At 40.0% G+C, this 72,089-nt stretch overlaps 1 long non-coding RNA gene across 1 annotated transcript; it reads left to right on the top strand.

Moving 5' to 3' along the window:
* Window positions 1–24,783: 24,783 nt before the first annotated feature.
* Window positions 24,784–65,705, top strand: LOC142143989 (uncharacterized). Its single transcript, XR_012689622.1, has 3 exons — window positions 24,784–24,934; window positions 63,256–63,381; window positions 65,579–65,705. It is a non-coding gene; the product is annotated as an uncharacterized LOC142143989 (long non-coding RNA).
* The last annotated feature ends 6,384 nt before the right edge of the window (window positions 65,706–72,089 follow it).

Genomic DNA, 72,089 nt, shown 5'->3' with positions numbered 1-72,089 from the left:
TTGGATCTTCGGGGTGCCTACAATTTAATCAGAATCCGTTCCGGTGACGAATGGAAGACAGCGTTTAACACCAGAGACGGGCATTACGAATATCTGGTAATGCCTTTCGGGCTGTGTAATGCCCCCGCTGTTTTTCAAGGTTTCATTAATGAGATCTTCCGGGACTTATTATATGTATGTGTCGTCGTCTACCTGGACGACATATTGATCTTTTCACAGGACCTGCCTTCTCACCACCAACATGTGGCAGAAGTCCTTTCCAGGCTACGGAAAAATTCATTGTTCTGTAAATTAGAAAAATGTTCATTCGAATTACCCCAGATTCCATTCTTGGGGTATATAGTTTCCGGAGTTGGCCTGAAGATGGATCCCGACAAGGTGAATGCTGTACTACATTGGCCCCAGCCAACTACTCTTCGTGCTATCCAGCGTTTTTTAGGTTTTGCCAATTACTATAGACGCTTCATTCAAGACTTTTCTTCCATTGCATCTCCTATTGTGGCCCTGACTAGGAAGGGGGCTAATCCTAAGCAATGGTCACCTGAGGCTCTTCAAGCCTTTCAAACACTAAAAGAGTCCTTCTCTTCGGCTCCAATCCTTCGACAGCCTGATGTGACACTCCCCTTCTTCCTGGAAGTAGATGCCTCTAATGTGGGCTTAGGAGCTATTCTTTCCCAACGCTCGGAACAGCAAAAATTTCATCCTTGTGCCTTCTATTCTCGGGGTCTCCTGCCCGCAGAGAAGAATTATACTATCGGGGACAAGGAGTTACTGGCTATCAAAGCTGCATTAGAGGAATGGAGATACTTATTGGAGGGAGCTCGCCATCCGGTGACGATCTTCACAGATCATAAGAACTTGTCATATCTCCAGTCTGCCCAATGCTTGAACCCTCGTCAAGCAAGATGGTCTCTTTTCTTTTCCCGTTTTGAATTAATAATAACCTTCAAACCAGCTGCCAAGAACAAAAAAGCTGACGCTTTATCTAGAGCTTTTATGACGTCCTCTGATATAGAAGAGGTTTCCAACCATACCATTCTAGACCCCAAATGTATCTCACTGGCTGCTTCATCCACCAAAACGCTACCATTTGGGAAGACCCTCGTGCCTCCTACTCTAAGGAGGAAAATCCTTTCGTGGTTCCATGCCTCTCGTTTTTCTGGACACGCCGGTGAACACAAGACCTTTGAGATTCTCTCTCGAAGTTACTGGTGGCCTTCAATGAGGAGAGACGTCAAAGAGTTCATTGCTTCCTGTGAGCTATGTTCCCAGTTTAAATCCTCCCGCAGAACTCCAGCAGGGTTGCTGCGACCACTACCCATTCCGTCCAAACCGTGGACCCATATTAGTATGGATTTCGTTACTGACTTACCACCTAGTAAGAATCATAACACTATTTGGGTGGTGGTGGACAGATTTTCGAAGATGGCTCATTTCATTCCTCTGGCTGGTTTGCCTTCCTCGTCCATTCTGGCTGAACATTTCATTAAAGAGATCTTCCGTATCCATGGATGTCCGTCTGAGATTGTGTCGGATAGAGGAGTACAGTTCGTTTCCAGATTCTGGCGAGCCCTTTGTAAAACCTTGGGCATACGATTAGCACTCTCATCTTCTTACCATCCGCAATCTAACGGACAAACTGAACGTGTCAATCAAGATCTTGAGACTTTTATAAGGATGTTCTCATCAGTCAATCAAGACAACTGGGTAGAGTTGCTCCCTTGGGCTGAATTCGCCCATAACAACATGTATCACGAGTCATCATCCAAAACTCCATTTTTTGTGGTCTACGGTCACCATCCGTCTTTTCCGGAATTTCCTGCCCTCCCGCCCACCCAAGTTCCTGCGGTGGAGATTGCTTGTCAGACCTTTAAAAATATCTGGTCCCAGGTCAAAACCTGTTTAAAGAAGACATCTATCAAATATAAATCTTTCGCAGATAAGAAGAGGCGGGCTATTCCACCACTAAAAATTGGAGATCGTGTCTGGTTATCTACTAAAAACATTCGTTTGAAGGTTCCATCTATGAAATTCGCCCCTCGTTTTATTGGTCCATATAGGATCATTCAAGTAATCAATCCAGTATGTGTGAAACTTCTTCTTCCTAAGAATCTTCGGATTTCTAATGCCTTCCATGTGTCTTTACTCAAACCTCTTATTATCAACCGTTTCTCTAATCCTCCCTCAGCTCCGCAGCCAGTTCAAGTTCATCAGGAGGAGGATTTTGAGATTACTGAGGTACTAGACGCAAAAATTTCGCGAGGAGTCCTCCGTTTCCTCGTTCATTGGAAGGGCTTTGGTCCTGAGGAGCGCTCTTGGATCAAAGCTGAAGATCTTAATGCTCCTGCCCTTTTGAAGAAGTTCTACTCCAAAAATCCGGACAAGCCCGGTTCCAGGCGTTCTGTGCCCACCTTTAAAAGGGGGGGTACTGTCACTCACCGGACCGTGAGTGCCTCTTCCCGGACATTTAGGAACCGTGGCCGTCCTCCATCCTGAGGGTCTGCGCATGCGCAGCCCTTTCCCATACTTCAGTGTATGTCCCTTTAACTCAATTGGCAGATCAGGCAACCTCCCTATATTAAGCACCTGTGGTCAACACCACGTTGCCTGATCTTGGAGTCTCATTCCCTATGAGTCTCTGAAGGTGTTCCTGTATTCCTCGTGTTTTCAGCGCTGCTGATTCCTGTGGTTTCCAAACCACTTCTACCTCTGTGGTTTCCAAACCACTTCTACTACTGTGGTTCCCATACCACTTCTACCATCAACTATATCATCGTGACTGTTAGCTGATTCCTATCCGCTGCCTCCGTGCACTACAGTCTTCCAAACCACTTCAACGCTACTACTTATTATTGTGACTGTTTGCTGATTCCTATCCGCTGCCTCCGTGCACTTCAGTCCGCTAATCCACATCATCGCTATTATATTTCACTGTGACTGTTTGCTGGTTCCTACCCGCTGCCTCTGTGCACTCCAACCGTTACTTTACATCCACTCACCTGTTCCTCATCAAGTCAGTGAGCTGATTCCTATCCGCTGCCTCCGTGCACTACAAGCCTTCAGCCTGCAACTCGCCTGTGTTCATCATCGGGATTGTTAGCTGATGTCTACCCGCTGCTTCCGTGCACTACAGCCTCCAGCCTACAACTCGCCTGTGTTCATCATCGTGACAAGTTAGCTGATTCCTATCCGCTGCTCCTGTGCACTGCAGTCTCTTCTCAGCTCTCCTGTGTTTCCTCGAGACTGCTGCTCTCATTGCCATTTGCTACTCTCCGTGATCAACAGCTCCTGGTCTACTCTGCTATCCCGTGTTCCATCGCTACTGACAACTATTGGTTGCTACTGGTTACCTCCGTGTACCGCAGAGCCCTGCTGCTGCTGACCGCGCTATCATCCATCTACTGCTGATCCGCTCTCCACGCCTTCACGTGTCCCGCAGGTCTACCCTCCTGTCTGCATTGGATTTATATTTCATCTACTACTCCTCTGCTGGATCATCTCCACTCTCCTGGGTCCTGCGTGAGTCCAGTTCCACGTGTTATTGGTTCCTGTGGATTCGTGTCCCTGTTGGTCTACTTATCTGTGCGCTGCACCTACTGACCGCTGCCTCAGGTATCCTGGGCCTTCTCATCCAGCCGGCCTCCTGCCGCTCAGGTATCCCTGCACTCCTATCTGACTACCTGCTTCTGAACCACGGTATGCATACTTCTCATTGACTGTGCTGGTGTATTGCATATCTTGCTGGACTGTGTTGGTCCTCCTGTGGAGTCTGCTATCCGCTAAGTCTATTGCCATCATTGACTGTGTTAACTTGTGCTGGACTACTTCAAGAGACTTCCTATATTTGCAGACCTGTTCAGTCATTTATATATATATTGTGCATGTTACTGTGGATCGTATATAAGGTGCCTGTGTATATTCTGTGTTGCAGTCTCTCCCCGTGCACCTCCTCACATATATATTCAGTGGTACAACTTGCTGGTAGCAGACCACTGATCCCTGTTTCCAGTATCACCTGTTCCAGTATCCTCTCACATAGCAGTGGTACAACTTGCTATCGCAGACCACTGACTTCCCGGATACCTCCACTTGGATTCCATTCCTTCACTCAGACAGCGGTACAACTTGCTATCCGCAGACCGCTGACTCTCATCACCTCCTCGTTTCTGTTGGACATTCCTCCTCACTATAGCAGTGGTACAACTTGCTATCGCAGACCACTGACTACCTTCACGTGTCCTTGTCCTACAGTTCCTCGTGTACTATTACCTCCATATTACCAGTGCTGCTAGTCATAGACTTTCCTGAGCATCTCATCATCTGCTGTTTCCTGTTCCGTGATCACCCAGCTACCAGAGTACCCTATTACCATCTACATTGCTCTGGTAAGCCTACCACCTGGTGATCCCTGGGTAAAGACTCCTAGTGCCCGTGACAATGTATTAGTGTTTCTGTATGTATGAGAAATGTGTGTATGAGAGAGGGGGGTGAGTCAGTGTATATGAAAAATGTATTAGTGTGTCTGTATGTATGAGAAATTAATTTGTGGGTGTGTGTTAAGGTAATGTGTGTGTGAGAGAGAATGTGTGTCAGTGTGTATGATAAAGTTATTAGTGTGTATGAGAGAGAATGTGTGTCAGTGTGTATGATAAATGTATTAGTGTGTCTCTGTGTATGATAAATGTATTAGTGTGTGTGTGTGTGTATGAGAAATGTATTAGTGTGTGTGTCTGTCTTCTGTGTGTATGAGAAATTAATTTGAGTGTGTGTGTTATGGTAATGTGTGTGTTATGTGTGTGTAGGCAATGGGGCTTGTGGCAATGTAATGGGGTGTGAGGTAGGTGGTGGCTAATGTGTACAATTTTATTTGTGGGGTGATGGTGGGCCAATTTAATTTAATAATGGGGCCTATTAATTTAAGATGAGGTGGCGGGACCTTTAATGATGGGGTGGTTTGGGGCTCTTTATTGAATATGGGGTTAAGTTTGGACAGGAGGGCTATTTATTAAATGTGAATGTGATTTTTTTAATGCCAGGGATGGTTGTGGGAAATGGTTATATTTATTAAACTTAAATGCTATTTATTGCTAGGACTATTTGGAGATAGGGAAATAGGTTTAATTATTATATGCGGATACTATTTATTTTATGTCGGTGCTGGTTGGAGGGAAATAGATCTATTTATCAAAGTGAATACTATTATTTTAATGTTGGGGCTGGAGGGAGGCCTAATTATTAAACGTCTGTACTACTGATTTAACGCCGGGGCTGGTTGGAGTTTTTTAAATGTCATGTACCCATTTTTTTTCCAGATAGGACTCACAACATTGCATAATCCAGACAAGCAGCAACTAAGCTAAAGACACCAGCAGCCACAGGACAGGAAAGCGACAAAAAAATGACACACATACTCGGGTACATATAGTAGGAGCACACACACACATACTGGGCCCCACATAACATTTATATGGCCCATCTACATAATGCCATTTTCAGGCATTTTTTCCAGGGCCACTTTAAGACCCAAACTGCCCCTGCCCTTTTCTATTTCGGTGGGGCCCACCCAAGTCCAAAATTTGCAAAGTGCAAGTCACCTGCACCTGTAAGATTGCACATGTCATGATGCTGTAGTACTGGCAGCGTACAGGAGCTGCGAGGACCCTGTCCAGCCGAACACAAAGAGGAAATGAAGCAGAAGTAAGTCACATTTACTTTATTTTATTGTAATTTTTTTTTTGCTTTTTTTTTTAAACTTGACAATGTTCCCTTTTTACCTAGGGAAGGGGGAGACTATTCTTGGCATAACATGAATTGGGGGCAGTACTCTGTGGCATAATATTGTTTGGGGCACTCCTCTGTGGCATAATATTGTTTGGGGGCACTACTCTATGATTTGGAGACTTTATCGTGTGGCATAATATGATTTGTGGCATAAATTGAACTGGGGCACTAATGTATGGCATAATATGATTTGGGGGCATTACTGTTTGGCATTATATGATTTGTGGCATAAATTTAACAATGTGGCATAAATTGAACTGGGGTACTACTGTGTGGCATAATATGAACGTTTATTTGTTGTTTCCATTATTACTAATAATATATATATAAAATATAAAATCTCTCTATCTAAATGCACAATTGGCACACCTGGGCTTGACTAAATTTTAGCCGACCCCTGATCTGCAGCAAAGGTAATTCCCATGGAGCCAAGGTTGGGGGTGGCACTGTATATTCTCACCAAGGGTAGTAATAGTATGCAGATACACGTGGGTTAATTGTAACTCTTCTGAAACAAGGTGCCCCTCTGCTTGTATATGTGTTTTGTGTGTATTCAATTTTTGTCTTTCTTTGAAACATTATTTTTTCATATTTGTCTGTTTCATTATAACATCTACATACCTTACACTAAGTATGTAGTGCTTTTAGGGCACTGAAAACTATGCTTTTAGGGCACTGAGTCCAGAAACTCAGGACTTCTGTTCTACCTGCCGGGAGATATGTCACACATCTTTGAGCAGGCAGTGTACACTTCTGTCGATGGTGTACGCAACAATGTTTTTTGCTGTACGGGAGTGGCCTAGTGCTTTTCACAGTCTACGGAACCTTTAAAGGTGAGAGCTATTGATTTAACATTGTGACTAGTTGGGGAAGGGGGCTACAGTGTGTCCTCATTGCTAGGCTTTCCATATTTAATGTACATATCCCTTTTTCAAAACAGGACCCCAACATTCCAGGGTCCAGACAGCAACTGAGCTTAAGACATCAGAAGCAGCAGGTAGGGAACGCTGCAAGAACAGATAGGAGATAACAGGACAGTCTGCCAACTGTTCTGATCCTAGTGGGGCAAGACTTTGTCCCGATCTAAGGGGTGGGACCTGGACTATGCACTCTTTATATACACTGAATTCTTTAGATACTACAGTATGCCGCTAGCTACTCCCCCTCTAGTGTCTAGTCTTGCCTCTATGGCGGCTGGCCACACCCGCTCTGGTGGGCCCCTACCGTTGCAGTCCCCCTGTGGACCCTTCATGCCCTTGTCCGACACTGTCTGGGTGGGATGGTTCCTTTAACATCTCTAAATAGGTAATAGAGAGACCTGACACATCGAATAATGGGAATGTTTTGATTGGAAGTACTGTCCCAAATTTTGTTCTCCGTTTTAAGATGTAGGGTAAATGAAGAACTTGATTAAATTGAATACTCAGGAATGACTGGCTAGGTTTTAATATTTTTGTAGAAGACAGATTAACTTCTTAGCTATACTAGAAAATAATATTTGCTTTATTGTTTATCATGAGCTTTTGTTTCCATCACTTGAAAATGTGCCGTGACAGTTCTGATGAAGAAAATCATCCTGTAAATCATCCTCTAAACTCTTCTGTAGTATCCGATTAGGGTTCTGCTTCTGTTGTGTCATGGTGTGGTGTTCTTTGGTCGCTCACCAGCCAGGCCCAGCGCTCCCATTAGGCAAGGTTAGGCACTTGCCTAGGGCGCCGGGCTCTGGAGGGCGCCACAGATTAAAAATTTCTTTAAAACTGTGCAGCGACCGCTGACCATACCTTTCATGGCCGCCGCACATACATCCACAGGGAGGGGGGGATGGACTATTGCTCACCACCACCACCGCCGCCTCTCTGCTCCGTATCCTCCCCTCCACTCACTGACTGACTGTCGGGCGTGACATCATCATCACGGCCCGACAGTGTCAGTGAGTGGAGGGGAGCAGACGGAGCAGAGAGGAGGCAAGTTAGAAGCAGGTAAGAAAAGACGCACATTTTCAAAATCGGCGCCCCCACCCTGCACATTTACACACTATTTTGTAAGTGTGCAGGGTGGGGGTGCCGATTTTGAAAATGTGCCGGGCAAGGGGCGGGGGGCGCCGATTTTGTAAATGTGCCTAGGGCGCCACGGACCCTAGCACCGGCCCTGTCACCAGCGCAAATACAGCTTTTGACCCACTGTACACGTCGATTTTCACTGAAAAATGGCTGCATTTCTGGAGGAGAAGAGGTTTATACAGAGGGCAGGAGTTCTGTGAAGTTGGGCACAGTGAACTACAGAAGAGCACCAGTTTTGGCAGAGCAGTACAGAAATGAGATTTCAATTTGTGAGGTGCAGGGGGCACATTTTCAGGCACAGGTCAGGGCAGGGGGGGATCAAATCTCATTCTATACTTTAAATGAGACAAAACACTTCATATACATAGTGCACTGTGATATTAAATATATGGGTTTACATGCTCATTTATTTTACACAGGACTGTTGTATTACAGGAGGCAAGTGTGCTGCAAATGTGTTTCTCCAATGACGGGTACCCTTAAAAGTATACACATTATGTCTGAGAGGTACATTACAAGGTGCAGTACACCCCAGGCAATGTAATAAAAGCTACATACACGCTGTACTAAAGGAAAATAATGTTAATGTGATTTTTACAGTGCACCTTCTAAACTTTTTCAACTTTTTGCAAATGGAAGTGTATCGGCACGGTGGCTAAGTGGTTAGCACGTCTGCCCCACAGCGCTGGGGTCATGAGTTCAATTCCCGACCATCTGTGTGGAGTTTGTATGTTCTCTCAGTGTTTGCATGAGTGTCCTCTCGGTGCTCCGGTTTTCTCCCACACTCCAAAAACATACTGGTAGGTTAATTGGCTGCTATAAAATAAAGTTAAAAAATTTAAAATTGACCTTAGTCTCTCTCTCTCTCTCGCTGTCTGTGTGTATGTTAGGGAATTTATACTGTAAGCTCTAATGGGGCAGGAACTGATGTGAATGAGTTCTCTGTGCAGCGCTGCGGAATCAGTGGCGCTATATAAATTGATGATGATGAAGGTATTTTGCTGTGTGTATCAGGTGTGCTTTGTAAATGAGCTCCGCTGTTATCTGTGGAGTTTATGGGAAGCTAATTTTGATCTAGATTTTCAGGACCCTGTCTTAAGAAGTTATGTAATGCTCTGGCCCCTTTAATAGCTATTTGAGTTTTCTGCAGGTTACCTTAAACACTACTGAAATGATTTTTATTTCTGAAGCTGAACTAAAGTTTAAAGGAACCTAAAATCAGAGATAGCTTGATGATTCATTTTTCATGCAACAAAGGATGAAGTTTGGAGTGCCTTTACATATTTTTCTTAGATTTTGAGAAGCTAGTATTCACAGCATGGCTATAGTGAGGTGCTAATATTAAAAAAATATATATTTTATTTATATAATCATAAGGTGATATAGAGAGAGATCTTAAATTACAAAAGCACAGACAACACCTAAACTGTTATTTAACAGTTTAAAAAATTGTGGGTCAGCAGTTTAGCTTCCATTTTGTTATACCATGTCCCTATTTTTCAGCAAATTGGTGACATTAGGGTGTTACTTGCTGAATGCAGGATAGGTGCACTTATACTTTCTGTATGGAGCCAGCCATCATGCAAACACAAGATGTGATGAGATACTTAAATGAGATTCAAGGGGGGGGGGGGGCATAATTAACGACAGTCCCTGTCTAGCAAGGAGTAGCAAAGCCTGTATTCTCCTCATAAAAGGAGATTATAGAGAATAAGTCTATGCTTCAGTGGGATGCCTTCCGCATTTTCCTGACTATCAGCGGCACTAACTAGACGCTTCTGATTGGCTGATTGTATATTACCCACTCCAACTGATACTTAATTTGCATTACTTAATTGACATTTCTATTTGGACTACTGCAGGAAAGAAAGGACTGATGTTTGTATTTAATAACATTTAATATGGAACATGCAGCTTTCACATTTATTAATAACTCAATACTATTCTTTAACATATTACCCTATTAGCACTCAGAGGGCTAGATTTACTAACAGGCGTGATGCATGGCGGCTTGAAGCCGCCATGCATCGCGGTGGTTTTCCGGCGGGTTTGCATTGCAAACAGCCGGATTTACTAATGGGCGCATTTCAGCTTCAATTTGAAGCCGCCAGCGATGTAACGGCGGGATGTAATGCTGAAAGCCGCCGGCGGCTTTGAATAGAACATGGCGCTTTTGCTTGAAATGACGGCGCTTTTGTGTAAAGGCGGTTTTTTTGAAAATTACACCTGTCTCCTGGCCTGTTACTATTGGCTATTTTCAAAGTCAGGAGATTTGACATCACAAGCCCTATATAAACCACTGGCCTGACACTTTTTTCTCTAAAAGGGTTTTGAGGAGTTTTGAGAGAGGAGTTAGTTGGTTTGAGCTTTGGTGACAGTTGGTGAGAGTTGGAGTTTGTAAGTCTTTCTGTGTTTTCTGTGTTTGGCATTTATTTGTCATTATGTCCAGAGATAGGAGGGGAGAACAGGCTGAGGAGAGGGAGATGGAGGTTGAGGGGGCAGAGGAGGGAGAGGGAGAGGTTGAGGAGTCAGGAGAGGGCAGGAAGACGAAGACAGGGAGAAATGTCCGATTCTCCCACGATGAAAATTGTGTTCTGGTGCACCACATAGTTCCCTGCTATGAGGTCATCCTAGGGAACCTGGCAGCCCGGACTCCTCTAAGGCGGCGTCACCAACTGTGGGGGAGAGTGTGCGATGCTGTGAACGCGGTGGGCCCACTAAAGAGGACAGTGGCGCACTGCCGCAAGCGCTTCTCAGACATCAAGAGGAGGCTTAAAGAGAAGATGGCCCAGGAAAGGAGGTCCACAAGACGCACGGGTGGTGCCCCCCCTCTTCGCATTGAATACACCAGTAATGAGGAGGAGCTGCGGCAGATAATGCCCCGTGAAATTGTGGAGGGAATTAATGTGCAAGACACAGATTCACCCTCGTTTGCCCAAGGAGTTGGTGAGTTATTTGTCGTTTTTACGATAACAATATTAAAAGTGTTTTTTTTTCTTAAAAGTGCCTTTTTTATTTTAAACATGTTTTTTTTTTTTAAAAATGTGTTTTTTTTCTTAAAAGTGCCTTTTTTTATTTTAAACATGTTTTTTTTTTAAAAAATGTGTTTTTTTTCTTAAAAGTGCCTTTTTTATTTTAAACATGTTTTTTTTTAAAAAAAAAATGTGTTTTTTTTCTTAAAAATGCCTTTTTTAGACAATCAGTATGTAAAGGGCAAAAAATTGTTTTTGAACTGTTTTTAAATTTGCAAACACATTTTTTTTTTTTAAAAAAAAATTTCTTTGTAAATTGCTTTTTGCTGCAAATACATTGTATGCTTTGTCTAATACATCCAGATTTGCCAGGACACCAGTTTACTCCCAGTCCAAGGTCTACACCTCCACCTTCAGCAAGAGATTCTGGCTCTGAAGAGCAAGCAGGTGCGTGTTCTCTGTTTGGGGGAGAAATAATGGACTTGGATGTTTTTATGTACAAATGTTGGTGTCCATGTTATATTTAGTGATTTTTATATGGTTTGCAATGAGAACATAGGGCAACATTTACTAAACTGAGGGTTTGGAAATCTAGAGATGTTGCCTATAGCAACCTATCAGATTTTAAAAATAATTTATTTATTGCGTTCTTCAAAATGTCAGCTAAAATCTGATTGTTATATGATATGATTGCTATAGGCAACATCTCCACATTTTCAAACTCGCAGTTTAGTCTATATCCCCCATCATGTACTACACAGAGGAAGACCTAAAAAGGTATTCGCTTACCCCAAAGCACAGTCTTGCAGCATTTTGATACAAACACCCTCAATGTTAGCATTACATTTTTTTGACATTTTGAACCCATCACTGTAACGCATAGGCAAAATGAGATTTTACTCCTAAAACATATGAGTAGCATCCTTCATCAGGTCGCAGAGGACAACTAATCTTGAAGGTAGACATTGGTAACCATTCTTTAGTTGTTAAATGGTTTTTTTTTGGGTACATTGACCAGAATGCAATTTACAAACATGTTATTTCCTATATACTTACCTTGGTTATTTCACCACAGGAACCTCAGCATCTCTGCAAGGCCAGCGCCAGTCTGCGCAGATGTCACCTACTGATGACCCACAAGGAGACACAGTCATCACTTTAGAGATGGTAGATGTCCCCGTGTCTACGCGCCAGGAACAAACACCTGGCCCTGCGGAACAGTCATCCGAGCAACAAGCTGCAGCTCCTCAGATGGATACAGGGCGAGAAATGGCCCAATCCATAGCTAATTTTCAGGTACAGCAGTGTCAGTTTATGGACAGCCAAACTCGGCACATGTCCCAAATCGCGGCCCAGTTGAGGCGGATACACCGCTCCAATAGCCAAATCCCTGCTGGAATAAACCGGCTGGCAAACGCTTTGGAGCAAACCAACGTGCAGCTGGCCCAAATGACTGGGGCTTTGGACGCCTTGCATTCCTCCGTTCGCGAGGGGAATGCAAATGTTATCCGGCTGGCAGGCCAACTGCAGCAGGAACTCATTGCCTGCTTGCCGGAACCTTTTTCATCGGCCTCCACCAGTACTGCTAGTACGCCAAGCAGATCGGCACATAGTACTCCTCCAAGGAGAGGTGCTCGCACCAGCGGTGGGCGAGGGAGGGTAGAGAGTGGGGCAAAACATAGTGATATGCCAGCGAAAAGGCGGCACTAGGGCAAAAATTGTATTATTGGGTAATGTTTTGTTATGTATGTGTAAGCGTTATACTTTTTCTTTTATTGTGTTGTAATGCAATAAATGCAGTTATATTTCATTGGTATCAGTCTTTCTTTTCTGCACATTAAACAAGAGTATACTGTTTTCTTTAAAACGATGCACTAATTTCACGTACACATTGACCTCTGACTGTCACTTTCCAGGGATTTTCACAATTACAACATCTGGAGTACACACTATCCTCTGTTTAAAGGGTCCAATTTTATTAAAAAATTCCATTAAAATAACCATTGCACTGACATAAAAAAAAAAACCAATATATGTTTTTTATAGTATGCACTTACATTTAAAGTAGTTTGTAATGAGACGGTCTCAAATCTGCCTCCCCCTCTGTGCTCTGCACATCACCAAATGGGACACGGGCCCCTACTTGTTCACTGTCTACTGCAATAATCGGTGGGGTAAGTTGATGTAAAGCTAGATTATGTATCAGACAGCAAGCCAGGATAATATCAGACACCTTTACAGGTGCATACATAAGCACCCCACCAAATTTATCTAGGAACCTGGTTTACATGAGTACAAACATTGGTACTACGTCCACATCAGCCAAAGATTCCAGATTCAAACGCACTTTAAATGCACGTGGAGCGGCCGGTCTGCGCAGGGTCCGCGGAACAGATGACAACTGTTGTACATCCTCCTCCAGGCGCCTTTCTGCCTCCATCAGGTAAAAAGCTGCAAACATACACTGTCCAGAATGCACCACATTCGCCACAAAAGCCATTCTCCAAAAAACCCACACCTGATTAACTGCTGGCCGCTAGACTGTCATTGACTGTGATTTATTCAGGCAGGAACACCTTTTTGATTTTGTAACTTTTGGATTGCATTACCATTAAAGTAAGGGTTAACTATGTAATGACATATTGTGCATCCTGATTTTGAAAAAACAACAGTATTTTTGAGGATTTGTTGCAACTGGAAAACCAAAAAAAAAAACCTTTACATCAGTAAATAGGATGCAATAATACTGGGTGAAAAGAAAAAAAAAAAAAGTACCCTCAAATTACATGACAGTTTGCCCATTTCCCATATACAATCCTAAAGGAGGAAACTTTGCACAAAATGGCTCTTTCTCTTATGTTAAAAATGTCTAAATAGTTCAAACAGCACACTGTTTGAGCAATCTCGCCGCTCACAAGCAGCGCTTTCATTTTGGTCTATTGAATGGCGGTTTTCCAGCGGCTTTATAAACCCCCTAATAGTAAATCTGGCTGTTTGTATGTTGAACATTGTTGAAACCGTCATGGCGCTTTATACAGAGGCGGGTTTGGAAACATAATTTCTGGCCGTTTGGACGGCGGGTTTAGCCTTAGTAAATCCGGCGATGGCTAAACCGCCGCTAAACCCGCCGAAAGTCGGCGGGTTTACAAACACGCCTGATAGTAAATCTAGCCCAGAATGTTCATAGGTTGAGAGCATAATTACTACATATGTTTAGGTGGACACATCTCAAGAACCTTGTGCAACAGGCGAACATTAGGCAAAATAAGTGTATATATTTTATGGCTCACGATAGCGTAGAGATGTGACTTGACATGTTATTAATAAATGCTCAATTTAATATAATGCTAGTATTTAACCATCACATACTTAACCCGGTAACAAATATGTGAAAGACATGGACCAAAGGACTTGGTCAACTTTGATGTTGGAAAGCCTGAGAAGATAATGAGGAGCAAATCTTGTAATTTACCTCAAGATTACTGAACAAGTTCCAATATCCATTTTAACTTACCGGTTTCAGGACTGGATGTTCCCATTCAGGACTGCATTATCTGCTTCTAGAACTTCTTGATTTCTCTGAGCCTGCAGTCATGTGACCTCTGGCTTCACTTCCTGGTATATTTAAACTTAATATCCCTGTGATCCCTCACATCACTTCCTGGTTTCAGTCATGTGATTGCTGACACATGACATGACCCTCAGCTATTTAAACCCCATTCTGTGCAGTAATCACTGCCAGAGTGTCAGTTCTTATATGCTCTAGCTTTCTTTGCTGTTTACTGCAGATGGTGTTTTCAACCAAGAGTGAGAGGAGTGGAGGGGTGGGAATTCTGGAGGGAGAGAAGACAATGAGTTCTATGTTGGACATGTTGAGTTTAAGAAGGTGCTGGGACATCCAGAGGAGATTGCAGATAGAAAGCTGGATACATGAGAAGGAAGGGAAAAGAAAGATGGAAGGGAGATCAGTTTGGGTACCATTAAAGTGGAGGTAGTAATCGAGGTGAAAGGAGCTGATAAGTTCACCAAATAAGGAGATATACAGATTGACGGGAAGGAGGGTGAGAATGGTCCTTTTTTGGACCCTGACAGGTAAAGAGGGGTGAGTCTGGGTAGAGAAAGAGAAGGAGTGGCTATAAAGGTAGGAGGCAAACCAAGAGAGGACAGTGGCATGGATGCCAATGGAGTAGAGGGTATGCTGGAGGAGACAGTGGTCCATGGTTTTAAAAGCTGCTGAGAGGTACAGAAGAATGAGCAAAGAGAACTGGCAGAGAGGAAATCTTGGTAAGGGAAGTTTCATTGGTGTGGAGGAAGAGTCAGAGAAGGAGCTGTTAGAAAGGTAAAATGTAAATCAATAGAGGGCAGTGTCAAAGAGGGAGGACAATGGAGTAGAGGGTATGCTCAAGGAGACAGTGGTCCATGATGTTGAAAGATGCTGAGAGGTACAGATGGATGAACAAGGAGAATTAGCAGAGAGAATATCTTGGTAAGAGAAGTTTCAGTGGAGTGCAGGGGAAGTCATATTGTAGCGGGTCAAAAAGGGAGCAAGAGCTGACGAGGTGGTTATAGACCAGCTGCTCAAAAAGTTTAGATGCAAAGGGGAGAAGAAAGATCAGGGGGTAAATGTATCAAGGTCCGATTTTGCAAATCCAGCGATTTTCTCGGGAGAGTTGAAACTCGCAGATGTATGAAGCTGAAATTTCATGTAAAATCACCAGAGTTGTGCTTCTGTCAAAATTGCTATTTCCAAAATCGATAGAGATCAAACTCCTGACCGTTTGCCACTGCAGCTATACAAGTCTCAACTGTATGAAGCTGTGATTAAGCAAACTCAGGAAAGTTTGCTTTCAAACATGCCAGATACAACACACTTGCTTGCAGGGTGTTTTTTAAACACATTACTGTTACATTGTTCTGCAATAGAGCCAGAGCTCCGGCAGCTGTAAAACCTGTAAAAAATAGATAAAAGTTTAAAAAAAAAACACCATGGGGTCACCCGTCTTTTCACTATTAACCCTAGTGCTGTCAGACTACTGCTGGTTTCTGTGAAAATTGGGGAAAAAATTTGCGTGGGGTCCCCCCGATTTTCACTGAACCCGCAGTAAGCAAACCAGCCTGGGGTTGGTGGCACTATAGCATGGGGACACGTGGCAGGGTTCCCCCTGTCATAATGACAAATCAACCCCAGGCTGTTCAGCACTGGGCTGGATTCCCTAGAGAATGGGGTCCACCGAATAAAATGAGCCCCCCCCCCCTCTAGGGACTCCCAGCCCAGTGCTGAAAGCACTAGGGCTCTTCCTACAACCCTGGGCGGTGGGTGTAGGGTAATAACGGCAATTATAGTTGAAAAAAATAAACACGCCATTTTGTTGTGTGGAACTACAAGTCCCAGCCTGCCAGGGTGCCATAAATAGTGTGGGCATGCTGCTACTTGTATAACTACAAGCACCAGCATACCCATGGCAGCCAGGGCATGTTGGCACTTGGAGAACCACAAGTGCCAACATGCCCTGGCACCCACGGCTGGCTGGGACCTGTAGTTTAAATGTTTACAAAATCACGACACCCTCATTAAAACCACATCCATTTAATAAAAATAATAAACCCACAATAAAGACAGTAAACACCCTCATTGATACCACATATTTTTATTAAAAATAGTAAATACCCTATACTTACCACAGATGTTTTCATCTGTTGTCAGCAGCTTTTAATCATAAAATGTCTGTCACCCAAGTCCCAAATAATTTTGTATCCAAAGTCCGTCTTGTAAAAGTCCAAAATAAATTTGTAGATCCAAAGTCCCTGCTTGCAATGTCACCAAAGTATTTGTATCCAAAAGTCGCTGCTTGTAATCTCTTCTGTTCTTCTTGGGCACAAAGCCCCCCTTGTTGCTTGCAGTCTTCAGCCAGGAGGGCCCCCTTCTTGATTGAAGTCTTCAGCCAGGAGGGCCCCCTTTTTGATTGAAGTCTTCAGCCAGGAGGGCCCCCTTATTGATTGAAGTCTTCAGCCAGGAGGGCCCCCTTGTTGATTGAAGTCTTCTTTGCTTCAGCTAGGAGGGTCCCATATTTGTAAAATCAACGATTCTTCTTTCTTGATTGAAGGAAGAAAAAAAAATAGCAGGACCGCCGCAAACAGCTTCTACTAGGTAGAAGCTGTGATGCGCAATGAACTTAGCTCATTGCGGTAGTTCTATTTATATTATTAGCTGATTTTCCCATGCCCGTGGGAAAATCCCCTAATACTATAAATAGACTAAGCTCATTGCGTATCGGAGCTTCTATTGTGTAGAAGCTGTTTGCGACGGTCCTGCTATTTTATTTTTTTTTCACGGAACCAGCACTAGGGTTAGAACTGAATAGAGGGGGGACCTCGTTACTCTTGCTGATAACAGAATGGAAGATCAGCCATTCTGTTATCAGCGAGAGTAACGAGGTCTGTGAGAGGGACTTCAATATGTACTTACCCACTGCTTATTACATCTGAATTCCGGTACGGTTCCTCTGATTACTTTTGATACTTGTTTTTAATAAAATATAAAGCACAAGATCGCTTTCTCTTCTTTCACATATTTATACTCCATGTGATGAGGGAAGCGGAGGGGGAGTAGGTGTTCATATCGTTTGAATCGCATTGAGATATCTGTGTGATCTGCGGTGCAGGAAAGCCATTCAAGAATCACCTTTTAAGGCGCATATCCTATATTCATCTTGTAAGTGGACACCCTTAGGGGCGTGATACGGCGCTGTCAACACGGTTTTGGATGGTGTATCCCTATATGAAAGCACACTCTTTCCCATATAAATCCTACTAATCACGTCTCATACTGTATTATACTATGTGAGGTTGTATTTTCTATATATAGAGATTTCTGCAATAGAACATCATTCAAGTATTGTGGAATATTATCAGGTGCAAGGCAAGGAAGCGCTTCATGTATGTAACACATTTATCTGCTATTGTTTATGGAATTGTATGGTAGTATTCCTTTAACATACAAAAGGCTGCAAGCCTGAGTGGAGCGCTAGATACTCAGAATTTGTTGTTTTGCTTGTTCACACTGTTTCATATACTGTGCTTTCAAAAATTCAGTATGTAATAAAAATATAAAACAGACTTTTTAAATAAATTAATTCAAAACTAATGTGTAAACAAATAAAAATGGAAAATTAGCCAATATGATAAGTTCTTTTGTTTAATTAAATCATTTACCTCCACGGTCAATACAGGGGTGATGTCTGCACACCTAACTCAATGTGAGCTGATCAGTGGGGGTTGAAGGAGCAGAGGCAGACAGAGAGGATTTTGCTCCATGTGGCTCAGGCTCCCTAGGTCCAGATACTCCAATCTGAGCAGGCCATGGGGCCAGAAAATTCTGTAGCACTTTACAATTGGGAACAAACACAGTAATAACATAATACTGGATAATAAAGACAGACAGAGGTAGGAAGGCCCTACACACAAGCTTACAGTCTATGGGATGATTTCTTCCCACAAAGAGACAAAGCCAACAGAGGCTTGAAGATCCAGGGTACCAACAACAATTAATGACTAGTGTGATAGGAGCCGTAACCCGAAGTTAGTACTGTCCCAAGACGAAGACACCTGTTATCTTATAGAGACCCAATTTTATCCCTCATCTGGTTCTCACAGTATAGGGTTTCCCTGCATAGATAACAAAACATTGCACTCTACATTCTAAGTCAGCTGCCATTTTCACTAGACACATCTGTGTATTATAGGTTGAGTAGAGTACAGCTGGGCACATGGTAAGATGCTTCCAACTCAACATATACACATAAAATATTTTTCTACCTGCGCCTTTTCCCTGCATATGTTCAGGACATATATACATCCAACTCTACACCAGGCTCTCTATGTTTATATCTGTATTGTTGTAAAAAGAACAAAGGAATACATTGTAATCTCAAGGAAAAATAATGTGGCATTCTATTTGTTTTTTGTTAGTGACACTGCCAGACCTGTCAACTTAAAAACTTTGAGTGAGTGATTTTTTTTTTTTAATAAATAAACATATAAAAACAAATAATTAAAAGGAATGACTGGGGAATAGTGATCAATAAAATCCTCTTTCCATATTAATGAAGCACATGGAGTTTGTATCCTCTCTTCTGGAAAAAACTGTATTTGTAACCAGCTTCAATATTAGCGCATTTAACTACAACCGACATGACTTGGATGAGGTTCCATGGTAATACTATAGCAGACCTGGGCAAACTCCGGCCCACGGGCCACATACGGCCCGCCAGCCTTCCGAATCCGGCCCGCCGGGTCTGCCCAGGAGATTTAATTAATTTTGCTGCCAGCCACAGGTTCTGGAAGGGATACGGAGCTGGTCGGCGATGCGCGTCCCTTACAGAGCATCAGATCATGCCGGGGCCGGATACAGCGTAATCCCCTGCGCTGCTGCGTAGGGAGGAAGTGCGCACTGTCCATACACCTCTCCCGCCGCATTCACAGCAGCGCCGCGGAGGAGAGCACAGAAGAGTATGGAAGAAGACAGTAAAAAGGTAAGTATTACCGTTACAGACAACATCATGCCGGGTGCAGCAGGGCTGAGGGGCAGCACGGCATGGTGCCGATCACCACAGGACAGCGGGCATCATGCCGCGCTGCCCCTCAGCCCTTGCATTGTATTATACATCAGGAAAAATGTTGTGTAGGTCAGTATTAAAAATGAACCATGTTGTTGATGTTGTAACTAAAACCGTTAACTTCATCAGAGCAAGAGCACTGAATCACAGACAGTTTGTTGCACTATTGGAGGAAAATGAGTCTGAACATTGTGATATCAGCTACCACACAAATGTCAGGTGGCTGAGCCTGGGAAAAGTCCTGAAAGTTTTCTGGGACCTGAGAGAGGAGATCTGGCAGTTCTGTGAGAACAAGGGAAATGACATCCCTCAGCTTTCAGATGTAGACTGGCTGGCAGACCTTAGTTTTGCTGTAGACGTGACTTCTCAGATGAATGACCTGAATGTCAAACTGCAATGCAAGGGCCTTTTTGTGCATGAAATGTACAGCGCAGTAAAGGCTTTCATGAAAAAGTTGCAGCTTCTATCAAACCAAATGGGGGACAATATTCTCACTCACATGCCAACACTGAAGGAAGCCAAACCATCAGCTGATCACCTCCACAGGTATTCATCCATGATAGAAGCACTGCATGCTGAGTTTTCATTGCGATTTCAAGACTTCAAAAGACTTGAGAGTGAAATGGACATGGTTTCTTCTCCCTTCAGCTGCAATGTGGATAATGCACCCAGTGATGTTCAGATGGAACTCATTGACTTGCAGTCTGACACACTTCTGGCAGCGCACTTTAGGTCTGTCCCATTGCTTGAGTTTTACTCATCACTCAAAGAGGAGAACTTTCCACACATGAGGAGACATGCTCTGAAAATTCTAGTCCTCTTTGGATCTACCTACATATGTGAACAGACATTCTCAGTGATGAAGTTCAACAAATCCAGACACAGATCCTGTATCACTGATGACCACCTCTCAGCTGTCCTTCGCATAGCCACCTCAGATATTCCGCCAGATTTCAGTGCACTTGTTCAAGCCCAAGACAGACTAGATTTCTCCCACTGAACAGGTAAATGATTCTTACATATAATTTGCTGCATTTTATGATGGGCCCTTTATAATGGCCTTTTATAAATTTGGTTCGGCCCTCGAACACAGATCTGATTTTCCATGTGGCCCCCGAAAGAAATTAATTGCCCACCCCTGTACTATAGTAATATAAGCTCCAACGAAATCAATTAAGAGAATGTTAGTGGTAATAATTAGCAAATTGCGGCCACTGTAAATTAGGGATCAAAAGGCACTATTTTGCAGTCATTTACTATCTGTATTAATAATAGTCTAGTCTTCAAGAAAACGCTTCAGGAGCAGTTTGTCCCGGGCAGAAGAACTATTATTTATACAGATATTGAATGACTGCAAAAAGTGCCATTTCATTCATTATTATAAAAAGAGGATTTTAGTAATATTTATATTTATATGGAATCGGGATTCCCATTTACTTAAAGGCATTGGAACAGTCTCCTTATCTGGTTTCTAAAATCACTATTTCTTGGTCATTCGTATTATTTGTTTTGATATGTTTATTGATATATAGTGTCTTTAGTGATATATGTATGTTAAGTACTTATTAAATGTTTATATTTTGTTAAACTGAATCTTATGAGCATTATAAACACTTTTCTGCCATATTCTATTTTGCAAATAAATTGTTTGCTTATATTGCTTTTAAATTCAGTGAATTCAGCTCTGTGTACTCATTTTTCAAATTACAGGGGTGCAAACTGATTAAGTTAAATTAGCACAGTCACACCTTTAAATTAGTGCTATACGATTCAAAATTAATGTGTCAAATTTGTCCAAATCGTTTCATTATCATGCTGTTAGAGTAAAAATGACACCAAAAATTAGCATCAAAATACATTTTCTCATTATAAACATATCTGAATTTACAATACAAATATATCTATATAACCACAATAAACTTCTTGGGGGGAATTCAAATGACTGCGGGTTGTTTTTTTTTCCTCCGGGTTAAAAAAAAAAAATACCCGCGCGGGTTTTGACCCACTGACGCAACCGTTTTTAGCTACCGCCGCGTGAAAAATCGTGCAATTCAATTGTATAATAGGTGAAACAGCCCCCGCGTTAATCATTGGTGCTTGCGAATTTTTGGGGAAGTGAACGGTCTTCTATAATAAAAAAAAAAATGCACTGGCATACATTTATTGCATTACACAACCTTTCTATTTTATAATAACTACATACAGTACTTTCTTTTACTATATTTTTTTATTTAACTTTTTTTACTATACAATTATTTATACCATGACAAAACATATTACTACATACATATTAGCACATATAACATACATAATTATATTAATTAGTGATTAGTGTGATATTTTTATAATTTTATTTTTTACATGCTTTTTGGGAAACACAATTGCCTTTTTCATGTTAGGCAGCATTACTAATAAACATAATTTATCATTTTTTTTACATTATTCCATGATTTCAAATAGTTGTCTTATGTTTTTAATTTTTTGCACAGCCATGAGAGGTGCGAGACAAAACTAGAGATTTCACAGTTTACTGCGCCGCGTTAAAAAACAATTGAATAACTTTTAACGCTTCTCCCCCCCTCCCTCGCTATACTTTCAATGGATCTTCTACTTGTCCGCGATAGGACCGTTTGTGCAAAAAAAAAAAGCTGCATTAAAATTGTAATTGAATATCGGGTAAAGTTAACCCGCTCTGAGTGAAAATTTAGTTAAAATGACTTAACGCGGTGTAAAAAAAAAACAGCGATCAAGTGAATTGCCCCTCTTATATTGGCTCTGATAATTCACTAGGAATTCTGTCTAGTGAAAAATCAAGAAAGCACAATGCTGATAATAGATAAATTAATAAGGAACATATGTCCGAACATAATTTGAATAGTTCTGCAGGTGATGTAAAAGTGATTGAGCAACAACCATCCCAGCCAACTTGGATAAATCTCAGCAGATATAGTGTAATACAACAATAGGAGAAATCCAGAACAATAGAAGATTGTTAACTTGCACAATTTCATATGTTTTCATAATTCTGTCAAAAATGCTCTTAGTTTGTTGGTATTAATAGATAAAAAAAAAGTTTATTGAGAGTATGTACAAAAGAACGTTTCTCTTCAGTTCTTTAGCTAGCACCTCTCTGAAGAGATGTTGCCATGACGACAAAACACACAAAGGATTTGTTGCAGTGATTCCTTGATTCACAGGTTAATGGGACTGGCTATTTGTGCCTAAAAAGATTGTGTACTTGCGGCTGACTATTGGATTTCTATTATTGGCTTTTGTGAGGTTATTACTGCCGTTTTTAAGGACCAGACCTTTTAAAGCCTGGTCTTTTGTTTTGGAACTGTACTACAATACATGGAATTCAGGTTCAAGTAATATATTAAGCACCTTAAAAGGGGGGGGGGGGTTCTTTAGTTCACTTTATACAATGTATGTTAGGTTGATCTTTTGTATAGAAACAAATGTACACCTATGCCTGTGACGTGCTTTGTTAAAAATTGTTTCTTGAGAAATATTCTGGCACTGTTTCATTATGGTCTATGGCTTATCTGTTCTTTGTTAAGCAATCAATATGGCAGCTACTGTACATATCATTTTTATTAAAGCAAATATGCTGAGATATAAAGCTGGTTCGGTCCTAACCAAGTGCTGAGCGACGGGATCAGTGTCTAATTTGGGCAAACACGTAGGTGGTCAAATTGGACAAGATCCAACTAAGCGTCTGAATAAATTTCTGGCAAAACTGGGGCTTGTATGTGTGAATATTAGAGGATTTGCAACATCAATCATTTTGGTCCTATATGCTATGATATTGCTGTGTGTGTCTGCTTGGATAATGGCATACATATAACCATGTTTTATTAAATATTGAAAATAGACCTCACTCACCCTCAGGTATAGTTTCCCTTTAAATTTACTAATCAAAATGGGGAACTACGCTTGCGTGCAACAGTTCTAAAATCAATTACAATTCTATAATTAATTTTGAAATGGATCTCTTTTGTGAGCTCCCCATATTGTCTTGCAATCTACCCATGTAGTCATCCAAAGTATTCAAGTTGGCAGCAGTTCAAGACTTCAAGTTTACAGGATTCACAATTCACAGATGTTCAGGACTATCAAGCTGTCTGTGGGTTGAGAATGTCAAGTTTTAAATAGCATTCTGACCACTCTGGCACATACACAGCAGTGTCAAAGAATTTCCACATGGCACTTTCTGCAAGACATAAATGATACACAGTATCCCAGTATGTCTCATATGTATAGTATTTATACTGATGTTACCATCATAAAGGTACATTGTAGGTACGTAGACACTGGGTCATTGCTTATGCTACGGGATGCATCTCTAGCGTTGCTTAGAAACCCTAATTCTATTTTGTCTTCTCAGAATCCACTTTAAATTAGAACCTGATTCATATTTCCTTCATTCCCCAAAACCACAAAACCCATATCTGCTTACAGCACAGTGTTTGGGTGGGAGTCTCTGTAGGAACCAAGCTAGAGGGAAGCACATAGCAAGCAGCTACTGTTGCTCCTTGTAGCTCTTGGTAAATAAAGCTATATCCAGAAAAGTGCACAGTGTCAGACTTGAACAGCATTGACAAACAGCATGTAAGTGTCACTTTTGTCCTTCAGGTAATAAATATAAAAAGACTTATTTTTTTAATTTATGCCATTAGATTTTTTTTATTCTTGATGTCATTGCTTACAATTATTTATTTTCTTTCATTTCAGGTAAAAACTTTTTTGGGAAATGGTTTTATGTCCACATGGAAAAATATCATGATTTCACCCTAAAAAGACTTCAGGAAAGACCGTTGCAACCTCCACAATGCACAGATGATCTTAGGGAGACACACACAGTTTATTTCATGTGGAGGAATTCCCCTGCATTTTGGTTCCTTCACTGAAACCCTTACCACAACAGACAGTTGGTGTGTATTAAAGGACACAACAAAAATTCCCCTGATGGTTGTTGTGATATATTATAGGTTTCTGAATCACTTGAGCCCCAAATAAAATTCACAAAGACTCAGCAGTACAGGAAGAATAGTCATACAGTGCAAACTGCTTAACGGTTGCAGAACCCAGAGCTTCTGAAATTAAACTCATACGTCACCCATGCATTGGCCAATAACCGGTCAGCTCAGTTACACTACAACAAACTCCTCAGCAGGAAATCTGCCGTGTTTGCAAGACTGATTCAGGCACCAAACAAAACAAATAAATAAATGAAGGTGTCCAGTTGGCACAAATCAATTTTCTCTGTCACTAGAAGGATTTCATTGGCTGGTCCCTTGAGAAGTCCCGCCTATTGACAAGTGTCAAAAAGTTTATCACTTCTAGCAGTTGCCACTATAGTTTAGGTCTTCATACTTTATATCTACATGTACATCTCTACTAGATATTTATTTCTCTATTTATACCAAAAGAAGCTGAAGGAAATGGATATTGAATCATCACCCTGTACAACTTTGTCCTACTGTGCTGATCCACACATATCACGGTGAGTGCTGTCCCACTTAATTCATGTTTGCAATACAGTTCATTTCTTACAACCCTAGTTTAGCAATTTTGCTGTATTCACAGCTTTCTGAAAATGAATAAACTCAAAAGTGTTTTTACCAACCAGGCTGCATGTACTATGCATGGTTTGTAGTATTAAAACTGCGAATTGCTGTGTAAAGTTAATCACTTTTTAGATTAGTCTGTAAATAAACGCTGGATATTTTACCAGAAAATCTGAATTGATGATTAAATAAAATACAAGTTTTCCCATTGCAGAAGCTGTTGTGAGTGTTTTTAAATAGATACAGTGTTTGTTCTTTTAAATGAAATTCAGTTAGAAACTCAGACTAACATTCAGAAATAATAGATAGATAGATAGATAGATAAATAGATTTATAAAGAATACAATGCATAAGAACTGAACAATTATTTCGGGGTAAAGTACTCTCTCTATTATTTCAATATCAAAAAATGAAATATTATGTATAAGTGAGTTTCATTTATGCAACATTCATGTCCTTCTTTGTATCATTTCTACTAAGTTAAACAGTACAATAGTAAGTTTCGTTTAAATACTGGCCTGTCTGCTATTATTTTTCTATGCCTACCTCTAAATGTTAAACAGAATCTATGTGAGTCATTAATAAGGCAGAATATATCATGTCACCCCTGTCTGGGCATCCTTGTGTGTTTTTTCATTCATTGTAGACTGTAATAGCATCTCTAAAACAATATACATCCCAGGTTAACAATAGCAGGTAGGAGTGACAGAGATAAGGGATGACTGTTTTATTGAAACTGCTGACTCAAGGTGTTTGTACATCCACAAAGGCACATAATGGAAATAAACTCATAAGGTTTACCATTTAAAATCACCAATCTCTACTGTAACACTTATCTTTATACATCATACAGGCATGATAAGATTAATGGGATAAAAAGGACATTATACACATTTTCAACATTAAACTTCATTACAATCATGAAATAATCGTATCATAGTTCTCATGTAGAGATGGTTCAAATTATATATATTTTGAAATATTTACTGTACTTGTAATATTGGCCATGACTTGTATCATACAGCATGTAAAATGTGTATATATACAAGCATGAACAGAAAATAATTTGACAGACCAAACTGAGAAATTATTGAGTTTATGTTGAGATTTAATTTGGGTACAAAGTATTCACAGCAAATCTCAAAAATAATACTTTATGTATTTTCTTTATTGAAGCCTGTATGTTAAAATAGATTTTAGTTTGAACTTTTCAAACTCTATGAGCCATTCCACACACACACACAAAGCACATTTATTTGTTTAAACATGCAAATATAACATATATAATACACACTAGATAAAACAGGTATACATCCCCGCATTAAGACGCCAGCGCGTCTGACAATGCAATGCGATATTTGAACTTGAACGTACTTGGAAAAGTAGGATTTTGATGCTTGCTATGCCAGATTATACAAATGTGCATTAAATAAGCGCATTATTTCATTCACAAGTTTATCACACATATTTATAACACTAAAACTTAGGCTAAATAAATTAAAAAAGAATTGCCAAAGACTTGTTTGTAATAACAGGAGACACATTCAAAACGTTTCCATAATATAGATTAAGGGCCTGATTCATTAAGGAACTTAGACAAGAAATTTCTTACTTAAGTCTCCTGGACAAAACCATGTTAAAGTTCAAGGAGTGAAAATTAGTTTTCTGTTTTGCGCATAAGTTAAATACTGACTGTTTTTTTTCATGTAGCACACAAATATCAACTTTGAATTTCAGTGTACAAATAAGCTATCAAGTATTTGTGTGCTACATGAAAAAACAGTCAGTATTTAATTTATGTGCAAAATAGAAATAGAAAAACTAATTTTCCCCCCTTGCACTTTAACATGGTTTTCTTGCCTAAGTTCCTTAATGAATCAGGCCCTAAATCATTAGTGGTATTATTGCAATGCATGAATATCAAAGAGATTGAATACAGGATGAAAGGATTATGATTAAAAAGGACATATAATTATTAGCGTTCATTTTTGGAAGTAATAGCAAGAATATATATATATATATATATATATATATATATATATATATATATATATATATATATAGTACATAGTCACATCTGCGCTGGATTTCAGTGACTGGATTCTGAATTCTACATTATTTTGTCTAATTTTTCAGATGGCCAATAAAAACATATACACAAAGACTACTATGTAGCATGCTTATCCTTTATCATGTCTAATAGTTTTCTTGCTTCTAGATGATAGTATATTGCTCACATGAATTGTTATTGGGTTCATGAATGAACAGGTACTGGGAGACAGGGCACAGTTTCTCATATGTTAAACTCTTATATTTTTTATAGTTAGATGTCTGGAGTTAGTAACGGTGATTGTGGTAGGGAACCATTGCTTGTTAGGTCAGTTTGGGCTTTTTAATGCCAAGCCAGGTTAAATCTACCAGTTATGGTATCCTGATAAAATGGATGTATCTGCCTACACACCTAAGCAAGTACTATGAAAGAGGCTGAATATGAATAAAACATGGGTTTACAGGTTGTAGTGAAAAAGAACCATGTGTTTTAGAACTGTCCATAGCAGTGGATTTGATTTAGCCAATGAGAATATAACAGTGCATAAAGTGACTTACATTTGTGATGTGTCAAAGTCTACACAAAGATAATATTCACATAGTTGGAAAACCCCAAAATAGTAGTAATTGTAACAATAATAGTAACATTTCCTTACAGTTCCTGTTATCAAATACTAGTAAAAAGCCTAGAAATCTGTGTCCCCTACAAACATATATTACATATATTTTTAGATTATCCAACAGTAATTGAACATTCATCGCATGTTATATGTAACAATATCCAAGTGTATCTGTTTTCCAGTTTAGCCCAGCAATTAGTTAGTCCTTTGCTCTTTCTTCCTGGCACTGAAGATGTAGTGTTGTTGTGGCTTATTAACGACAAAGGATTAATATTAAATGGGTTGACAAGGGTTTCTCACTGACCTCTCCTCGGTTACTGTGTGAAAAATGTACATCTGTAAGTTTGTTATCATCAAAGGAGAACTCTGGGAATTGTTTTTTGGAAAATACTTTTTCTACTATCTGGAACACCATTCCTAAAATATACTAAATTGCATTTAAAATTGACCTATGTATTTCTCCACATAGCCCCTGGTATTCACCTCTTCATAAAATTGTTTAGCAGTGTTCTTCACAGTGACTGTAGGAAGAGGTACTGTAATAATACTATCTAAGAATGGAATCTTTCATTGTGTTTAATGCCCTCAATTTTTTGATGTTAGAATCTGTTTCATAATTTGTATGTACTATTCTTACATTATGTATATTGATGCTACCTGGGGGTGTCTTTTAAACTTACTAAACTTGGTACGAAAAATATTTTTTTTTCTTTGAATTTGTTTTCATTTTATTTATTTTTTACAAAAAAAAAGGAGATGTAGTGAATTAAATTGCATAAAAAAAAGTCAGACATACGTAGCCTTTGTGTAGTCTTAGCAGAAATGAGAATTCTGCCGATGTCATAGTAAATAAGCAGTTGTCCGGTTTTAGTTTGGAATTAGTGGATATTTCATCAGAAAATTCACAGCACAAAAAAGTCTACATGGGTGGCATATTTTTGTTTGCTATAGTGAATTTATATATGCTTTTCATCTGGAGAACATTTGGAGAAAAGTGATAGCAAATACCATATATGCATATATCGTGTGTAAAAATGTCAAATAACTCTTGATAGAGGACAGGTTGCACCCTATCAGGATAACCTCCAAACCAATTATTTGCTCCCCCCTTAATATTGTACCATTAAACAGCATATCTGTCCAATACCATGTTTCACTGTCCTGTGCCACTAAATGTCACTCCTTGCGATAAAATTGAATGTTTAATTTATGGCTCCTATGAATTATCTATATGTAACATCTTTAAATGTGTAATGTACATTGTCCTCACAGTGTGTTATACATGCAGTATGCCTGCTACTGCACAATGTAGGTGACATTGTCATTGGGCCCTATGTTCCCTGCGGATCCTACACAATGGGTGTCTAAATATCTGACCCTCAGTAACTAAGGCGATGTATAGCAAAGAAACGAGTATTCTGTTTAAACTTTTTACAGTTAGTGAATTATTCTTTTTTTGTTTGTACACTACACATCATTTGTGCTGTTTTATGGTAGACTGCTTTCTTTAGTTTGCGCTCACACTTTAAGCTCCTAATTTTTATTCTGATGCAACCATCTTTAAACAGACATCTTGGATTTTTCAACAACCACATATAATGTTTCATATCTACTTTTTTAGGAATAAATGCATATATTTCAAGTATAAATTCACACATTGTAACCAAGTGTTATAGGGTTCGGAGTCACGTGTGTCATTGTGCATATGTAGGTAAAAACAGTTTAGAGTGTAACTCATCAAATACTAATACTAGGATAACAATGTATAACCCTATAGACATGCCATTTGTTTTGTGTAATAGAAAAATCACAAATGTACAATTCAGCAGTCTTATGTATCTAATTACCTGTCCCTTTTATGGCAGACTGTTCTGAAAAGAGGTATACCTACTATGGGATAGATATAAAAGAAGAATTTACATTTTAAATAAACAGCTGTATAAGAAGTTCCACCAAAGAATCACTAAGGATCCTTTACAAGCCTCAAAAGTTAGTTTTGAAAAAAACAAAACTTGTGGCACTAAACATGAGGATGTCAATTAGGTGCCATGCCAGCTTGGTAATTACATATATATGAAACAATATATGGAGGAGTCTATTTATGATTAGAAGTTGCAGCGATAAGCCTTATTTTTTTAGCACTGCAGCATGAAAAAAATCAGTTATAGCCACAATTTAACAACAAATTTTTGCCAAACCAGTTGAGCAATATTCAGCACCACTGGCAATACTGGTCTGGCACGGTAAGAGTTAACTAACTGCTCCGCCAGGCTAGACTTTGCAGATGTGCATATGCGTGAGTTGGTTTGTGCTGTACAACCCAGTTTTGTGCTTTCAGTTCTTCTAATGTGGAAATTTTTTTACTTTATTTATTTAAAAAAATATTTTTAAAATATTCAGGGATTAAAAAACTGCTTTATTCTGAGATTGCGAAAGCAGAATAGGTAATGCAGTGCTACAAGTACTGCTACTATATGCTTCACCCTTTGATGAATCTACCCCAGAATACCTGTCTATTATAATTTCCCACAACAAATGTGTATGTTGTAAAAAAAAATGTTTTTGCATTATTCATTACTGTAAAGATCATATAACACTGCAATCATACAATATGGGTGTACATACTTCCCAATGTGCAAGGTTACAAAGCTGGGATGGTGGGACAGAGCCCTGAAACCAGCACTGTTGAGCTTACATTGCATGATATGATTGTATGAAGCTATGAGGGATTTTCAATAGATCATGGAGTATTTAAAGGGCCTAACCATTGATAAAGCACAACATTCACTGAAGTCTCACACAGCTTGGCTGAACCATTTCCCTGTTTATTGGCAGTTGTCAGGATGGCTTAAAGAGTTTCAGCGATGGTTACAGCAGACATTTCCAGTAAAGCATCACAATTCTCCCACAACCCTACGTCTAGCTAAACAGTAGTCCCCTCACTACTAGCTGGCCATTAACTGGAATCGGCGGCTCCGCCCACAAATACAAACACTGCTTTTATCCTCCACCCCAGCACTACAAACCAACAACAAATCAATTACACCCATGTGGAATACCTGTGTGTATAAGTGCTAAATGAGAAAAACAGGGAAAACGTATCCCTGCCTGCAGCCTGTTCCTGCAGTCTTGATGGGTTTTTTCCTGTTTCCCTGTAGGAGAGGTGGGACAAATACTCCTCTTTGCCACACCATCTATTTTGTTATTTTCACTTTGTATTTGCCTAATGTAAGGTTTGAATTATTTGCATACAAATATTTTATTTTTAAAAGAAGTTCTAAGTTTTTATGACAGTACTAGTTAATCTACTTGTAAAACTCTCTGTTCACTGCAGTAGCCATTATTTTTTTCCATTCCCCATAATCCCTTTATCTCCTTCCAGAGCACTTCTGTCAATTTTATAAAGGTGTGATAAGCCGTCACAATACAATAGCTTTGAGGAAGAGCCTTGTGACAAAGGATACTATATATGTGATGTTATTGGGGGAAGGGTATGACATCAGTGTGGGTGTGGACTTGCTAGAATGGACAGAAACTATGACAGGAGAAAAAAATGTAGCAGACAACACCCCAAGTTTGCACATAGCCATCACAGATCGATAATCTAAAACCATGTCTAGAATATTCATTTCCCTGTGCTGGACAAAATTAAGGTAATAAGGAATTTTAGGTTATAGTCCCTTTACATTAATATGCAGTACACTGTACTGTTTATTTTAAGGCCCTTACTTTTAAGGTCCTCTCTCTTGACCATCTTCAGTTGGCATCCTCCTTATTATACTATCTAATTCCCTGCTTCTCAACTGCCTCTGGACCTGGCTCTCCCCCTTTTACCCTGGTCTCCTGGACTCACCTGATTACTCCCTGGACTCCTGGTCTCACCTGATTTCTCCCCTGGACTCTTGGTCTCACCTGATTTCTCCCCTGGACTCCTGGATTCACCTGATTTTTTCCCCTGGACTCACCTGATTTCTCCCCTTGACTCCTGGACTCACCTGATTTCTCTCCTGGACTCAACTTGACTGACCTGTACTCCTGCTCCTTTGCCTGCTTACTGCGAACACTCACCTTCTGGACTCTCTTGTATCTGTGTACACTCACCAGAAGTCACCTGTAACCATGATCTCTCACCATTTGTTGTTGAGCATTCATTCTTCTCTGCCTGCCTTTGTACTCTCTATTGCATTATCTATTTGCTATTCCCTGCTTATTATTTTTATATTTTTATTTTTATATTTTTATTTTTATTTAGGCTTTGTTAATCTTCATTTAGTTTCAGCGGAGTGTGATCATCTCCCATACCCATCCTCTCCCCCATCCCACTCCCCGGCCACAACTTCCACCCTCCCCCATGCTTCAGCAACCCTGCCAATCTAATCCACATCTCCTAACTCCCCCCCCTTCTCCTATGCGCTCTGGAACTCCAGATTCATCCGTAACAAACTGCACTCTATCCATGATCTCTTAATTTCCAACTCTCTTAATCTTCTTGCTATCACTAAAACCTGGCTCTCCTCTACTGACACTGCATTTCCTTCCGCTCTCTCCCATGAAGGCCTCTCCATCACCCACTCCACCAGACCGGATGACCATCCAGGAAGTGGTGTGGGCCTACTCCTATCCCCTAACTGTTCATTTCAGGTTATTCCCACTGTGCTTTCACTCTCTTTCTCCTCCTTTGAAGTCCATTCTATCCATCCGTGTCTACTGCACCTCTGGCCCCACTTCCCTTTTTCTTAAAAATTTTGCAGCCCGGATTCCCCGTGACCTTTTCTCTGACCTCCCCTCCATCATACTAGTTCATTTTAACATTCCTATTGAAGCTCCAATGGGGCAGGGACTGATGTGAATGAATTCTCTGTACAGTGCTGCAGCATTAGTGGTGCTATAGAAATAAATAGATGATGATGATGATGATTCTGCCTCTATTAAACTTCACGTCCTTTCTTCCTCTTTTGGTCTCACTCAGTGCAACACTTCCCTTACCCACTGTCTTGGTCACTCCCTTGACCTTGTTTTCTCTCATCAATGTGATGTTTCTGACTTCTCTAACTCTCCCTTCCCACTCTCTGACCACCATTTCCTCTCCTTTACTCTGTCTTCCTCCCCACCTAAATCTACCCTTACTAGGCGCAATCTTAATGCTCTTGACCCTACTTAATTTTCCTTCTCTCTCGAAACTCTCCTCTCCCCTCTTCCCACCGTGGCATGCCCTGACCAGGTGACCTCCTTCTATAACCACTCCCTTAGCACCACCCTGGATGCGGTCCCCCCCCGCCTCTTCTGTTTGTCGCCACCACTTGATACCCCAACCCTGGCACTCCAAATTCACCCGCTTCCCTCAGGAGTGCACTCGTGCTACTGAGCACCTCTGGAGTAAATTTCGCTAGCTGGCCTACTTCCTTCACTTAAAATGTATCCTCTCCTACAGCTCCACCCTCACCCTCGCCAAATAATCTTACTTTAAGTCCCTCATTTCTTCTCAGTCCTCTAATCCCCGCTGCCTCTTTGCCACATTCAACACTCTCCTCTTCCCTCCCCCATCCCACTCTCCCTCTCTGCCACTGACTTTGCCTCCTTTTTCTCCTCCAAGATTGAGGCTACCAGACTTGACATCTCCTCCTTTGTTCTTTCTACTGTCACCCTCATTGCTCCACCTTCCTCTAACAACCAACTCTGGTCCTCCTTCTGCCCTACCTCAGGTGACAAAATCTACTCATTCATTCTTTCCTCTGTCCCATCTACCTGCCATCTGGAACCCATCCCCTCTCACCTCTTTTGCTCCCCCTTCATCACTGCCTGCTCCTATCTTGCTCACCTTTTCAATCTGTCACTCTCCACTGGCATTGTCCCCTCTTCCTTTAAACATGCCCTTATCTCTCCTACTCTCAAAAAAAACAATCTTGACCCCACCTCTCTCGCTAACTACGGTCCCATCTCACTTCTCCCCTTTGCCCATAAATTACTTGCAAGGTTAGTCTGCAACTGCCTCACTAGGTACCTCTCTGACAACTCCTTCCTGGACCCTCTCCAATACGGCTTTCGACTCCTCCACTCCACTGACCTGGCCAAAGTTACTAACGACCTTCTCTCAGCTAAATCTAATGGTCACTTCTCCCTGCTCATCCTCCTGTACCTCTCCATAGCCTTCATCACCATTGATCACTCCCTACTGTTGCACACCATTTGCTCTCACAGCCTCTCTGGCTCTGTCCATGCTTAGTTCTCCTCCTACCTCGCCAACCGCTCCTTCTCTGTATCCATTTCTGATTTCCCCCCCCTTCCACCGTCCCTGTAGGAATTCCTCAGGGCTCGGTTCTTGACCCTTTTCGCAGTACACAACCTCCCAGGGTGATCTCTTACCTCTTTCGGTCTCAAATATCATCTCTATGATGATGACATTCAACTATACATCACTTCTCCTGATCTCCCCCCCTCTCATGTATCTGACTGCCTTTCCGCCATCTCCTCTTGGATGTCCTCACGCTTTCTCAAAATTAACATTGCAAAAACCAAGCTCATTGTCTTCCCTTCTTCCATCTTGATCTCTTTATCTCTGTTAACAACACCACCATATATTCCATTTCCCAACTCCACTGCCTGGACATCACCCTTGACCCTTCCCTCTGTCTTGCCCCCCACATTCAATCTCTAGCCCAATCCTGTCGCTTCCAACTCCGCAAAACATTGTCCGCATTCGGCCCTTCTTTTCTTAGGGTTCCATGAAAACCATCATCCATGCACTCATTATTTCCCCCCTTGATTACTTTAACCTTATCCTCACCGGCCTCCCCCTCTCCCGTCTCGCCCCCCTCAGTTCTATATTAAACGTGGCTGCAAGACTCATCTTACTCTCCCGCTGCTTCTCTTCTGCCTCTCCTCTCTGCCTTGCCTTACACTGGCTCCCCTTCCCCTACAGAATCCTTTTCAAACTGCTTACCATCACCTACAAGGTCCTCTCCCACTCCACTGCCCCATACATCTCCAATCTCTTCTCCACTCATACTCCATACCGTTCCCTGCGTTTGGCCAATGACAGTCACCTCTCCTCCACTCTGATCACTTCATCCCACTCCAGAATCCAAGATTTCCCCCAGGCTGCCCCCCTCCACTGAATGACCACCCACGCTCCATCCAACTGTCCTCTAATTTGTGCACCTTCAAACGGGAACTTAAAACGTATCTGTTCCTCAAAGCCTACCACCCACACACCTAACCTTTTCTCCATGCCTGATCTCCTCACCTCTCTTCCCCTGTCCCGTTACTCGCTCCTCTTGCGATTATCCTCTCTGACTCCTCTTTATGCCTCCTGTCTGTTTGTCCTTCTTTTAGGATGTAAGCTCTTACGACCAGCGCCATCTTCCCTCCTGTCTCTCTAGCTTTTCTTCTCCTCCAACTTCACTGTGCTAGTTATGTTTGGAGCTATTGAAGTACTGGTATTTTTATTCACTGTTCTGTACTGTTTTACCCGGTATGTTCCACTGTCTGTTTTCTGTACAGCGCTGTGAAAGTCTTGTGGCACGCTATAAATAAAGTTTATTAATAATAATAAAAATGTGGTAGTAGTACCTGCTTTCATTGTTTTACACAAGGAGTTTTGTAAACATTAATTACATAATTCAGCCCAGGTTACTGCAACTGGAAAATAAGTTGAACAAATGGATAAAGACGTTGTCTCATCTGTAAAAGGAACACCTGGTTTGTATGATACATCCTGTCAAATGAGATAAGGATACTCCCATAATATGTGAAAGGCTTGGTTCAAACGATATAGTTAACGCGAGAGAGTAAACATTCTATTACCTGTGAGGAAAATTTACCATTGGCTGAATCTAATATAATGTATAATGTGGACTGAAGACAAAAAATTCCCCTCAAAAGAACAAGCAATAGCAGCAACTTTCACACATAAAAATAACATTTTAAAAGCTGTGTGAAATATAACAAAATTGAAGCTGTATAGCTAGTGTGAGCATCAAAGGCCAATGTGCAGTACCAATCACTACTGTCAGAAACAGTGCTTGTAGCTAGACTAGAGTTGCATGTTCAGATGCATTACAGTTTACAAATTTCTCTGGTGAGAAAATACTTTGATTAGTAGCTAGGAAAACAGTGACACTACTGATACACAGGAGAACACAGTACAAACTACCCATAAACTACATACCACCTGTATTAAGAAATTTGACCTTATGATATACTGTGATGGTAGATTTTGCTAATAATGTATGCCTACAATGGTGGATGTTACTATGATGTAATAAGTACTCCAGTTGATGAAGCTGAGCAGCACAGTAAAATAACAGCTTCAAATAAAATAAAAGTAGTCTCTAGTCAGCAGTCTAGTCTGCAGCCTAGGGCGCATGGCTTTTGGGGGCAGTGAGCCGTGAGGTCCTACCTTTTTTTTGCACAGAAGGGCCCGGGTGCGGCCATTTTTGTCACCGAGGGGGTGTCTGCTGATGCAGTGCTGAATTGAGAGGGGATCGAATGCCACCACCCTGTGTACACGTCTGGGTTGCCCATAAACCCCCTTCCCCAGCACTTGAATGAAACCGTTTTTCTCAGAGATGTCTTCACCAATGGCTTGGAAGGGGAGGAGCCGCTTGCATCACATGAGCTATGTGGAGTCTGGGCTGCACTGAGTTCAATGTCATTTCCTCACTGCCTGGCGTATCACCTTCACAGTGTGTCTTTGAGGTGGTGACTGCAACAAGAAGGAGAATGAGTATGAGGAGTGGGTGTGCATTTAGCTTTATTCTGAAGAGAAAGAAGCAAAATGGAGCAGATCATAGTTAAAGACGTATAAAATTAGTAAGAATGCACTAAAAGTTGCACTTACGAAATTGAAAAAAATTAGTAGCATATCACAATCAATATATAAAATAGTAATCCATTTAAGTCAAAGAAGTTTTTAATTTATTTGTTGAATCTGAACGTAAACATTGGTGAAAGGGGGAGAAGAAAGACAGATTTTAAATTTAGGATGTTTATATTTGCCTACTGTGTATTAGCCTGGATTGGTAGATGAGGAGGCGCAATGAACGTGTTAGCCTAGGGCGGCCTGAACCCTTAATCAGAAATCTAGAAATTGATGTCTCTTAATTGCATAATTTAACATTTTTTCCCAAACCACAACTCTAGTTGTGGGATTATACTAGACAAGCATTCAGATGTCAATACTCATTTTCCTCTCTACTGTCAGACAACATCTAGTAGCACATTACAAGTTGTCAATTTGTTTGCAGTTCTAGGCAGCTGATAACACATTTTTATTATATTACCTCAAGCTATATTTACTGCATGATGGAGTGTCATTCAGCAGACATTTAAATCAGGTGCAGCATGAAAGTATTTTTTATCACCCAATGTAATCCTATACCTTAACACCAGTTAGGTTTTTCTTCCACTAATACCAATATATCCATGGGCAATTTTAATATTATGACTTATTTTAACATAACACACTAAACAATATTGTGTATAGTGTTTTAGGAGAAACATGATATTTTTATTTTGCCTTAAAAGTATTTACAAAAATATAACTGCCATGAGAGAAGGGAAATAAGGTCCATTTTTAATGCTGGGAACGCCATTATGTCAAACACATTGGGGTCTATTATTTATCAATATGCAATGGTACTCATTACATTTTGCTGCAAATCGAAGAGATACATAATGCAGTACCGCTGCAATTTATTATGCCCGGCCAAGTCCCCCCTTCTATGCAAACAGTTTTACTGTTCACCAGTAGCCCAACGCTTGCTTTTTCAGTAATTAATTCCTTCATTGAAATTTCAATGATCCCAACAGTGCTCAACAGCCAATAAAATTTGAGAGAAATGCTACCTTTACTTTATCTTTTTGCTTTTTTCAAGTAGCTGGTGAATTACAGAAATACAGACTTCATTTGTTTGGTTGTCAGAATAGCTCTGTCTACTCAAGAAGCCATTTAAAAATAGCTCAGTGCAATCTAATATACTTCTTAGGCAGCCTATCTCACTGACTTGGGCAGAGTAGAAAAATCACCCTGACTACTTTGTTTTATACATAAAAACACAACACATAGGGCTTGAGTCATTAAGGAAAGTAAGGCAAAAAAAGGAGTAATTGTTCTCCGGGACAAACCATGTTACAATGCAAGGGGTGTATATTAGTTTATTATTTTGCACATAAGTTAAATACTGGCTGTTTTTCATCTAGCACACAAATACTTGATAGCTTTAATTTTACACTGACATTTAAAGTTGATCTAGTACATGCTCTACACCAACTATAAATCTTTCCCCATATTTTAAATTTACCTCCCCCTCCAATGCAACATGGTTTTGCCCAGGTGCAAAGATACTCCTTTTTTATGCTCTGCTCTCCTTAATGACTCATGCTCATAATGTTCTTTGATGTTAATGCATCCAGCATACTACCTTCTACCTCATGACAGCGCGTGGGATATGAAATAATGATGGTGATTATTCCGACAAGACTTACCCCGCCGTCTTCACACCGAACGGCTCCTTCCCAATCAGGCACCAGGACAACTGATGTGACAACCGACTACAAGGCATCGCGACGAATGAAGAAGCCGGTGAGACTCGATGACGTCACTGGCGACCGTGATGCTGTTATCAGTGCTGTTAAGGGGGTAATGTAAGTATGCAGGCATGGACAATACACAACGCTTTGCAAAGTACATTGTCCATTGTTACATTACCCCATTAACAGCACCGACAACAGCGTTGCGGTCGCCAGTGACTTCATCAAGTTTCGCCTGGTCGGGAAGGAGCTGTTCGGTGTGAAGACGTCGGGGTAAGTCTTGTCGGGGTAGTCAGCATCGATATGCTGACTACCACCGATGACAGCAACCAGTCAGTAAACACTGAGATTGTAGTCATTGTATGCAATCTAGTTATCACTTTAAAACACATGAATACATATGAGTTACATGAGTATTTAATCTTGTCACAAATTTTTAATCACTTATAATAGTAATTTACTAAGGTTTTTGGGGCCTATATATAAACCTCCAAAGAGGTTTTAATCCCTCAAAAACTGCAGATTGCTGCATTTGCAAATTTTGAGGCTCTTTATATCAGACATATCTGCTGTGGTCCCAGCCTCTTCAATTGCAAATCCAGTCCCCATAGATGTCTATTTATCAAGATCTGAAATTCGAACCTTGACTCTGGTAGCTAACGCCATCTGAAGTTGATCGTAGCTATTATAACTAGAGATGCTCAGGCTCGGTTCCCCGAGAACCGAACACACCCGAACTTAGCAGTTCAGAATACCGAGCCAAGCCAGCTTGGTACTTTCGCACGCCCTCGGAATTGAAAACGAGGCCAAACGTCTTTGTTATGTTGTCGGATCTCGTGAGCTTTGGATTCTATAAGTACCGCCTTTCACGGTGATCCAGCACCAGTTCACAGAGGGACACAGAAGGGGTAGCACAGTTCTTGGCAGTCTGTAGTGCAGTTGGGCCACGTCATAGGTAGAAAAGAAAGAGGAGGGGTTAGCAGTGTTCTTAAAAACCTCCAGTGACATTCAGGAGAGCTCCATAGCTAATTGTCATTGCTGAAATAGAAACAATAGGTCTGGCAGACTTGGTCTTCTAAATCTGCAGTCTTTGTTTGAAAGTGTATGAAAATAATATTGTGACCTGTGAGGTGGTCAAAATTGACTGCAAAGTACTTGAAATTAGTGTTATAGATATCAATAATAATGTAAGGGGGAAATGCAAAAATATGTGATTTTAGAAAAAAAATAAAAATAGGGATTTTAGAGAAAAAATAGGGATCCAAAACCAAAACACGTAAGGGCGGTTTTGCCAAAACTAAAACCAAAACAACAAAGTTAATCCAGATCCAAAACCAAAACCAAAACCAGAACACGGGGGTCAGTGAACATCTCTAATTATAACCTATGGGGAGAGCATCGCAGGAGAGGAATCTTTGGATCTCTCCCTGGCAGACTTCATGCGCTCCCCATCGCAAATTCAGAACCTGCCAGGAAAGTGATCACAATCACTTTACTTCAGATTATTCGCTGGGACAGCCTGCTAATCAAATTTAATAAATTGCCATTCATTTGCTATCATTGCGATGTCAGCCTTCAATGAACTAAAATAAAATTGCAAAATAATTTTATATGAGATACACATTTCCAACGCTCAAAAATGCACTTCTCTGAAAATGCCTGATCTCCATTTCTCAGCAAGAGCTTTTCATTAAAAAGTAAAAAAACAAAGTTTAAGAACAAAATGTAAACAGCCTAACCTGTTTTATTCACTTTACATCTTGCTGAAGAGAGTGTTAGGCTGGATGATCAATATTCATATATAAATAATCACTGTGCACTGTCATCCGGAGAATACTAAGTACTGGTATAATGGAGACAGAGGGAAATAAACGTAAACCTTAAAATCTAAATTTTGCTGAGTAATTTCTGTTACTAATAATAGTACATTGTGGGGGGACTTCCCTCATCATAAGGCTTTACATTACCCGGAGAGGAACCTCCACCAAATTATTATTATTAGTAAGGGAAGTTATTTAGCAAAATGTACTTTTAAAAAGTAAAACCCCTTTAAAATGTAAGACTGTAAATCTAAATATATGACAGTATAAAGGGATGCAATTATCATATGTCTAGTGTCTCCTGCTGTCTCTCAGCCATCTCATCCTGGATGTCCCAGCGCTTCCTTAAACTCAATATTTCCAAGACTGACCTAATAATCTTTCCCCTTCCAAGGCTCCCTCACCTCCCACCCTCTCATTTTCTGTTAATGACATTACCCTGGTTTTTGCCCCTCAAGTCCGATGCCTAGGGGTCATCCTCGATTCCCCCCTCTCCTTTAAACCTCACATTCTGTCACTCTCAAAATCCCGGTACTTCCAGCAATGAAATATATCCAAGATACGGCCCTTTCTCACCTCGGAAGCTACTAAAACACTTATTCACTCCCTTCTAATCACTCGCCTTGATTACTGTAATATCCTCCTTTCTGGCCTACCTGACTCCTATATTGCCCCTCCTAAGTCTATCCTCAATGCTGCTGCCTGCCTTATTTTTCTTTTCCACCACTCTCGCTCTGCCATCCCTTTCTGCCAGTCACTACATTGGCTCCCCCGTGGCCTACAGAATTAAATTTAAACTCCTCACCATCAAAGTTCCAAAGTTCTCAATCCCCCCCTTACATCTCCAACCTCATCTTTGCCCACACTCCTTGCGAGCCCCTCCGCTCTTACAATGACCGCCGCCTCACTACTTCACTGATTACCTCTTCCCTTGCCCTCCTCAAGGAATTTGCACGGGCTGCTCCCCAGTTGTGGAACAATCTTCCATGCCCTAACAGGCTAGCCTCTACTCTCAAAGACTTCACGAGTGCCCTTATGAGACCTATATGGAAATCAGCCAAGGTGACCTCATTCAGTGGCGATGTACCTTTTCTTACAATAGACAAAGTTAGTTGTGCGGACTAAATCTGCCATTTTTCTGGTCAAAGTTCAAGGATTCTCACCAGCTAATAGTAGTTTATTTATCATTTCTAAAGAATTGACAAGGTTATCCACTTGTTTTTACACAACTGGTGTCAATGAACAATATCACTATAACTCAGCAGTGTTGTTCCACTCTTATAGAACTGCTGTATCAAATCTCTCGCAGCTTGTTCAAGTCAGGATATAAATCACGTCAGCCAGACAGCAGATTTAAAATAGTAGTTTAAGTGAAAGCTGTGATAACAAAGGTTATGGATACTGGTTTACATTTAATAATTTGTCTTTGCACATTTTTAGTTTATTTATGGAAATTTTTGGCCTATTTGGCTTACGGCTTAGGACTTAAATAAAACAACAATAATTGACACTAACAAAGCAGGGGAAGGCTATGAAAATTCTAAAATATATGTAAAAAAAACAAACAAATTCTTAGAGCAGAGGTGGTCAAATGGTCTATCACGATCCACCAGTAGATCTTTGTCAGTTGTTTGGTCCCTGTTGTTTGTGGCTTCCACATGGGTGTGCTTTGGATCAACGAGGATAGACAAACATTCTTGCAACTCCACCTCTGTAAATTAGTAAGATATTTCCCCCAGGATCTTGCACCACAAAAATAAATTTTTTGGAGTCCTAGATTCCATGCTGATCCTGTGGAGTCTGTTAGAGAGAGCCTTAAACAGCATTTGTGCCTCTCCAGAATTTGGGCTAGTTCCCATCACCGGACCACCAGTTCAAGCACGGCTGGCAACCTGGATGGGACCCATGGTAATACAGTGACCAGCAAACTCCAGCCACTTAGCCCAAATACTTCCTTTTTTTGTTCAGAGTCCAACCACTGGTGGTATATATAATATGGATAATATGGACCGGAACTCCAAGTTCACCTGTGCAGTTAGAGTTCCGCACCCCTCACCAGTTGCCTAGTCACAGGCTCTTATTAAACAACCAATGAGGGGAAAACCTTCCCGGCCTATACATGGCCACATCATCAATTGTCCTCCAGCCAATATAGCATGTATACACCTCAGGCACATTGGAAACGCTGGTTTTATGTCATGTGCCTATGCCAGCGATCCTAGGCCAATTAGCCTATTATCACTTCTCCATCATCTGGACTCACTTTGCATACCACCCACCAGAAGCCTTATGTTCCCAAAAGCAGATCCATGAATGCTGCATTCTACTACAGCAGCTCAGTTATCAGGTTTCCGACCTCTACCTACCTGTTCCCAGGAAGGATATTGCTAGCAGGTGAGTCCCATAGTGTGGGAATTGCTTCAGCATTGTGTCTGTACCATCAACCCTGGACCCTACCTAACTGGGTCTGTTATTACTGCTCAAAATACTGAGCATCCTCAAAGGCCAGTCCTATTGTGTTTTTGGTTTTATGATTAGTACCCTTACTGAAGTAGAGTGCATCTAAAAAACTAAAAACTGATCACTTTCATGAAGAATGGGAACATTACTTATTTTGTTTATGGCATTTAGAGACAAATGCATATGTTTGTTGTGCCATGCAAGTTGTTGCTACACCTGAAGAAGGGGAATTTAGAGAAGCATTTTTCAAGCCTACATAAGAAATACAATTGTGACTTTCCACCTAAAAGTGAAATAAGGAAGATCAAAGTGAAATCCTGACTTTCCTGTTGCAAATATTTTATTGAAGCATAAGAAACATTTTTAAGACAAAGATATGATGAAGCAAACATTCTTTGATGCAGAAAATGTTTTATTTGCTAAATTAAAGAATGAAGCAGAAAGCACACAAGCAATTAAAGGCATCCCTCTATCTCACCAAACTATAACAAGACCAGAGGAGGGAATGGGTGATGACTTGCAGAACAATGTGAAAATATACATTGTTAACTGTTATTTTGCAGTCCAATGATTCCACTGATATAGTGCATACTTCTCAATTGATCATGTTCATTAGAATGCTATTCCTGATATGACTTAAAAGGAGGAAATTTTAACCATGATCCATACAAAAGGAAAACTATAGGTGAAGACATTTATCTTTTTTTTTAGTTTTGCTAAGGAAAGAAGCCTTCCTCCTCAGAAACTGGTATGTATTGTTACCAGCAAGGCCATGGTTTCTAAAAACTATGGGTTTCTTGCACTCTGCCCAAAAAAAAAAAATCTTTCTGATTTCACCACAACCTGTTGTGTTATACATCAGCATGCACTGTGTGCTAAAGTTTTAAACAAGACAGATTTTGTGGACATTACTGCCAAGATAATTAAAACAGTCAGTGCAAGGAGTTTATGAAGACAACTTTTACAAACTCAACTGGAGGAAAATGAGGCAGCTGTTGTACAATGATGTCAGGTAGCTTAATCGGGGGCAGTTCTTAGAAAGATTCCAGTCCTTGTTGCCTGAAATAACCTGGAGGAAGAACATCTCAGCTGCATGATACATCAGGGTTGATAGTTAGCATTTTGACAGACTTAATAGCTCCTTGCAATGCATTCAACCTTGAACTTCAGCGGAATAATAAAATCATTTACCCAACTAGTTATTTTCTTAAATGCTTTCAAATCAAAAGTGCATTTTCTAAAATTGCAGCTCGGAAAGGGTAGTTTGTGGAACTTCCCTAATATAGACATAGTTGTAGAAATATATGATGAAAGTAGCTGCCCCTTTATTATATCATTCAGTACTGAAATAAAAATGATGTCACAAGAACTAGAGAGGAGATTTCAGAATATCAAGCAGCTTGAGACAATCTTAGTTTTCATGTCATTTCCATGAGGAATTCCTATGAGCCAAAATTGGGCCAGATGAAACGCATTGGACAAGGAGGTGTTGTGGGGGAGTTATACTATTTTTCATCAGATAAGCTTTCATTATTTCTCACATTGGTATGGTGCCAATATGCACATGATTTATTATATTTATTCACTTTGATTTGGATTTGGAAATGTACTGCACTAGAAGACACCTTTCTAATTTTTGCATTTTCTCTTGCACCCCATTTTTTGTTCTTTACATTAATTAGCAGAGTGAAGGTCTCTTCTGCGCAGGACAGGCTCAGTGTATGCATACGCCAGAGCGCACATGCTCAGAAGGGACTAGAGCTATATGTGCCGCCCCTGTATATGTATGTACAAAGACCATGCAGACTCGGGTCTCCAACTCACTACCCACATTGCAAGACATTAACCCTCAATATACTGTAAGGGAGCTTGAATACCTCCACTGTACAGACAGACAAGAAGCCACTCTACTTGCCCCAAGGATCCTGAGTGACTGGAACCACTTATTTAAGCAGTGGAGCAGATCTGAAAATGCAGAAGACATGTCACTATGTCCATATGTAGTATGTGAGCAGTGTGTGTATTATCAGAATAGTGATTTAGAAATTTTAGAAAAAAACAGCAACATTATATGCAAGTACACTACTTTGTGGGTGCAGCAATATGCCACATTGCTATTCAGTATATATGAAGCAAATTGCACACTGTGGGCCTGAGTCATTAAGGAGAGCAAAGCATAAAAAAGGAGTAACTTTGCAACTGGGCAAAACCATGTCGCACTGGAGGGGGATGTAAATATAAAATGTGGAGACAGATTTATCATTGGGATAGGGCATGTCCTAAATCAACTATAAATTTCAGTGTAATAATAAAGCTATCAAGTGTTTGTGTGCTAAATGAAAGAACAGCAAATATTTAACTTTTGTGCAAAATAATAGCTACTTTGCACCCCTTGCATGGATTGCCCCTGAGAACATTTACTCCTTTTTTTGCCTTACTTTCCTTAATGACTCAGGCCCAGTATGTTCACATTACTCACATATCTCTTTTTATTCTGATATGGTTTTCAACCATGTCTGGATCTGGATGTGGGGGAGAGGGGGAATTGAACTTTAAGTATGTTGATTTTTTTATGTTATATTTGTTATAAAAGGAAAGGGCTTACTATTGTGTGACCTTTATTGATTTTTGCAGTTGGAAAAACATTACAAACAAATCACAGATGTGTACTTTAGAAAAGGTCAGACACATCGCTAGGTACAAAAATATACATTTTAATTTTTTTTACTTTTGTTTATCCTGATAGTACTTTTATTCAGATTTGTTTTACTTTTTTATCCTGAAAGTATGTTTGTTCAGGCTGCGGGGACTTCATTAGAGGTGGAAGTCAGAAGTTGAATAGCAGTTTTTTTTATATTGAGGACACTTTATTTTAACCTTGACATACACATAATGTGTCATACACATACAGAAAGCATTAGTGTTATACAATTTTTCTAAATTGAAATGATATGTTCTGGAGTTACTATCAAGTCAAGATGTGGGCCCCAGCCAGTGACGCTCACCAAATGGCTACACGGATAATTATTTTATGTTTTTTAATTTTTATGAGATTTGGTATTAGTTGATGAACAGTGGGAATACTTATGAATGTGACATAAAGAAAATCAATACTTGTTAATTATATGAACATGTATTATATGGATATGCACAAAGGAGCTACTCTCATATGAACTCAACCCACCGTCTTTCCAGGAATTTGGTTAACCGCTTTATCCAGTACCCGTAAAATAAAGTACTAGAAAAACTGTAGTAGAGAACAATTATTTCACATTGTAAAATTCTGATAATGGAATTATCAAAAAACTCTTGACTTGATTTGTTAAATAGTCTTGTAACAGTTGTTCATATTGTATTTTTTAGTTGTTTATATCTGATTTTACTTTTTATGCTTTCCACATGCGTGAACGTTTTCTTTCATTCTAACATATTGGGTTGCCAGAGGTTAACGTGATGGTTACCTTTTATATGTCCCCCAGCGTGATGTCAAGACAAGTTAACTTGTGTGATATTCATTTCTTCTTGTGAATATATATGTATGTCATACAAAAACCTTTGTTAACCTCCTTGAACAATTACTTTATTATGGATTCTAAAACACTATAATAAAAGTTCAAAAAATAACTTTATATCAGCCTGCAATGCTGCTGCTTCTTTATGTTATTGGGATACTTCTGTACTAGGCAGTGGTGCCTTTGATAATAGAAGCACTCGCGCTGTTTTGTTTCTGGACAGTTGTAAGGCTACATATACTTTTAATGTGAGGTAATTCAGGTAGTTCAGCCTCTTCTTTATTCCGTTGTGGCAGATAAACGGAGAGGAGACAGAACCGCACATAGAAATTAATAATCTCTATTGAAAGACACTGGACATCCAAATGTGTGGGTGCCTGTGCATTGATTGGCAGGAGGATTTTGAATTTCTCCGGTTGGCAAACTTTGGGCCTATTTCATTAAGGAAAGTAATGCAAAGAAATTAGTAACTTTGCCCCTTGGCACAACTATGTTACATTGGCAGGGCCCGATTAAGGGTTCCAGCCGCCCTAGGCTATTACCGCCGCAGCGCCCCCCAATATAAGTGTATAGGAATACTCCTGAATATGTATATTCAGGAGAATTCACCAGCATTCAAAATTAGACAGATTGTGCATTCTCTCTTACCTGTTCTTTCTCTTCTCTCTTCCCTGTTCTTGCAGCTTTGTACTCTTCTAGCTGGCTTCTGGAAAGTCGGGGTCCTGTTTTGAAAATATGCAGCAATTGTATTATAATGCTAAATGTTAACAAAGCCTGAATGATTAGGCTCCAAAACACAACAGTCCATTATGGATATATAAAACTACCCCATAGCACAGGCATATGTAGGCAATAAGATATATGAAAATTGTTGTCAAAGAGCTATAATCAAATATAAACCTCTATCAGCCCCATCTGACTAAAATTTTGCATTCTAATGACCCTAGAACCACAGAGACCATCCTCATAACCGTCACACAATACAAAGATTATGTCCCCCCAAAGCTGCTCTATTTTTTTAAATAGTCCCCTCAACCATTTCATCAGCCCCGTTCAGCCTCTTCAACTGACCCCATTAGCATTGTCAACTGCCCCCTTTAGCCTCTTCACCTGCCCCTTTAGAATTATCTGCCCCCATTAGCATTGTTACCTGCCCCCATTAGGCTCTTTAGCCATTAGCATTGCTATCTGCCCCTATTATCATTGTTACTTGCCCCATTAGCTTCTTCACCTGCCCCTTTAGAATTATCTGCCCCATTAGCATTGTTACCTGCCCCCATTAGCCTCTTCTCCTGCCCCCATTAGCATTGTTATCTGCCCCCATTAGCATTGTTACCTGCTCCCCATTAGCCTCTTCTCCTGCCCCCTTTAGCCTCTTTAGCCATTAGCATTGCTATCTGCCCCTATTATCATTGTTACTTGTCCCATTAGCTTCTTCACCTGCCCCTTTAGAATTAGCTGCCCCCATTAGCATTGTTAGCTGCCCCCATTAGCCTCTTTACTTGCCCCTTTAGCTTTGTTACCAGCCCCTCCGCCCCCAGACATTAGGACTTACCTGTTGTTCCTGGGCAGCAGTCTTCTCTCCAGCGCTATACATGACAGGCAGTCTGGCAGCGATCGCTGCTAGCTGCCTGTCAGTGCGGCTGCGGGCGCTTCTTACTGTGGTCACGTGAGATGTTGAAGTCCTGATCTCATGTGACCACAGTAAGAAGCTCCCGCGGCCGCGCTGACAGGCAGCTAGCAGCGATCGCTGCCAGACTGCCTGTCATCTAGTAGTCGGGCCGCCCCCTTTAGACAAGCGGCGGTCCTGGTGATTCAGGACCAACGCTGCCTAAGTAAAAAAAAAAAATTAAAGGGAAAAAAAATTAACCTCGGGGACGCTGCGCCCCTCAGACTCCAGCGCTCCAGGCTGCAGCCTGATCAGCCTATTGGTTGATCAGGCCCTGTACATTGGAGGTGGAGCTAAATTTAAAATGTGATGGCAGGTTTATAGTTGTGATAGGACATGTCCTAGATCAACTTTAAACTTCAGGGTAAAAATAAAGCTATCAAGTATTTGTGTGCTACATGAAAAAGCATCCAGTATTTAACTTATGTGCAAAATAATAAACTAATATGCACCCCTTGAATTGTAACATGGTTTTATCCAGGAGAAAACATACACATTTTTTTGTTTTACTTTCCTTAGTGACTCAGGCCCCTTGTGTCAAAGCAGTATATTGGATAGCTGCCACAGCAGTGAGATTATGGGTACACTTCTTTAGTTCTCTAGTGAGGGACTTCTAGATGGATTACATATTAAAGAAAATATAAGAGGACATCTGCTTCTGTGTTGTGTGAAGGATTGAAAATTGTTTTCAAGATTATATTTCCCTTTTCTTTATACGCTGATGCTTTCAGTTGAGTTGGAAAATATGTGACTTATAAAAATGACGTGAGAAAAGATTTATTTGAGAAAACTCACATTCTTTCTCCTATATTTTTGTACTACTAATCACTTCACTTATAGTTGTCCTTGTGTAGGTGAATCTCTGCCTACAACTGAAATGCACTAAGTGAATCCCTACGGATGTTTGAAGTGTCTTGGTTAATCCATGATAAAAGGTGAGATCAGCAAAGTGCACAATGACTTCTTGGCTGGAGGCACCAATACATAGAGCTTTGAATTTAATTGCAGCTGTAAACAGTTGGGTGTAACCGGGATGTAATTAGGGACAGGAAAACTGATATGTAGCATTTGAAGCAAATATGTTTTAGAAAGATCATAATGTGTAGTGGCACTTGATCAGTGGTCTGGTTTGGGAAACTAACTCAATTATATTACAAAACTATATTACAAGTTAAGCTCACCTGAAAGATCCTCATCACTGAAATAGTTGTCTGCTATTGTCTACTGTTGGGTAATACTTGTAAAGGTAATATGTATCTGCAATTGTGAGGTTTGTACACTCATACCGGGAAATGTATCCCATGCTGAACTGTATTACGATACTTGCACCAAGTCCTGCCCCTTTTAGAATTGTACAGATGGCCCAAGAGTGTACAATACTAGTCTGATATTAATACAAGGTACAAATATCTGTTATCAAAATAAGTGTTGTAAATAAAGTATTGCATGCACTATGGAGCATGTCCTGTTTTTGTTTTATTACAGATTTTTACCCGTGTAGATCGGGTAATATGCAGACCTATTATTACTGTTTTTAGTGCTTAATTGGTAAGACACCATCTGAAACGTCAAACAATTCCAATCAGGAATATTAACACTATTGGTGTTTTTATATGCACAATCACCGCGTTATTTTAAACAATCATTTTCATTCCTTATCACAAGGAACGAAAGATCATGAATATTTATGAAAATTGTTGCTTCAGAAAAGCAATCACGAAAAACTACTGTGCCTGCGAACACAGAAGGGTACCTATATCCTCTGTTTCTTCACTCCCAAAGAGATTTGTGATGTAGATCAGTATTTAAACTAGAGTGTGCGCAAGCTCCGTCCGAAAACCTCGTACATGCGCGCAAACATCCCTGTAGACAAACGGGAGGAGATGCAGCGTATGACATGTGCTGTGCAGCTCTGCTGAAAACTCACTTACACAATAGGAAATGGCAAATTGAGCTGGCATAAATTAAGGAGAACAAGCTCTTAAAAATCTATGATTTTCGGAACTTGTTAAATTGCTCAAAGTAGCAATCCCCATATTAACCTATGGGAACTGCTTTCGTCTTCGAAGATACTGGGAGAGTGGGACAGCAGCAGATATACCCTAGTTATAAATTGATACAATCCTTCAAAATGTGGAGTTTAAAGAAAAAGGAGATATACAAATAGGCCCCCATGTGCTTTTACAATTTATGCAATACTAAGAGCCAACATCAGTAGTCATGGGCCTCCAATTCTCTTGCTCATTTGTGTTCAGAAGTGAATATGTGAGGTCACCAAATTACCAAATAGTTTGACAGCAAAATTACATTTTGAAATGTGTTCCCTCTGAGACCTGGGTGTGGGATAATTGTTTCTGCCTTAGGCAGGTACAAAAGTATTGACTTATTCTAAGTTCGAATTGAACTAGTGTTGCATATAATGTGTTTTTGTTGGCATTGTAAGACAATTAATTTTCATCTTACTTTACCTGTGTAAGTTTTTATATTTTTATTGTTTCAATTCACCTGTAGCGTTATTTAGACTACATCCCTGGCTTGAGCCTAGAGCTATATATATTTATCAAACTTATTGGTAAAAAGTAAACAGCATTTTTGTTCAGTTGTCTTTAAAGGGCATGTAAAGTCACTAATAGACACTCTTATTTATGCAAATGCAGAATAAATGACATGAAATAACTGGTGTGTTTATATTCATCTGAGTATGTTCACCATGCTGTTTTTCACTTATCTGTAGCAGGTTGCCATGTTTGGAAGGAGGAGTTTCTCTAACAGGGATGAACCAGACTGACTGACAGCTAGGCATACTTGCTTAGCAGAAATTAACTGAGTAGATTTGTTGATTGATCCACAGGGTCAAGGCCAGTGATGTCACAGCAACTAGAAGCACTGGTCTTCTTGTTGACCTGTATCATATCATATCAGGACACAATTCTAAATATGATGTAGAATCTTCAGACATGAAACAGGGAGATAATACTTTTTTTAGCAGAGATGTTCTGGAACATTAGATTAACACTGACCAATATGTATTGTTTGATCAATGATCTATACTAGTTTCTTTTAAAAATTGGAAATGTTATCTTAAAGTTCCTGGGAAAGTGGAGTGAGCTGATCACGGGGACACTGCTGCAATTCTGAAGCCTAAGATTCAACCACCACCCCAGCATGGAGTGAAACCGCTATGAAGAGATTTCTAAAATAAAATATTTTCAGGGCTTGATTTAACAGTGCACACATTGGGCTTGTGCTTGGGGGTGGCTGAGGCTAAAAGCCAGTGCACGTGTCAAACTTCTATTCTTTCTCTGATTAAAAGACTAAAAGTTTGACATGCACAGTATGCAAAGAAAAGAATCAAATGGAATAATTAGCTTGCATTAACTAGAGGTGGATATATATTGCCTTAACAGAATGAGATGAGCTTACCCAAGGAACCTGAATTATATGAGGAGGGAATTAATTATGCAGGCCATTATTCTGCTCTATAATAGGAACACAACAATGGAATATTCTGTGTAAAAGAGGTGTAGCTAGCTGTTAGAAAAGGTCCTTTAGACTCTAATGATGGAATTGCAACCCTGTATTTATTTATGAAATGGCAGATTCTCAATGCATGTGTCCAGGGCCAGATTGGGACTAAAAATTCACCCTGGCAATTAAAGCACACAGGCTGAGCTCTGTTGATGAGTAAGAAATAAACCATTTGCCGTTGCCAAGGGTGTGGCCACATTGTGTTGGGGGGCATGGTCAACAACAGGCATTGATACATAATTATAATAAAACATTACATTTATCACGTCCTCCACATCCACATGACTCCCTCCCAGACACATTACGACACCCCCGGTCCTATTCACCTCCTGGAAAGCTTCTCAACTAATAAACACTCTGCGTCCCCACAACCAGGTCCAACATTAAATCAATAGCATTCACATTTAATAAATAGGCCTAACTCTCCTACTAACACCCAACATTACATTGTTAGCACCTCCAACACATCAATAAATACCATGACAATACATTATTAGTACCTAAATTACAGCAATAAATACCCCACCACACACACACTTTCATACTACATCAATACACATTACAGCAACCAGCATTACCCCCACATTATAGCAATACCCTCTCCAACTTATTAGCAATACTAACCCTCAAACACAGTACAACATTATCAGCACCATGCCACCCCCACACTACAGCAATACCACCAATTATACAGGCGTCACTGTAAGGATCCAATGTTCTGCTTTTTTCAGACCTCCCGCAAAATAGCAGCAACAGAGTAGTTGCACATATATAATTAATAAGTACCATTTTCTCTCAATTTATTTGAAATGGCAGAATTTACATGAATCATTCCACAAAAATAAATTACAAAATATATCAGAAATGAACATAACTGTTGAATGATCCCTACACTGCCACACTAAAAGTATAGCCATCTACAGCAAAATGTCAAAGGAATTTATTTTTTTACTACAGTATTTGGATATATGTGTTTTCTATTAAGTTTAAATAAAAGAGTATATAAATTAAGGGGGTGGAGGGGTGGGTGAGAGCTAATTGAATGTGATCCATCAGTTTAATTAGATAGGAAACATTTAGATTATTTACCTGGAGACATCTGCCCCCTTGACTCATAGGCAGGGCCGCCAAGAGAAATTTTGGGCCCTGGCACAGCAACTTTTTGGGGCCCCCTCCATAGTCGACAATGACAGAGACTTGTGCATGAAAAAGCACAAGGCCACCCCCCTTTGGCAGAAGTGCCAGAGTGTGACACATCTCCCCACAGTCAGGACAAAGGTCCTAAAAGCAGCATTTTTAGTGGAAGGTATGTAGATATTATAATTAATCAGACAGATATGAAAAAAGATCAACTTTAGTTTTCTACATTTCTGAATAACATACATTTTTGTTGTAGAGCGATAGAGGAACTTAACTTTGACATGTTAAAACTGTAATCATAAATATCTAAACAATGTAGGTGATAAAAAATCAGTGCTATTGTAAATATATGATAAAATATTGCACAAAGGCTCTTTTCTCATTGTTTTACCAAGGCAAACCAACATACAATATAATTTCCAAAACCGCCATAGGAGGTAGGTAGTAGTAGTACCCCCAGTTCATATTATGCCACATCATTGTGCCTCCAGTTCACATCATACTATACCGTAGTGCCCCCAGTTCACATCATACCACACCATAGTGCTCCCAGTTCACATCATGCCACACTGTAGTGTCCCAGTTCATACTATGCCACAATAGTACCCCCAGTCAAATTATGCCACACCGTAGTGCCACCAGTTCACATCATGCCACACCATAGTGCCCCCAAATCATTTGGCACATAGTATTACCATCAATTTATATTATGCGGTACAGTAGTGCCCCATTTCCAAATTATACTGCACAGTAGTACCCCCAATTCATAATATGCCATACTGTAGTGCCCTAGTACATATTATTCCATAATAGTTCCCCAAAATCATATTAAGCCACAATAGTGCCCTGGAATCCTATTATGCCACACAGTAGTGCCCCCAAATCCTATTTTGACATACAGTAGTGCCCCCAAATCCTATTATGACATGCAGTAGTGCCCCCAAATCCTATTGTGCCACACAGTAGTGCTCCAAAATCATATTATGTCATACAGTAGTGTTCTTACCTGATTATGGTATCTTATACCAAAGCTCTGTTCTTCTACTGGTTCTCTGCTGGGCGAGGAGGGAGCTGCAAACATCAACTCAGATAGGAGGCAGCCTGTCTTACCATACCGCGAGTCTATGACAGAGGGTAGATGTAAAAGAGTAAGGTGGCTGGTTCCTGGGGAGGAGCCAGCCACCAGCAAGTCAGACAGTGTTGGGGCCGGTCACTAATAGGCTAAGGTCGGCTCCAATAGCTAGGGCTAACAGACTGTCATGCCAGGATCCGGCATGGCTAATACAATATAAGAGAAGTAGAAGCCAATCCGTCACTTTTTTACCGGACCAGCCCATCTAGCCATCGGCCCCTCCGGCATTTGCCACAACTGCCAGATAGTCAATCCGGCCCTGCATGTGTCCATTTATCATGTGATGAATTTGATATTGCCTTGGTACATATCATATCCAAACAGATGTCTGGGCTGCTGGGAATGTTGGAAATTAAGTCCAGCTCCTGCAGTGCATCTATCCCTGACGCTTGTGGCAGTGCAAAAGTGATTTGAGGGGAGGAAATGGTGTTGAGGTGGCCTAGCTCTTTAGAGAAGCTAGAAAAGCCTATTTCAGATGCATGGATGCATGCAATAAGGACAGACACATACTGCTAGTTGACACTAGCCAGGTTAAGCAGAAACAGAGAACATAGCATATCCAGGTCAAAGGTACAGACAAACATAAGAAACAATAACATTACATCACAAGGTGGCGCCAAACATAAGGCTAACATCTGTAACAATGCTCCTGGAGGGTGCAGTAACGCTCCCATTGTGACATGTCCCTCGCTCGCTTCCAAAGATTGTTATGTTGGGAGGTATGTAAAGTTGTCATAAAATAAGTGCATAATAATGGGGTTTAGATGAGAGCAGTACTTGTGAATTTTATTAACGTAACCCAACTGAAGTTGCATGCATACTTTTGAGCTTTTACATGCAGACCTCCCGATTAGGGTGATTTCTCCTCTTTGATGCACTTTCTTGTGATTGAGAGGTCACAGCTTGAGCACAGTGCGTTCCCACTGTAAGGTAGTAGGGTAGTCTGGGATTGGATGTCTTACATGCATTGTCATAGTTTACCATATAGTGTAATGTGTTCTGATGAGTCTTACTAACTGTAATTTGTAGCCTAATTTTGGAACCAAGCGCCACTAGTGTGAATACTAAAAAATATTGTTGTCTTTTATTTTAGCTGTTCTTTAAATTATTTTCATATGAGCAAAGTCTTAGGTTAGTCAAAACTTGACAATGGTAGTGGAAAGGGCTTCTTTATCTTGCAGATAACCCACAAGTGGTTTGCAAGAGGATGATATATACTGTGACAAAGGGAGTGGGTTTTCCACAGGCCTTTAAGAGAGGACTTAGGTATTTGGCTGACAGTCTGCAGGGCAAGGTTAAAAACAGAGTTAAACATTTGTACAGTAGTGCACCTAAGGTAAAGATATACTGGTGGAGGACATATGTGTGACAAAATAATAGTAAACAGTTTGATTTAACTTACATATTTTGAAGTGGTTTTGTGGTATCTTTTTCCACAGCTAACAGCAGTTGTCTAGGTGTGTCTGCACTAAGACTCAACAAGCAAAACACATGAGGAGAACTCCTCTATAAATACCAGGTTGGAGTGTCACCTTTCCATCAAGTTAGGGCTGTAGGAGGAGTTTAAAGTATAAAAACCTGAGTTGTTCATTATGTGGTGTGACCAATGCCTAACAAGTTGGCCGATGTCTAGGGAACTGGTCTCTGTTAATTTAGCATTAGGGTCACAAAGAAAATGTGTGGAACTTTGTGTTATCAGCTACTGTGCCAACCTGACAATAAAAAGCAAACTGCAAAGCAAGACGTTGTTCGTGTGTACATCACCAGAAGGGTTCCCATGTCACAATTCATAAATATTAACAGTTTCACAATATACTGTAGACTAGATTGTTCTAATCCTTTAGTAGTGATGTAAAAATGTATTAAGTAATACTAGTCATAAAGGTTATTTTTTATTTTGCAACATCATGCTTCTATTTTTCCACCTGTGTGTCAAAAATTAATTTGTAAACATGATTGCACTGCAAAAATTAGATTATGTTGTGGGTTAAGATATTCTATGATCACTGCATATTTAGGGGGTGTTTACAGTTTAGTATTTGTCCATAGACTTCTCAGCTCCACAAAGTCACCTAGACTATTATTTATATATTTTCTCAGAGATGACAATGATCAGGCTCTGGCCATTATGGTCAATAGTTTGCCCTACAAGTACATTTATATGGGTAATTTAGATTAAAATGTTCAAATGTAAAATAAAGAGAGACCCTAAATCCTGTTTAGCTGACCCCTCACACCCTGCAATATTGCAGTCGGTTGGCCTGATATTGTAGAGTATATGAACCCAAATTGCGAGAGATGCCAAATAATTATTCTGTTAGGCATAATTATTGGGGATGGTGGAAAATGGGTTCGGAGATGTCCATTGTGCAACTGAAGTCAGAAGTGACATGGACACTCATGTAAATGAAAATTTGGCCACACAAATTGATGATTCTGTCACTCAAGATTCAGGTCCATTAACAGGGTTGGCCACCTTTACTTACTATAAAGTAATATACATCAATCAGCCACAATATTGAAACCATCTGCATAAAATTGTGAAGGTTCCCATTATGCCGCCAAAACAGCTCTGACCCATCAAGGCATTGACTCCACAAGACCTCTGTGTCTTGGCACTACAACATTAGCAGCAGATCCTTTAAGTTCTGTAAGTTGGCAAGGTGGGGCTTCCATGGCAATGACATGTTTTTCCATGCTCAATCGGATTGAAATTTGTGGAATTTGGAGGCCAAGTCAACACCTTGAACTCATTTTCATGTTCCTCAAACCATTACTGACCAATTTTTGCAGTGGGCAGGGCGCATAACCATGCTGAAAGAGGCCACTGTCATCATGGAATACCATTGCATGAAGGGGTGTGCTTGGTCTGCATCAATGTTTAGGTAGCTTGTACATGTCAAAGTAAAATCCACATGAACGCCAGGACCCAATGTTTCCCAGCAGAACATTGCCCACAGCATCACACTGCCTCTGTCGGCTTGCCTCCATAGTGCATTCTGGTGCCATCTCTTCCCCAGGTAAACAATGCACACACACATGGGTATCCACATGATGAAAAAGAAAACGTGATTCATCATACCAGGCCACCTTCTTCCATTGCTCCATGGTCAGGTCTGATTCTCACTTCCCTATTGTAGGAGTTTTCAGAGGTGCAGAGGGGTCAGATGGGCACTCTGACTAGTCTGTGGCTACGCACCACCATACACAGCAAGCTGCCATTCACTGTGTGTTCTGACACCTGTCTACGATAGCCAGCATTAACCTTTCAGTAATAAGTGCTACAGTAGCTCATCTGTGGGATTAGACCAGACAGGCTAGGCTTCATCACCACACGTATCAATGAGCCTTGGGTGCCCATGACCCTGTCGTTGTTTCACCGGTTGTCCTTTCTTGGACCACTTTTGGTAGGTACTAAGCACTGCATATCGAGAACACAAGACCTGCCATTTTGGAGATGCTCTGATCCAGTCGTTACAAGTTGGCCCTTATCAAAGTTTCTCATAGCCTTACACTTGCCCATTTTTCCTGCTTCCATCACATCAACTTAACGAATTGACTGTTCACTTGCTGCCTAATATATTCCAGCCCTTGACAGGTGCCATGGTGACGAGATAATCAATGCTATTCACTTCACTTTTAGGGGTTTTAATGTTGCAGCTGACTGGTGTATATGGACTTTGATTGTTTAGCCTTACCCCACATTACACGGAGAAAAAAACATGGGTTGCAAAGTTCATATGAGCAGTGGTTTTCAAATTTGTCCAGAAACCGTACATGGACAGCAGAGACAGTGCAATAATAAGTAGCATATTATTGTCTAGAATTATTCCATAGTTAATTATTCTGATTAATGTAACTATAGGAACTAAAAATTTGAACAAGTAACCTAACTTTTTGAGGCAATTTATATATATTTCATTGGACAGACATTTATACATTCATTTTTGTAAATGCAATAGATTCGTTTTTTCCTTCGGTTCCTCATATTTTCCAGTCAACATCTATTTGGTGCTTCAATATTCCCAATGGTTGCTTGATGCATGTATAGCATTTTTCCATTTGTCACGAACACCCTGCAATACACCCTACAGATACAGCAATCTGAACAGCTTGCCGTGACTGGCGTCACCTTAGTCACTAAGCGATGAATACACCTTTTCTGTCACCACAAAGGATTTATTCTGGCATCCTTACGTTCACCAACACCACTTATTAGTGTTTCACACTTAAATCACATATACATGTAGCATGAGCCTCCCTGGGCTTCGTAAATTCACAAAGAATCATGGAGAATATGCTAGATTAAAATATGTTAAATCTGAAACATATTTCCAAAGCTTATTTACAAAAATGAATAACAAGACATACAATATGTTGCACAAATGAGTTTCAGAAAATAAAATCAGAGTTACTACTTACTAGTTAAGACCTGATATGTGAGGGAACACAATTGAGGAAAATGAGTAATTTCAGTCTTGATAGTCTCCCTCATGAAAATGAACACTGTACTACTGATACAAGGGATTGTTAAACTATTTCTTGTTGGCTCTTGACCCCCCCACCTTAGGAATTTTATTTTCACCTGTTAGATGGATGCCCAAAATGATGCAGGGCTTTCAAAGTATATTATGGATATCCTGAGACGTGGCATTTCACAAGACCTGAGTTCTCACCTCTGTTCGTTTGGCCTGGCTAAGTTTAACTTTTCTGCATACACAAACTACTCAGAGATTTAATCTGTCTCTAGGCCTGGCTACTTTCACAAGACCATTGACACTTGCCTAGGTCAGACTCAGGTCAGTTAACAAAATACACTTTGAAAGGTTACATAAAATATTCACAGTGTTATACATAAATCCAACAGAAAAAAACAATCAGTCATTAGAAATACTACATTTTGGCACACTTCGGTTCCTCATAATTTTACAGTCAACATATATTTGTTGCTTCAGTATTCCCAATGGTTGCATGATGCATGTATAGCATTTTTCCAGTCCTTCCCTTACTGTATCATCCTTCTTCTTCTTTCTGTTCAATACTTGTACATTTTGTTGGTCTAGATGAACAGACGAAACAAAAGATGAGAATTTTCACAGACTGTCTGTCTCAATTCTCCGGTCCCCTGGCAATTAGAGAAAATAATTAAAGTATTTGACAGTTTGATAGCAATTAAATGTCTCAGGTACTTTGGCACAGATGTAATAATATGTTAAAATGTATGGTATACAAATACATTGTAGATGCATAGGATCTATTATTATTTGCGTGTGTGAGCACTAATAAAATGTACTGTATAACTTTAATTGGTCACTGGTAACGAGTAGACACCATTACTTGAAACATGGACTCTCTCCACCTGTAATACCAGTGTAGATATATATATATATATATCTACTATATAAATGCCTAGTGGCGTGTGTGCAAAAAAAAAAAACAAGCTGCAGCGCCACCTGCTGGGCAGAGTTATACACTGACCTATATATTTCTTGAAGGAGAAGTGACAGTTGGGAGTGGTTGGTGGTTGCCGGGGGTGACAGTGGGGAGTTTTTAACGCCTTAAGTAGCTTGATGAAGGATGTTGCGATGAAGATGAAGGATGAGGTGATGGAGAAAAATGATGAGGTGGTGACATGTGGACAAAACCACGTTAAAAAAGGGCGCTTGGGTCGGGAAGTAACGCTCTTCCCCTGAGGAGGCCTGGCCTAGCCCCAAATGCATGACAATTAACACCTTAAGTAGCTTGATTTGACTAGAATGCATGAGTATCATGCACAGGTTAACTTGTGTATATATATATATATATATATATATATATATATATATACATATATATATATATATATATATACATATATATATATATATACATATATATATATATATATATATATATATATATATATATATATATACACACACATATATATTTACACAAACAGAACAGCTTGGGGTATAAAACGAATCAGAGACCATTATTTTCACAAACAGCATAAACAAAATTGCTTAAATGCAATGTGCTTTTGCTTTGAAAGATTGGGGGAGAGAGCGGCCCCATTTTCAGAGAGGGGAATTCCACAAGATATTTATTGCCAAACTCAATCTTGTCTTTGGCAGCAAGACCCTCCTCTGCTCCCTGCACAGCTGTGCCCTGCTGAATAGCAATGGCTACCAATCTTTGCAGTATTACAATGCAGAGCAAGGGGAATTCCAGCACACAGTGCTCTGCCAAGTTCCTGGAGTGTTACTCATACTTGCCAACTCTCCCGGAATGTCCGGGAGACTCCCGCATTTTGCGAGAGTCTCCCGGACTCCCGGGCGAGTGTGGCAATCTCCCGAATTCTGCCCACTTCACTAGGAAGTGCCCACTTCCTAGTGAAGTGGGCAGAATTAGATCCCAAACGCCGCGATTCCCGATGAATCGCGGCGTTTAGCCCCGCCCCCCGCTGTCAAATGACGCAATTTGCGTCATGACGTCACAGGGGGCGGGGCCGAAATGACGCGATTTTGGCCGCCCCGCCCCCTCACGCCCCCCTCCACTGGCTGGCTCCCGGAAGAGAGCTGAAGAAAGTAGGTAAGTATGGTGTTACTAGCATGCTCACAAATGATCCTCCTCTGTTAAAAGTAAAACCTAGATGTTTCTGGTAATCATCCCTAATAAGTGTTCTTTGTTGCCTATTACTTATCTGGAACTGTGTTTGCCAAACTAATCAAGCATTTCTGTTGATTTATGTTTTCAACACTAAGTTGTACTGTTGCTTGGTGCAAATCAGTATTTTCTATATTTGCCTTCATTTGTCTTAGGGTCTTAAAAATGTTTGAGTAGGATTCAAAAGTATAATTTAAGCTAACTTTATGAATTCATTATGTCTTATGCTGATCACACCCTTATCATAATTATCGACAAATTGTCCTGTTATTGCTATACATATAACACCAAAATGAGCAGTATGCTAGAGAACGATTTGTTCAATACTGATTGGATCATTTTGGAGTTTGCCTGAGAAGCCTGTGAGCAGATGACAGCTGTCGGCACTAATGGTGCAATCTGTACACTGTAATCTGAGTGCTAAACAGCCATAACAGTGAGTGGCCAAATCGGACATTGAGTCGCTCCATTTGGCCAAGTGGCAAGTTGTGTCTATTGTGATGCCAGCATTACATTGGTAAAATTGTAACAATATAATCATTATCAAATTCATCAATATTGTAAGGTTTTTTGTGCAATTTCCAAACAAAGTATTAAGTGGAATGTTATATGATGGAACCGCTAGATGGACTGGAGCCTTGCTTGATGAATGTGCACTAGGAGCAATACAACACCTCACTGTGCAACCATACGCAAACAAATATTTTATGTTGCAGAACAAAATATGTTGAAAACTTTAATTTATATATGATATATATACATATACATATATATATATATATATATATATATATATATTTATATATATATACATATATATATATATATATATATATATATACACATATACATATATATATGTATATATATATATATATATATATATATATATATATATATATATATACACATACACACACACGTGTATGTATGTGTATATATGTATGGTTGTGTGTGTATGTACATAATATATATATATATATATATACATATATACACACACATACACGCAGATAATATATATATATATATATATATATATATATATATATATGTATATACATGTATATAATATGTGTGTGTATAAATATATATATATATATATATATATATATATATATATATATATACACATACACACACACACATACATATATATACACATGCATATATACACATACATACACATATACATACACATTTATATATCCTATATATTCAGGGGGGGTGGCTTTTGCATTTTATGTAGGAATTTGCATTTTCATGTGCACAAATACCAGTGTAATGAAAGTGTAGATATTATACAATCCTACAAATAATCGCATGAAAGGCCTATAGATGGACCTTTCCCAAAGAAGTTTCATGTGACATGCCCAGCGCACAAATAGTTGATTTCTTGCCCACAAAATAAACACAGAGCATGTCCATATTTTTCGCAAAATTGTAAACTACCATTATAATATTTTCTGGCTGCAAAAGCTTAGTGTCTGTTAATGTTCATGTGTTAACAGCCTTAAGCTCTGTCCTGTATAGTCACTGAACTTTAATACCTTTGCAAATTACCAATGTACTTTTCTCCTATATTGGCGATTGCTTATATTTTTATTTTACTTATTTTAAGTTAATGCACTAGTTCTATCTATTGGAAGTGATGAAAGAGGTTTGTTGCAATGCCCCTGGCTCTCTGCCTACTGTGATTAGTAGGCTCAGAGTTCACGCAATAGGTCAAAGAGCCTACTACATAGCCAAGAGCTTTCTCAGGCCAAAGCAAAGGGTCAACTAACAAAATCTCTAACTCTACGAGGATTTAAATCACCCTATGAAATAAGCCAATCAATTGTCAAATATTGTGTAACAAGGTTTACCCCTGCAGACATTAATGATATATAAGACATGAGCTTTCCATTTCTGCTATAAGCATGAGAAGAAAATATGATCTTTTAATTTCATCAGAATTAAATGAGCACCATTATAGAAGATGCATTTGTCTTAATGTCAAGGAATATAGTTGCAAAACACCTTATGTTAGTAGAAAAGAAAATTAAAATTTGTTTTGTGAAGATGTTTGATTCTTAGCAAAAGACGATGTAGGAGCAAGTCTGTTTGTAAGAACTGGTTTTAGTAATAATGTTGCGATTCATATGTGCATTATGTTTCATGGAAGTTTAAACTCATACCCAATGAAACAACAAGCCTGATTATGTTGCACTTTGCCACCTATACAGGGGAACATTATGTAAACTATAGAATAAATAGCAGACAGGTGCAAATATAGAAATGTATAGGAAGTATCACATGATTTGTCATTTTATGGCCACCTAGATTATATGTAAATAGTTCCCTTTAGGTCTTATCTTATATTCTAATCCTTGCTGCTCTGTCCTGTAACTGGTAGATTCTGTCATGTTTCTTTAGTGAACTTGTATTGTAATGTATAAGTAAACTACCTCAGTCTGTTTCACCTCTCCCATTTACTGGGTCACTGCCTCTACTTCTTTCAACACTCCCACATGAGTGCTCCTCTTCAATCAATCACTCAAATCTTTGTTTCCTTTATCAATTTTATGTTTCCTTCTCCCTTTCTCCAGCCTTATTTATTTATTTATATTATCTTATCTATCCATTTATCTTTGTTTTAAAGATTTTTTTTTTCTAGCTTCATGTTGCAAAGACAGCAGGCAAACTGGGCTAGGACATACAGGGGACGATTTAAGTCCAGTTGAAACCTCGTGTGAGGAGATTCTGCTGGAATTAAGGGTATTAAAACGTCACTTACCTGGTATGTTCTGGTATGTTCTGCCAAATATCGCGGCTGGGCACATTTCCTGATACTATGGTACCCCAACATTGAGGAAAAGGAGATGTGCCCCCCCCCACAACATTTCCGGAGGCACTCCACGGACAAATTAATTCCCCATTTTCAAGCAATGTTTTATATACCGTAATAAATACAAATGTGCATAGAAGGACCTCACGCAAGGATCCAATAGGACTTCACACTAATTTGAATCTTAGTTTTTTTTTACGATGTTATATGTATATGTCATGGAAAGCAACAGATGTGATGTATAGATTATACTGTTTACTGTTTATGTTAAAATAAGCTGTCATCATTGATGTTCACTCACAAAACTTATTTTGTTTTTAAGGTTTGTGGACACATCGACTCATTTTTCCTGTAAAGAAAGGTATTATTGCACAGCCATGCCTCAGACCTCCCACGGGTCCGAAAATAAAAGCACTGGTGTATTTGATCGTCTTTGGGAATTTCTAGGGTAAGTTTGCTATGAACACCCTTGATCTTTCAATAGCATATTTATGGTAAGTTTTATTTCTCCAGCTATGCAAAAGTAGCTACATTTCACCAATAAACATTTTCGGGCATCACATATGACCTCACCATTTTCCAGGAGTAACTTGGTCAACTGCCAAAAAAGTAATCGCATTTTGTTTTGGTAGATATGTTTTCTATTACCTTGTTTTGTAAAATAATTGTATGCTCACGTCTCAGAGGCACCTTGTTTAAAGTTATTTGGTTATGCCTGTAACAGGAGCCTGCCACCGACATGTACGTTAGCATGCCTGGAGAGGGGATGCTGGTAACAGAGATGGAACTAGCGAGCTGTGGGTTCCGTCCGGTGCAGCTCGATAGTTCTCCATTCAGCAGGCCCCATTATCTCCATGGTTCCCAGTGTACCACACCTGCAGCACTAATGGTAGTTCTGCCACTGGGTGGTAATTTGGTTAGGGTAATCTCACTTATTCTCTAAAGCAGTGCCTCCATATGAGTCATGTTCTCTCTTCAGGGTTGCAGATCTTGGCATGTTCTACAAAGGAAATCCCTACCCAACACCCTATAAATGACAGGTGATGACTCAACACTCACAAGGAATAGGAAAAATCCACTTGGCACGTTTATTAAGTGTCCATGTAACTTAAAGGACTGCAACCTTATAAATAAAGGGTAAAGGTAAAAGATTCTGGGCTAGATTTAGTAAACTGCGGATTTGAAATAATGGAGATGTTGCCTATAACAACCAATTAGATTCTAGTTATCATTTATTTAGTACATACTACAAAATGACAGCTAGAGGTAAATGTATCAAGCTGTGGGTGTGATAAATGTGCCCCCTAGAATCTGATTGGTTGTTATAGGCAACATTTACAATTTTCTTCTTTACAACAAGAAGAAAAGACTGAAGCTTAACAATTAATCTCTTTGTAATGAAGGCAATAACTCTCACTGAAGAAGATTATTATAATGGGGGTTGTAGTCCCAATAATAATAATAATAATAATAATGAGGTTGAAGACAATAGTGTGAGTAGTCAACCCAGCATGTGTAATATTTGGTAAGAAGACAATGGTGAGGGCAGTAACCCCTTAACAGGAATTGGCACAGATATGTAAAAAAGATGAGGGGTGGGGTAGTCCTGGGAATGTAGCGCAGTTCAAGGCCAGACTTCTGGCTTAGACTAATCATGTATGTAGTGTGTTATGCACACTTGCCGTGGACACTGACCAGTCTTGGAAACCTGGATCAGTCTTGAAACATGGATCAAAAGCCTGGATGAGTCTCCAACCTCTCTCCTCTTTAAGCTGTAATGTAGAAGTAGTGGCAACAGCAGGTATTTGGAAGAGTTGAAACGGAAGAGGATGCAAACAACTGGAACAATTCCAGACTCTCTCTGGACTGGACTCGGACTCCTTCTGGACTGGGCCCAGACTTCCTTTAGACTGCACTCCCTTTGGACCTCCTTCCATTGACTCTGCTTAATAAGGCGACGGTCCCACCAATGGCTGTGCCTACCTCCTCTTTGTCTACACCTCTGCACTTCTCCTCCTTCATTTGCTTTGTCGCAAATCTTCCCTTTTATGACGGACTCTGATGTAATTTCCTCTTCTCCTTCAGCGTGCTGCAAAGTGTAGTCTGCAGTGCCCAAGGTAGCGTTGGATGCCTTTCTGCCTTTAATTACACCTCCCCATTGACTTAACTGTTGTGAATAAGCCTCCCTATACAGGCTAGTGCTATATTCAGTTGCATAATATTTCAACATTTTACATCATAATGTGTTGGGTATTATGGTCCCATAATGCCTTTTATTGTGCCCAATTGAGCGTATTGCACTCCAAGTGCTTTTGGGGTGTCCCATATTCCCCAGTGTTTTACTGTAATTTTTCTGGCTGTCAAAAGCAGTAGCTAAAAAAATATTTTCATCATCATCATCATCACTTATTTATATAGCGCCACTAATTCTGTACAGCGCTGCGGAATCAGTGGCGCTATATAGATAAATGGTGATAATGATGTGATTGTACGGCTAGTGCTATTTTTGTGCAGAAATATATTTGCAGACTGTATGTTTTGTCAAAGGTTACATTTAAAAATTCTAGAGATTTTCAAGTTAATGGAAGGCATTTAATTATTCATGTACAATAAATAAAAATATTGTTTTCTTCATTATTTTTTAGACCAATGCATTCTGTACAACCCATTGACTTGAATTTTACCAGTGATGCGGCAGAAAAAGGTCCTACAAATAAGATTGAAATTAGCATGGACTGCATCAGGATGCAGGATTACGATCTGACTGATCCTATGTGGGTGAGTGGTTGGCAGAAGCTGCTTTTTTATGTACAAATTAAAAATAATGACTGGTTCTAAGACATGTTACCGACCAGGAGGTGATTTTTTTTCCCTTCACTTCTAAAATCGTGACTAGGGCTTGAGGAAACATTGGTTCACATTCATACAATATTAAGGCACACAAACACACCCAGATTTCTGAATTAGGTTAGTTCCTCTGCAGTGTGACAAAACAAAAGCTTCAAATCCTTTCCATTTTAACAAAAGACCCCAGTGTTTCAACTTTCTCCAACAACACTTATGTTTTCATAGCCCTTTGTTAAAATGTACACAGCAATCTACCTAGCACTGGTTCCCAATGCAGTCTCATCCCTCTATCAACAGTAATAAAGAAAAAAAAGCAGAAGGATAAGATGCATCAATAAAATGATTATGTATTTGAAGAATGGGTAGGCTGTCTTATATAAACACATCCAGCTTGTTTAGCCTGTTGTGCAGGAAAGGAATGTATAGATGATATAAATGGATGATCTAGTATGTATGGCACTGCAAACGTATTATGATATTAGGATGTTCAAGGTACTAACCATTGTTATGGTCAAGTTTTAAATGCTAATTCATGTATTTAAGTTGTATGTCTGGGGGTCAATTAGTGGAAATAGTGGTAAAATCACATTTTTTAAAAATGTATTTACCCATTTACTATAAAAAAAAATGGCAGCCATCTTACTGATTTTTCATTAATAAGTATAGAACTGTTAAATCTATAAAATATTGATTTAATAAATAGTCTTAGAAATCACCAAAGATAGGCTCACTGGTTTCAGACATTCAATTAGTTCAAAACCGGCGAGTTAACAATAAAAAACCTTTTATGCATGTACAAACATTGAAATGCTTAGTGGTTAGCACTTCTGCCTCACAGCACTGGGGTCATAAATTCAATTCCTGACCATGGCCTTATCTGTGTGGAGTTTGTATGTTCTCCCTGTGTTTGCGTGGGTTTCCTCCGGGTGCTCCGGTTTCCTCCCACACTCCAAAAACATACTGGTAGGTTAATCGGCTGCTAAGAAATTGACCCTAGTCTCTCTGTCTGTCTGTCTGTGTGTGTATGTTAGGGAATTTAGACAGTAAGCTCCAATGGGGCAGGGACTGATGTGAGTGAGTTCTCTGTACAGCGCTGCGGAATCAGTGGCGCTATATAAATAAATGGTGATGATGATGAAATGAAAGGGCTCATTCATTTCAGTGTTTCCACAGGTACACTAATTACTCCATTGAAATGAATTGGAGAAGCTCTATCTCTAGAGTTTTCCTTTAGTAACCAAACTCAATGTTGAAAGCTTGTTACCTCCTAGATTAGCCAGTCTAATGAATTTGCCTACTGATTCAGCAGACAGGAAGGCTCACCCTATACTAATCTTGTAATCGCCCCCGCCAGTGGTTCCCAGCTGTTTAGTTAGTTGTGACACATCAACTGACACATGATTCATTTCTTCATGACACAATGTTACAGTGCTGAAGTAAATAAAACCAGAATCATGATTAATCAAGAAAATACTTCAAAACTCAAGTTAATTACAGCTAAATTGCGACCAATAAAATATAGTTTAAAAATGATCCTAATTGTATATCTTTAGTCTGTTTCAACAATAGTCCATATTGGATGATAGACTTTTGTGACACATCCAGTCTCACATTATGACACACAAATGTGTCCAAACACACTAGTTGGGAAATGCTGACTTACACTGTATACAATACAGGACCTCTATCCAATTTGACCAAACATGTTAGAGCACTTAGATGAAAGATGAGCGTGCACACTATATTGATTTCTATATTATCATCAGGATTGCAGTCACTTTGGGGCCTCACATTGTGTGCTATCAGGCCAGCAAGTTAATACTGGCTGCAGTATCCCAGTGTGTCCATCTTAGGAACTAAGAATTGTAGGATATTCTAACTGATTTCGACTATATTAGTTAACAAAATCTGATTGATTGAATTGATTAAAATCAACTGTGATGTCATTGTTTTTTCACTGGCCTGGCTCTATCCGATTGTTCCATTCTTCTTGATATGTGTCCAACTCTGTTACTGTTTTTCTTCTGGCTAAATTGAAATCCTGTCTCCTAGATTAGTAAATTTCAATCCCACCCCCTAGTATTGTAGCACAGCCCAATCATAATGCATTAATTGTATCTTTTATTGTATCCATATCAGTTATCAGCACTTAGGAATGCTTAGCACACTTTCCCACTCAATTCTCTGTTTGTGTCCACCTACTTATCTATACTTCAAACTCTTCAATCCAAGCTTATGTGACTAATATATATATATATATATATATATATATATATATATATATATATATATATTTATACACATACATACACATATACATATACACAAACACACACACACACACACACGCTATATAGACAAAAGTATTTGGACACTTGACCATTACACCAGCAGGGACTGTAATGACATTGTATTCAAATACATATACTTTAATATAGAGCTTGTCCCCCTTTTGCAGCGATAACAGCTTCCCCTCTTCTTGGAAGGCTTTCCACAAGATGTTGGAGTGTTTCTGTGGGAAGTTGTGCCCATTCATTCTATAGTGCATTTATGAGGTCAGGCACTGATGTTGGATGAGAAGGGCTGGCTTGCAATCTTCTTTCCAGTCTATTCCAAAGGTTTTCGATGGAGTTGAGGTCAGAGCTCTGTGTGCGTCAGTCAAGTTCTTCTACTCCTTGTATTTGTAGTCCTTGCTTTTTGCAATGGTGCTCAGTCATGTTGAAATAGAAAAGGGCCTTCGCCAAACTGTTGCTACAAAGGTGGAAGCATAGCATTGTCCAAAATGACTTGGTATGCTGAAGCATTAAGATTGCCCTATAATATAGATAAAGGGCCTAGCCTAAACCCTAAAAAACAGCCCCATATTGTTATCCCTTCTCCACCAAACTTTACAGTTGGCATAATGTAGTCAGCCAGGTAACGTTCTCCCGGCATCCGCCAAATCCAGACTCGCCCACCTGACTGCCAGAGAAGTGAGATTTATCACTCTACAGAACAAGTTTCCACTACTCCACAGTCCAGTTTCTGTCTGCTTTACACCACTCCATCCCACGCTTGGCATTGGTCTTGGTGATATGAGGCTTGCATGCAGCTGCTTGGCCATAGAAACCCATTCCATTAAGCTCCTGTCGCACAGTTTTTGTGCTTACATTAATGACAGTGGAAGTTAGGAACTCTTCAGCTATGGAATCAGCAGAGTGTTGGCGATTTTTATGCACCATGCACCTTAGCAGTTGTTGACCCCATTCTGTGATTTTACATGGTCTTCCGCTTCGTAGCTGAGTTGCTGTTGTTCCTAAACGCTTCCACTTTCTAATAATATCACTTACAGTTGACCGTTGAATATCCAGCAGGATGAAACTTCACTTAAATTGTCTTATTGAAAAGGAGGCATCCTATCATAGTACCACGCATGAAGTCACTGAGCTCTTCAGAACAGCCCATTTTGTATCACAAATGTTTGGAAATGGAGACTGCATACACAACAACAGGTCTGATTAAAACCCCTCAATTAAATAATTAACCGGTGTGGCCAAATAATTTTGTCCATATATTGTATATATATCGCAATTATTGTGGTGTTACACATTATGGGCCTCATTCAGAGTTAGGTATAAATCCAGCTAGAAAGTAAAATTTTTCATCTAGGCAAACCCATGTTAAGTTGCAGTGAGAGGGGGGCTACAAATGTAAAATCTGCAGACAGATTTAGAGCTTGGAATGGGTGCATGCTAGCTCAACTCTAAATTGCAGAACTGAAATTAAGCTACCCAATATTTTACATGCAAAAGCCGGCAGTATTTCCCTTGCAAGTAAGAAAGATGCAAATTTTAACCCTTCAGCTGGAATTGCCCCTAACTCTGAGTGAGCCCCTAAATTTCTAAACAAACATCGAAACTACCTATCGTACTATTGAGTGAGATTGTATTTTGCTTCACATTGGAGATCGACCACTTATGTCTTTTGCTCAGTGTTGTTTAAATGATTAAAGATCTCTTAAAGAATCAAACAAGAATACTTCTAAAGCTGTTGACACATGCTGCAATTCTGCTACTAGGCCCCTATGGCTTAGCTATAGGATCTCTATCACTTTTTGCCACACATGTAATAGAGGCACAATAGGAAGTAATATAAAGCAACTGGGAACATAAGTAAAATAAATATTAAATGGTTCCACCAAAGGGATTTTTTTTACTGTGTGTGCGGCAGCTATGTAAAAAATATGTAAATACCTTCACCATCTCTTCCCCATGGTGCACAAGCCTTGTCTGACTAATACCAAACTCACCTGCAGTATGTACCATCATACCATGTGTGGCTGTAGATTATTTTTTTTGGGGGGGGTGGGGGATTTAGTGCTCCACCCCCTTTTCCACTAATTACATTACATTACAGTTACATGTCTCCGGCAGCAGAGACAGGCAGGCAGAGGATGCTGCTCAGTCGCGCTGATTGTGTTTAAATCACCTGAAATGGTCTCTGATATGTGCACAGACCACAAGAATGGGGTTTAACATCAATACTAGTTGCTATTATCAGCATTTCTGTGTCCGCAGGCCAATGGCCTGGGCGCAGCTGTGTCCGCAGGGCAACGGCCTGGGCGCAGCTGTGTCCGCAGGGCAACGGCCTGGGAGCAGCTGTGTCCGCAGGGCAACGGCCTGAGCACTGATGTGTCCGCAGGGCAACAGAATGAGCGCTGCTGTGTCCACAGGGCAACGGCCTGGGCCCTGTTGTTTATGCAGGGCAACGGCCTGTGCGGCGCTTTGCATACAGGCCAACGGCCTGAGTGGCGCTCTGCATACAGGCCAACGGCTTTAGTGGCACTCTGCATACAGGCCAATGGCCTGAGAGGCGCTCTGCATACAGGCAAATGGCCTGAGCGCTGCTGTATATACAGGCCAGCAGTCTGAGTGCTGCTGCGTATACAGGACAATAGCCTTACACTGCTGTGTATACATGATGCCAGCATGGGTTTTCCATAAGAACTTTATATTGATATATCTATAATATAAATGTCTAGTGGCGTGTGTTAGTCTGTCTGTGTGTGTGTGGAAAAAATAAAACCAAGCTGCAGCGCCACCTGCTGGACGGAGTTATACACTGACCTACTAAATTCTTAGTGTGTGTGGAAAAAAGAATTCAGAAAGGGCTGAAATTTGGTATACTAAGATGTTTTTAATTTGTTAATTTAATTTGTTAATTGTTAAAAGTGTTTATAAAGATTTTAAAAAAATATTTATATATTTCTTGAAGGAGAAGTGACAGTTGGGAGTGGTTGGTGGTTGCCGGGGGTGACAGTGCGGAGTGGTTGGTGGTTGAGGCCTGGGCTATGGCCCAAATGCATGACAAGAACCTTTTTAACACCTTAAGTAGCTTGATTTGACTAGAATGCATGAGTATCATGCACGGGTTAACTTGTGTCTTTATATGAAGCAAAAATCATACATACAACTTCTTTTTGCACTACTTGGCATATACAGTTGCCAAAATAGAGGAAGTCCACTAATCATAACAGCTGCAGTGCACTTAGAAGGGTGAATAGTTTTCTACACTAGGGATTTAAAAGCCAGTGACACCGTGAAAATGAAACATGATGCAGCTGTGTGGGAGCTGTCTATATGCAGATCATGCTGAGTGAGCTGTTAGATACACTCTAATAGAATAACACTAGTAAGAAGTAGGAATTACAAAAAAATAAATAAATAAACAAAGCCTAAAAAAGCACTTGTTTTATTTTAAATATATTAAATGTATAAACATAGTTTCTCCTGGTCATTTCTGTATGTCAATATGGGTCATTTTCAAAGCTGCAAATAGTGTAGCCTGCAGTGTGTACTTTTTTGCTCAAATGATGAATGTATACATAGCTGCAAGACCACGTTCTGCTTTTTGGGAGTTACTCTGTCTCTGCACAACAATTTGCAGGATTTAGGGCTGAGGTTGGAATGGATGGGGTGGAAAAAAAGTCCTACCTATAATCACTCGTAGATAACCCTCTTAATTATAATTTTTTTTCTTCTAAAATACTACTACATCGTTATGACTCAGTAAGGGGATATCAAGACTCTCCATGCCATGTCACACGTGTACTTTTTGATTTTATTTGATCACAGAAGTTGCAGTTAGGTGCATATTACTATTTATTTAGAGATAGGAGCAATGGGTTTGAAAAGGTACCTAGATTTTCGTTTAGGTGGGGGGATTTAGTACACTGCCCCCTTTTTCACTCCTAGCACACTACGTACATGTGCCACTTGGCCGGGACAGGCAGGCACAGGATGCTCCCCAGCCACTCGGATTTTGCTTAAA

This window comes from Mixophyes fleayi, chromosome 3, assembly GCF_038048845.1.
Source record: "Mixophyes fleayi isolate aMixFle1 chromosome 3, aMixFle1.hap1, whole genome shotgun sequence".
Lineage (NCBI taxonomy): Eukaryota > Metazoa > Chordata > Amphibia > Anura > Limnodynastidae > Mixophyes > Mixophyes fleayi.
The sequence above is the reverse complement of the archived record's forward strand: the minus strand, read 5'-3'. Positions and strand labels throughout refer to the sequence as shown.